Genomic DNA, 72,089 nt, shown 5'->3' with positions numbered 1-72,089 from the left:
ACTATTAATTGGGCGTCCTAAAATCTCTTTTAACTCTCTATTGGACACCTCAACTTGCCACTAATTTGATAGTGGTAGGGAGTAACAACTTTGTAGGTGATGTCATATTCTGTAAAAAGATTATTAAATTGTATATTGAAAAAATAAGTGTCATTATTGCTAATAATTGTTTTAGATGTTCTAAATCGTGTAAAAATATTTTTCTTTAAAAACTTTCTAACCTTTCTAGCATCGTTAGTAGGAAATGCTACATCTTCCACCTACTTAGAAACATAGCAACCAATAATTATTCAAGGTTTCAGGAAATAGTCTCATGAAATCTATACCCTATACATCGAATAATTCACAAATTAAAATATTATTAAGAGGCATGTCATGTCTTTTAGACACATTGCCACTCTTTTGGCATTTATCACAAGATTTCACAAATTTATGAGTGTTTTTAAAAAGTGTTAGTTAGTAAAATTGTCTCTTGCCTTTCTAGAAAGACAATGATAAAGGATAACAATTGTTTCATTCTCAAGAACACATCTGATAAAATGAACTTCACTAACTTTAAACGTATAAAGTTCTTTCCAAATATAATATTTAGCATAAAACATAAACTTCTTATGCTAAGAAGATGAAAGCATAGGGGGGGGAGGAGGGGAGAATATTACCAACTAGGAAATTAACCAAATCAGCATACCATGGTACCTTAGAAACAATCAATAGCCTCTTATCGAAAAATGTCTCCTTGATCTCTACCTCGGTAGTTTTTGTACTAAAAGGTTCAGTCTTGATAGGTGTAACACCTTAATTTAATTTTTCAAATAAATAAATTTTGCAATAAGTGGGAGTAAATAAAATTCTATTTAAGTTGTTCCCAATGCATAATTTCAATAAAGTATTTCAAAATAAAGATGAATTACAAGTTTATATCAAATAATTGCTACAAGACTTAATTAATACATTTCAGTTTCAAAATAAATTTTCTAAGCTCTATAACAGTATCATTCATCCTTTCACTGAGCCCAGTGCTGATTGTCTTGGTCACCTAAAAAATAAATTTAAGGGTAAGTAATCTACACTATCACACACAAGTACAAAGACTCACCTTGTACGTATCACACATTTACCAATATTATCCAAAGCACACAACAAGTAGGCGTCAAATAATACATTTTCAACATTTTATTCTCACTCACACACTCACTGCACCATCAAACAACTCATATGCAACACCCACGTGAGCTCACTACACGTTAGTCATGCTCACTGTGGTACTGTGATTACAGATTTCTAATGCCCTCAACCTCAGAGACTTACTCAGTTCATACCATGGATGGTCGCCGGATAGCTCCCGCTTCACGAATACAACGTGTGAGGTATTGAGCACCCAAGCAAAGGTGTTAGTCAGAGGTCGAGTCAGGAAGAGAGTGTGTGGCCTGTGGTGCACCCATGTTCACTGTTGGTGTCACCACCATCCTCTATTCTCTAAAGTATTTTTATCGCTCTCATTTTTCACACCCCCAGTGTATCGCTGAATCATTCATAGTTTTTCACATTTTCAAACACAATCACAATCACAATTAACATGTCATTTCCACACACTTTCAACCATTTCATATCATTCATCATCAACAAATGTTATATTCACACATATCAACTACATTATACTCAAACACATAATTTCTAACACCATTCCATCACACACAACATTCACTATCAACATACACCTTTCTCAAATAACAATCACGTTATATTGCACACCACATTTTCATCAAAATTTAATCACAACCAAATCATTCTCATCAAAATACGCTTCTTCCTACGTCTCATTCTAACCACATTATAATACACATCTAAATAAACAATTTCTATGTACAATGAGATAGGGTAGAGTCTCCTCTTACCTCGGATTGAAGACCCAAACACAAAACTGACAATAAAAAGGCTCTCCATGCAGATGTCGTCCTAAACACATGAAAAATCTCCATGAGAACTCAAGAAAATGAAGAAAGGGACAAGGAACGAATCCCTAGCCCATAAAACTTACCTCCAAACGCTCCAAACATGATTCCAACCTTCAATCTTCCACCCAAACGACTTTAGAAACAATTTAAACGGTGAAATAGGGTTGAGGGTTGAATGAGTTGAAGAGATTTTAAAGAGAGGAATGAGAAATGAATTGCTTAAATCCTAGATCCCTCAAATACCCTTCTGGTCGCAATCTTCTCGCTACAGCGAGACATCTCTCACTGCAGTGAGGGCTTCGCTACAACAAAAATATCAGAGGAAACTGCACTCTAGTTTCTACAAAATCTTGCTACAGCGAGGTCCTCTTGCTACAGCAAGACTACAACTCAGAAATGTACCCATCTCTGTTGCCTTCTCGCTACATTAAGAACGCAATAGAATCATACTCTTCGCCTAAGACCTTCTCGCTACAGCAAGAATGTCCCTACACTACACACTTAGCCTATTTTATCAATCAATTCAAACTAACCACAGTCAAACATTCTTAATACAAAATCAACATTCACACTCATACTCCTAGTCACATATTCATACACATTTACGTCATCACATATATTCATATTATTATATACATCAACTACACATTCAAATAGAACTTTACAATTTATACTAATATATAAAATATCATTACAAAATTTGGGGCATTACAGGTGACCAACAACCAAGTTTTCAAATGCCTTTCTTGTATTTAATTTCCACATCAAACTCTTACAGTAGAAGAATCCAATGTATAAGTCGTGATTTAGTATCCTATTTAGCCAATAAATATTTAATAGGAGAAGGGTAAGTAAAAATAATAACCTTAGACATAATAAAATAAGAATAAAATTTATCAAAAGAAAAGATCACGACTAACATCTATTTCTTAGTAGTGGTGTAGTTGCTTTGCACACCATTGTCACACTTCAGAAGAAAAGTAAATTTGACTAATAAGTGTACTAGTGTTAATGTAGCAAGTTATAAAAATGATAGAACTGTGTTAGAGTCCCAAGTATTGTTCTCAAGGAATAAAAGTGTTCAATTATCACTTACAAGGCCACAATTAGTTGAGCTTCACAGATGTCAGATTCAGTTTGGAAATAAAAGTGACAGATATTGAAATTAGAAAGAGAAATAGAACAATGAACATGCAAATGTGTGATTAACAGATGTGAAAAACATAGCTAGGGAGTTGTTTCACCAAAACTTCAATGTTGAATCAATAAAGTTATGAACTTTCAAGTAATTAGAAGGAATGACAATCAGTTTCATGTTATATTATTCAAAGGTTAATTCCTTAATTCAATGAACCTAACATTCATTCAATCAAATCACTCTAATTCCTTAGATCTGATTCAATTAAATGTTACATTAGATGTTAGAAACCAGAAGATTGTAAGATCAAGTTTTCTTATCCCTAAGAAAGCTATAATCCTGGTAATTGATTCAGATATGAAGAACAAATTCAACTTTCATTGACAAAACTTCCTCTGTATTTAGTTAATCAAACTTCCATTCAATCACTTTCGCCCAACTCGAACTCTTTTAAACCTTGTTATTTGCATCCAGTTTTGCTACTTTTCTTCTATCTTTCCATTGATCTTCCATCTTCATGAACTTTGCTCAGATTTTCCTACAAAAACAAGATTGAATTATTAATTTCTACACAGAAAATTCATAAATGCTAAAATAACAATGTATCTAAAAGAAAACCTTAACTATTTTATTTTTATGAGTTTTTCTAATTTTTCCAACATATTTTCTTTATCAAATGGATTAAAAACTATAGTAAAATACTATTCAAAATGTGGATTCATCAGCCATCATAGGTTTTGCTAGCATAATAAATGACCTGTAATATCTTATATTTCCTCTGACCTAGAACTTCCCCAACAGCTACATCACTGACATCACATATAAGCTCAAAAGGCAAAGACTAGTAAAGAGCTATAATTACATATGCATTAATCAACTTATTTTTTAAAGTATTAAAAGAAAACAAACATGTATCATCAAAGTTAAATTCCACATCTTTAACAAGTAAATCAGAAAGAGGTTTAGCTATTTTAAAATATTCTTTTATGAACCTCCTACTCATATGTCCCAAAAAACTCTTAATGGATTTAACATATGTAGGAGAGGGAAGTTTAGCAATGACTTTTATCTTAGGAGGGTTTACCTCAATACCCCGATTAGAAACCTTATGCCTCAAAATAATACACTCATCAACCATTAATTGACAATTTTCTAAATTTAAAACTAAGTTGCCTTCCATCATGAAGAAAGATCCAAATGAGGCCTATACATTGATAGATGAAATGACATCATGTAGTTTTCAATGACATACACCTAATCATTACATAAGTAGAAAGAACGAGACTGTTCATCAAGATAAAACCAGCAACTCATTAGTAGACTAAGTGCAAACTCTCACCAAGCAAGTAAAGTCTCTCATGAGGACATAAGATTAATTACTAAAGTCACCTATGACTTCTGAATGTGAGCACTACAATTTCATAAACCATGATAGTAGCAACGACCAAGTGATGCCACATTATGCTAAGAGCACAGAATAAGCTAACTTCTTAGGTAACAATTACAATTCGGGGTGATAAAGTAATCTCACTAATTCTTAAAGAATTGGCTCAAGAGACCACAGTTTAAATGTCTATTGCCCTCCCTATATGCAGAATCAAGAAACAAGAGTAGAAAGGAAGGAGACTTGGCATTTTCAGTCCAATTTCAAGGAGACTATAATGTAGTTGATGCATAATTCTGATAAAAGAATATAAAAAATTGAGTCTCAATTAGAGTAGAAAATACAATTATTAGAATAACAAATGCAAGGTTTAGATAAAAAGCTCATAAAGATGAAATCACACTTGAAGAAACTTACTAATCTTTTGAGTTAAAGGACACTGAAAACATCACCAACTCAACCTAAACCTAATCTTAAGAAGCAAGTCAAAGTCATTACCTTGAGAAGTAGGAAAGAAACTTCTCAAGAAGCATGACTATGTTTTGATAAGCATGCCTATGATATGCCAACAAGCACAGTCGTGCTCCCTCTGAACAAGGTCGTGCTCCTAGTGCAAAACCAAAACTGAAGAATAAGGAAGAGTCTCCCATGTTCCCAAAACCTCATGAGTCTAAAATTTCCTTCACCCAGAGGCTAAAGAATCATCAAAGGGACCCACAATTCAATAAATTCCTAGATATCTTAAAGAAATTGTATATCAACATTCCTTTTGTTAAGACTATCTACTAAATGCCCAAATATGCTAAGTTCATCAATGAGATGTTGAGCAACAAAAGAAAGCTAGAGGAGTACAAAACCATAAGGCTTAATGAAGAATGCTCGACTATCCTTCTAAAAAAGCTACTAACCAAGCTCAAAGATTTAGGAAGTTTGACCATTTCTTATACCATCGATAACTCACATTTTGATAAGGTCCTATGTGACTTAGGTGTTAGTATAAATCTAAAGTCTTTCTCTGACTTTAGATGATTGGGCATGGAAGAATTCAAGCCTACTTCTATCTTCTTACAATTAGCTTATCAGTCTATGATCTACCACAAGGCATAGTAAAAGACATCTCAGTGAAGGTGGAGAAATTTATCTTCCTTTCAAATTTCATAGTACTAGACATAGAAAAGGATGACGAGACTTTCATCATCTTAGGTAGACCTTTCCTAGTCACAAGAAAGACCATCATAGATGTCCAACAATAGAAGCTCACATTAAGACTAAATGATAAGAAAGTTGTTTTTAAAGTCTTTGATTCTCTTAAATATTCCTCTAGTTTGGACTCTTGTAATTTTATTAGCACTATGAATATTGCTTTTTCCTCTCTGGATTTTGTACAGTCAATAGACAGGTTGGTAGATGATGTACTAGAGAAGATTCTCACACTTAGGAGAGATGCACTACTGGAATCCGAACAAGTAATAGATGAGACCACGAGGAGATTGCTTATACCCATATAAAGCTTTCTACAATTTGCACACTTTGTTTCTACCATCAATGGTGTTGAATCCTAGAAGAATATTCACAAATACTTCCTCCTCTAAGTCACTATGCACGAATGCATTTTTTACATCAAACTTATGTAAGCTTCAATCAAAGTATGCTACTAATGAAAGGAAAGTTCATTTTGGCTACTAGTGCTAATGTTTCCTTATAGTTATTTCATACTACTAAATGTATAATTTTGCAACTAATATAGTTTTGTACTTGTGTAAATCGACTTGCAGCCCGTTGTTTCCTTGTCCTTAGGTCGTCATACAATCTTCCAAGTGGTATTACTTTCGAATGCTCTCATTTCTTCATTATGACTTGAACTCAATTCTTATACTTTAAAACTTTTTATATTGACTTAGGAATATTTGAAGAATAAACTGTAGAGATAATATTTTGATGTTGTACTAATACATTTTTCGTGGATATAATCTAAGAAGTAGGATACTTGATACAAAAATATTTCTTTTCATAAAGTAATGGGCAAATCATCTAAGCTTCTCCTTATAACCACGCATGTAATTACTTGCTCCATTATCAAGATACCATAAACATTTATCATCATTCTTTTTATTATTAAGTGCTTAACTCTAGGTGTTTTTCTTTCTCATTAATAAGATTGACTTCCTTTTCAACATTTGTTCTACACATCTAAGAGTAATGACCATATTTTTAATTGTTGAAATATTCATTAAATTTTTTATCTATCATACCACCTTTCATTTGTTATACTAGATTTCCTCTAACTCCTCATCTTTCTCTTCCATGACCTCAAGGGATTGTTGACTTCTCTTTATTGTCGTTAAATTTATCATAATATCCTTTTCCTTTTCTTCCTTAGCCACTACTACCACATCCTTATCGTTTACCTTGTCCTCTTTGATTTCTTTCTTATTCATATTCTTTCAAAAATGCTTGAAGGAAACTTATCAATTGGTCTACAATCACAGTTTAAATCTATTGACTCTTCAATATACTAATCACATAGTCAAATTTTGTGATTAAAAAGTGAATGATCTTTTTATTATGTAAATATTTTTCACCTTTTCTACATATTGTTTCATTTGATTTACAACAACCAGCACTTTACAAAATTACAAATAGGCTCATATTCTTAACATGTAAAGATTCAAACTCCTCTAGTAAAGTTTGTAAATGCATCTTTATTACCTTATAAATTCCTTCAAAGTTAGTCATGAAAATCTCCAAAGTTTCTTTTGAAGTGGTTGCATTAGGCATCACCTTAAATATGGCTTCATCTAAGCCTTAATGGATAAAGGCAAGTGCTTATTAATATTTCTTCTTTTGCTTCCTCAAAGCCTCCTCTTATTTTATGATAGAGTAGTCTCATATTAACATTTAGCACAACATTTCTCCACAATCTCTCAAGCGTCTTGAGAATCAAGTAAAACCTCTATGTGTGAATGTCAATTATCATAATTTCTCTAGTTAGATATGAAAATTGAAACATATTTAATTCATTACTTGTCATCTCTAAACTCTCAAGATTGAACACAAACTCTTGATACCATTTTGTCAGAGGCAACAAAAGAATATAAAAAAAAAAAACTTTATTATTTGATACACAAAATACATGACTATGATGATTCTAAACTTATATCAAATAAATATTTAATTGTGTCAATAAATATTAGGTGTTTTCAAATAAAATTTTATAGCCCTAAAGAGTTATGATCTTGAAATCATTCTAACTCACTACCTTTTATCTTTGTAACTCATGTAATATTTTTTAAAAAATTATTTCTAGACTTAATTATACTTTTACCTCTATAAAAGTAACACCATTTGTGATAACTCCTTATAAAGGTCTTGATAGCCAGTCCCTGATATATTTAAAATGTCAAGATTTAGTCATTGTCGTCAACTTTTTTTGTGAAGTGATAAGCTCGCTCACGGAGATTTAGCTCATATCTCTCATGTCATTTTATTTTTTTAATATTTTATTTAAAATTAGTATTTACAAACAAGTCTATAGACATATTTTAAATATTTTTAAAAAAATCCTTGAATATATTTTACATATTTGTAAAAATTTAAATCCTTATTGCCTTTGTGTGACTTCTTCTCCTTCTTAGTCTCCTTCATTAGCACCCACCCAAACTAAGGTCCATTCACAACCATAACGCGATCATGCTGCACAATGAACACCTTTTCTTTCTTGAGAAGAGTGAATATCCCACAAAGTTGATGGTGTATCCACCATTGTTTATTAGGAAGATGATGCTATTTTGTTTGTATCTCAACATTGTTTAAAAAATGAAAATATTATTGTCACTTTTAAAGTATAGCACCATACTCTAGTTATTAGAAAGCTCACCTGCTTAAAGTAACCCAAAGATATATAGCTCATACATCTTATCAAAGTCTATTAAAATATTGTACAAATTGTTTTGCAACCTAAAGCCAGTCAACATTGGGATATGCAATAACAAGTGCATTGTAATTTCCAATTGTACTAACAAATTTCTCTAATAACTCAACTTAAGATAGTTCCTTTCTTTCTCTGCTTAATCTCACAACAAATATTGCCATTTCCTTTCTCCAAACCATTTAGTGAAGCAGGCTGGTGAATAGTGCAAAAAAAATATAAAGTTCAATAAAAATACGTTTAACAATGAACAACTAGCAACTAATAAGTGAAAGTACAATAATGCTAACAAAATGCAAGAGTTTTTAGAAAGGACCTATGTCTACACCTTCATACAATTGCAAAAGGTCAAGTGTTTGTTACATGATGTGAAATATTTTCAATAGCTCAATATTACAACCCACAATGGTACATTGATTCTTAAATGTCCAACAAATGCACAGATTAACATACCTGTCCATGAGTGCAATAGAGCATTGGAATATGAGCATTATTTTAGTTATGTCACACAAAGCTTCAATTATTCATCCATGACAAGAAACATGACAAAATCCATTGCTTCTTTCAGCATCAAGGTATAGGCAAAGGGATGGAGACGAAGAAGGATGGGGCAAGAAGAGAATTAGGATTAGGATTAGAATTTTTTAAGAATTTTTTGTGAATATTTAAAATGTATTTAAAGACTTATTTATAATTATTAATTTTAAATAAAATATTTTTTAGAAATAATATTGCAGTGATGAGTTAGATCTTTGTAAACTAACTCATTATTTAATAGAAATGAGTAATAGAAACTAAATCCTTGACCTTTTAAATAAATCAAAGAGTAAATCTTAACAAAAAAAATTTAAAGACTCATCACAAAGGGTGAAACTTCATGACCGTTTTTTGCCTTCTTAACTTCATGGTGAAAAATTCTATCCTACTAGATCAAACTTGTTCTTGCAAGCCATAGATAATTGTAACCATCTTGACGTTGGTGCTATTGGCCTGCGTTTTACATGGATTAGGGATAGAATATAGAACTAAACTCATTTTGAAAAGACTAGATAAAGCTATTACGTATGAGTAGTGATGAATTACCTTCCCAGAAGCTTATGTTAAAAACTATTTCATAAGTTACTCTAACCACTGCAAGTCATGGATAACTGTAACAATCATTGATAAAGTTATCTAGAAACTAGAAAGCTCCCCAAAACATCATCAATAAGATGGAATAGGTCAAGAAAAACTCAACGCATTTAATTCTTCCATTTTCAAAAATAATTTAATGGGGAAAAAATAGATACAAGCTTGACTAAGAGCACTACATTTGTGAGTTGATCAATATGGCTCTAGTTCTCTACTTCATTTAGAGGGGAAAAAAAAAAAAAAAAACTCTAACTAGAGTTTGACAAAGTTTTAGCTTAAAAAAAATTGCCCTACTATCAAAGTTTGAGGGAATCTTGGGTTAGATTTAGGTATAAAAACACTCATTCTTTTACACCCAAATTGGTGTTTGACGGAATGGGGAAAAAAAACACCAAAATCTATAGTATATTTATTTAGGAGTTTAAATGGAAAGGGCAGGGAAGAGGTTGGAGGAGCAAAGAGACGAGAAAAAAAAGATAGAAGAAGGTTAAAAAAAAAACTCTTCAATTCAAGAGAACTTACAAAACATGTGTTTGGAGTGTTTATAAAAGGACAAAATTTATGTGTTGATGTAGTACTCCAACAAGAGTTGGAGTTTCGCTTTGCTAAAATGTATTAACATTTAATGTTGGTGTGCTAACCTTTAATGTCAACTTTAATTATACATATCAAAGTGAAAATTTCACACAAGAGTTAGAATAAAATAAATCTTTTCACAGCCTGAGTTTTACTATAAAATTAACTCTTAAACAAAGCATAAGAGGTTGTTATTCTCCTGTTGAACCTACCTAAGGATTGTGCCAAACCAAGTGTGTTACTAAAGATAAAGTCTTTGTTGCTCCAATTAATATGAAATCTTTCAAAGTGCATGTTTTTACAATTTTTAGCCTTACATTTTCTAAAAAAATATTGGCAAATGGTGGAAGGTTGTAAGGCACTCTTTCACTAATGGATCCATGAACCCTTACTTTGCTAAAATATTGATTATATTTATTCTTTTGATAGATGATCTTGATCACCTTACACACTTCCTTTTTTACTTGAATAATGTAGTCTATAATTAAGGCTTGTCTTATCTAATCTAATTGGTCCTATGCAAAGTAGCTTACATCTAATACCATGAATTTGTTCATCATATGCATAAGGTAAAGCAAAAAAAAAGGGAATCTTGACTTTTAAAGTTGATTTGAAAATTACTTATGCTTTCAATTGGGAGTTACTTCAATGCATTCTCATATACTTTAGTTTCTCTTTATACGGAAAACTTTTAAAAATATTTTCACCTTTTTGTTGATTATTTGTTGTTCTATAATGCAAAGAAGTTGCAAGTGCACACTATTTTTATTTTTACATGATTTTTCTTCCACCATAATTTCATCTAAGGTAAAACAAATTCCAAAAGATAGTTGGAAGAAAATTATCATAGCATCATTTAGTGTTGGGCTTGGTATCAAAGAGGCTAGAGATACTATTACGGCACTTCTTGAAAAACAAACTTAGAATTTAATTACAAATTAATATTTCCTATAGATTCATTCACTTAGACAAAGGTAGGTTCTTCTAAGGATGAAAATTTGGTTTACTTGAGTTCACATTCTCCTGGACTAAATGATTCATTTTTGGTCTAATCTCGCTCTTTTCATTGTATTTCCTCTCAAAACAGAGTGTAAATAAATAAAGTAAAACAAATATGCAAACAATCATTTTACAAGAGTATGGTATACCGATATATATATATATATATATATATATATATATATATATATAAACCTTGTTGTGATATTAAAGATGTTATCTTGTGAAATAGAAGCTAAGTTTATGAAATTAATACTGATGAGTCATTGACTCATGTAGTAAATTGAATGTTATGGCACATTTCATTGTATAAGTAATTTAAGTTAGTGCAATTAATTGGAATATTCAATAAAAAAGATGCTATTACATGGAATGCAATGAATTGTTCAATTATTAATAGTTGCAGTTGAATTTTGAAGGCTTCAAAAGGGAAATCAGAATTGGATTTAAAGAGAAGACGTTGAATTACTGGAGAACATATTTGTGGACACATTCCTTTTGCTTTGTAATAGAATAGTTATTTGACAAGTGGTCGCACACGGGTCAAATTACACCTAATTACTATAATACGAGGTAAGCAACTAGAGTCGTTTCTCAAAGAATCACAAGGACGAATTAATTTATTTAGAAAGTATATAAGACGGGGGTTTGTTTGTAAAAGAAAAAAATGCAACTAATTATAATTAGAAAGAAGAGTGAATAGAAATTGAAATTCCAATTCAAGAATTAAGAAGAACAATGACTACTCTATCACCGAATTTTTAAGAGAGTACATCAACAAATAATTCGGTAATTAACAATGAATTCGAATGAAACCTCAATTCGAACTCAGCATTTACATGAAAACCTTCATGCATTCGATTAACACATAATTAATTAAAATTTAGAAAAATCTAGAACCTAATTGAATTGTGCCAATTTAATTTACCAATGCTGTTAATCGTAGTTTTCAAACCTGAAAATCCAATTCACGTTCCTTAAAACTGAATTACATACATCAATCGAATAATACGTAATCAAATAGATGCATAATCATTAATCCAAACGAATAACTTCAATTCAAAAGTATAATTAGCAAAAGGGGAAAATAAGGAAGAGATGAAACCAAATTTATTATTGAATTTATGCCAATGTGAGACCAATTCTCAAGAGTGTCACGTCCCTTTTAATCCTTGAATTGGATGGAAATCTAAGCCTCCATGAATGGAGGGAAACAATTCGTAAAGGTGAGAGGGGCCAAGAAAGAGAGAGAGAGAGAGGAGGGAGAGAGAGAGAAGCAAATTAAATTAAAAAATTCTCCCTAAAAATTCCATTTGTCACTTTTCGCTGTTATTTCAACTATGAAAACGGCCTCGTTTTGATTAGTGGCCTGAAGAACAATTGTAGCCTTGGATGTCAGCTTCAAAATGCCATTGGAATAGGCTTAATCGGATGTCTGTGGACTAAGATATGGCCCAAATACTGCACCTTGCTCAGGATCCGCGACTGCACCGCTTCAGTTCACTTCTAGGTCCAAAATCAGCTTCTTAACACCAGAATTAGTCTTCGACCTCTCATACAACTTGTGGGCCTATCTCTAAGCTTTTCTACAAATCAAAAATCACAGTGAGATGAGCCTTACAACTCAAGATATGACCCAAAAACCAAAATAATGTCAGAATTTGCCTAATGTTGGAAAAATTAAATAAAGCCCAAATGAAATCCGAACAACATAAAATAGTCCAATTAAAACTAATTAGGCACAAAAAGGGATTAATGAGCTAGGAATGAGAGAAAATAAGTATATAAAAATCCAATTGATCATGATTCCTACAACTACATTTTTCTTTAATTTTGTGTTAAGTTGAACATGAAGTTTGTTTCTACAATATATTCCAATTTCTTTTTCTTTATTTCTGCTATGTTTTGCTAATTTCATTAGGGTTGAGAAATGACAAATTTAATATTTTGTCTATAGTGATCAACTGAACATTGAATATAACTCAAATGTAATTTGTAATCTAATGTAATTAATTTCGAGCTTAATATGTCCTTGTGTCTTAGAATTCAGAGTTGATGAAAAAGAACTTATAACTGAAAAGTTGTAATCTTTATTGAATTTTGATTAAATAGCTCATTATGAATTATCTAGTAATAAGAATCTTTAATGGTGTGGTCATGTTGATTTCGAATCTAGAACTAATTTAGAACTAATCAATCAAGGAATTAATATTGGGTATTGTGAAAAATCTGACCATTAGATTAAATTGTATTCTGAATTATATATATTTTTATGCAATGGAAAAAGCTTAAGGAATTCTGAAATCAATCCACTTCTTAATTAAATTACAACTCAGTTTTCATTTTCTTGTTTAGTTACATTCTACAACTTTGTTTCATTTATAGTTAATTTCTTACACCTAACTTTTTACTCTTAATGTTAATTTCATTTTACAGCACTTATATCTAAATTTTACTTTCTACACAATATTTAAATTTTCTTTTTTACATTCTCACTTTATTTTTCAACCTAACTAGCAACATTTTTGTGGTTTGATAATTAACATTAATTCTAGTGGACGATAAAATTTAATTATTACTATAAATGATTTGGTACACTTGCCAATTTGTTTATCAAGTACTCTATAGAGCCCACTTGATGAAAGCGTTGTTGTATTGGATCACCTAAAATATTAGGCCATTTAACTTATCTTACTCATTGGAGATTTTTTTTTTCTACAACCCCACACTTTATATTTGATTTTGTTTTTCTTTTGATACATTATATCTGATCATTTAATTTCATATATAGTATTCCAAACATTAAATTTCAAAAACAATTTGTAAATCACTATTTTAGAACTTAATTTTCAAAATATATCAAATTCATTTTTAGAAATTAAATTCCAAATCACAAATCACTTCCAAAATTTAATTTTTAAAAATAAAAAAAAGTTTAATTATGTTTTTTATTCCTATAAATATTAGACATTTTATAGTAAGTTTTAATAATATTTATTTTGTATTTAGTATGTGAAAAGTTGAGAAGTTAGAAATTAGTCTCTACCGTCAACTTTCTAGTTAAATATTGATATTGCTCATAGAGAGTCAGCTCAACACTTACATGTGGCATACCACGTCATTTAATTTTATAATATTTTATTATTTAAAATTAATATTTACAAATAAGTCTCTAAATACATTTTTATATTTATAAAAAAGTCTTATACCCTTCTCCTTCCCATTCCTCTTTCCCATAACTTCTCTCCCTCCTCCAACCCTCCTCTTCCCCTTCCTATCTTTCATGCTTCACACCCTAACCCTAACCGTTTCCTCTCCTCTTCCCCCACCTCAACCCCTCTTCTTGCCCACACTCAACTCCACCACGTTCTTCATTCTCCCTTTCTCACCCCACCTCACACACATAAACCACCCAAATGCAACGCATCTTGTTGGATTTAAGATTGAAGGTGGCCTTTACTTTGTCTTACAATTTACTTCATATGGAAGCCTTGCTTCTTTGCTTTTTGGTGTGGTGTATGTCACAACCCGTTTTTATAAGGAATCAAAAATATTATTTCTTCACCATTTACTTATTTGAGATAAATAAATAATAAATAATATAAGTATAAAATTTGTTTTTCATTCAAAATAAACAAAGTTTTTTACACCAAATATTTGATAAAATAATATAATATTACATTTAATTCATAATACTCAAATATACAAAATTTTACTACAGCTCCCTTTATATAAGATCTTAAAATATAAGGAAAAGGACTTTAATGTAAAATTACTCAATTCCAACCATCTAACACTTCTTCGCTGGCTCTTCAGCCTGTGAAGTAGATGCAACACCTGCTACATCTGCTCACGTATCACCGTACGATCATCACAGTACACACGCACGCAATAGCATAGGCAGAAATGCAAGGGTGAGCTTACAAAAATAAAATAAAATCATATATAGAGAGCAAAATATTACTCACAACAACAGTCTCATGCATTCTCAATCCATCTAATGCACAACATGAAAATGATTTCAAGTGATTTCACAGTCTAAGTAATCCAGAAAGAACCAAACTGGTTCGAGAGCGACCCATTCCGCTATCTAGATCCAGACAACACAACACAGCTTAGCATGTTCTATCGTTACACGTCTATCTACCTAAATGTGTAACTCGACTCTATAATGATGCAATATATATATATCTCAGCATGATGCAGCATAGACAAAATCATATTCTCAACAATTTGACTAAAACAATTCATAATATTTCAGTCAAATCTCATCTTTTAAATCAATTAACAGCAGTTACAACATAAAAAATAGCTTTTATCCAGAAATCATTCCAAACATCATTTAATAGTTAAAGTAAAATTTTCTTACCTTAGAATAACGATGTACACTAGATCTACCGAATATTACTTATTTTAAAGAAAGAAAATTTTAACTTTACAACAAAGTTTCTCCTAAGATATCATCAACTATCTATAAGAAAGAGAAGAACAAGAGAAATGAACGGTAAATCTAACTTTAAATTTATAGAAACGTACTTCAAATCCTTCAGAATAGATGTAGAATCTGAGATCTAGCGAGAAATCTAAATTTTGGAAGGTTTAATATGAGAGAAAATGATGATATATAGCCTTGGGTCTCTTTAGAATCTTTGAGAAGTGTGAAGAAGTGAAAATTTTATGCAAGGACCCGTATTTATAAACAAAATTTTGAAGAAAAAAAAAATTTGACACTATTCACGCTAGAGTTACTGTTTATACCGCCTTACTGTTCATGCCAAAATTACTGTTCACTTTTTTTAAAAATAATTTTAAACTTTATTTAAATCTATTTCAATATCAAATAATCCTTCAATTAATATTTAATAAGTACAAAATATTATAAATTACTCAATAATAAATTACAGGTCTAACAATATACACCCATCTCTTACTTCTCTATATGCATGTTTTCTCTTATTGCACTTATTATATTTTGCATGCTAACTTATTTAAGTTTTGAATGCTTAGATAGGAAGAAAAGGTTAAGGTAGTTACAAGAGTTCAAGACGTATCATTCATCAAGATATCAAGGCTTTCAACATATTATTAAATAAAAATTATGAAGTTGAACATATTATTAAATGAAAATTATGAAGTTGAAGCACTGTGGTAGCAGCTTATTAAAGTTTATGCAAATTATTAAAAACCAATTAGGATTAGAAAATTTGATATATGTGAAGGTACAACAAGGGGGAGGGGTGAAATTGGGTTAAGTATGGAGAAATGAGGCACCAAAAAAGATTTAGGTTCAGGAAAATATTTTACAAATATTAAAAATATATTCAGACTTATTTATAAATATCAATTTTAAATTATAAAATATTATAAAATTAAATGATATAATATATCACATAAAAATATTAAACCAACTTTCTATCAGCCAGCCTAACATTTGATAAAAAAAATTGACAATAAAAATTAAATCTTAACTTCTTAACTTTTAAAAAAACTTTCATCATATTTAGTGCCCTAAGTATTTCTCTTAACTTTTAAATGCTTACTAAAATACTTATAAACTGAAAAAAAATTATGTTTTTAAATTAATGATTATACTTTATTTAATATTTTAATAATTAAATGCTATCAACATCTTTTTCAACTAAACTACTAATTTTACTATCTATTAACGTAAAATTAACAGCATTGTTTTACATGAAAAAAAAAAAGCATCAAATTCTGTCAATTATAAAAAAATATAATAGATTTTATAAAAAGAAAATTCACAAAATTTAAAAGACTACATACTACCTCTTCCAATAAACTTATATCTATTATAATTTTATATCATTCTTTTAAAAATATTCTACAATGATTGATGTATAATAAAAATATAGATATTAATATTTTATTCATTCAATTAAAGGTATCATAATATATATATATATATATATATATATATATACACACATTTAAAACTGAGTTTTAACAACCAATTATAGTTAAATTTTATAAAAATAAAAATATTTATTACACATTTAATGAAGATACTTAAAGATACTTAAAACTCAATTTCAAGAAACAAAATTAACAAAACCTATAAAATAAAAAATCTTTCTGTTAGTCAAGAAATAAGTTTATATTTTTTTTTTACATTTTAATCCCGTCATTTATGAACTAATCAAAAATCATTTACTGATGTAAAGTTTAATTTAATTTTATTTTTGTAAAGACCAAACTAAAAAATGTGAAATAAGGAGTAAATTTATAATTTAATCTATTATTCACACTGATTAACTAATTAAGTACCTGTCAGGCGTGGAAGTCTCGAATCGTTGTTTACGTTTGGATTGCTCATGGCCTTGCGCATTCATAATTATAGTAGAACTTTATGCATATAATTTGCGCGAGATCACTTAGTATTGTGAGATCCATCGCATACTATCTTTTTTATCAACAAAAATGATCCCTTCTGCATGAGCGCAATGAAATACACGTTACAGAAAACATTGTTTCTCATTAAACTCGATATAAGGATTGACCATTTCCCTTCTCTCGAGTATCTGAATTTTCTCTCATCAAACTCAATGACAACACCGATTCCCTTCCCACCAGCATCTGTAGCAAGAAAAATACAAACTAAAATTCAAGCCTAATCCTTCTGCCTCCATTTTTTCATCAAAGCCCTTCACTAGAGTTCAACAACTTCTGCACACCGGCGTTTGAAACATTTTGCCAATAGAAAGTAGTGTCAACAGCCGCATAGTCCTTCATATAGCTAAAGTACTGTCCATACTTTTTCTAGATGAGAGGAGGGGCGGTGGGGGAGAATAGAAGAAGCAACCATATGAAATGGTGAAAATTTTAGGCTGACGAGATGTATGGAGGCTGGCAAATCTTTTACATAAGAGCTGGTACAATATTATGCAGCTCCCCCTTAGATTAACACTTCTAACTGGACAAAATCAGGAAGCAATCAAGAAAAATGACAAAAAGTCAACCAACTATACCCTGTATACACTCACTAATCCAAAAAACTTATGTACTGATACAGTTCAGTGATGATGATCAATGATCTCAACTTGAAGAACCTCCATATAAAAACGGAAGTAGTAAAAAGCTCAAGGCGCTGTGGTTGGCAGATACAAGGTGTTGAGAGCAATGTTACTCCATTGACAGAAAGAATTACATACCACATAACTAACTTAAAGTCTGCAGACACCACCTGAATTGCTGATTCATTAGTCCTATACATAGTAGCCTTTAGCCATCTTTGCCATGTTTACAAGCCCATAGATATGTAATTATGCCGGACTCATTCCATTCATGACTCATCAATAGTGGTTTCCTAATTATAAATCTTTACTGGCTTCTCAAATGTGTGGCGATTCTGAAAATAAAAGCCATGTAATTTTGAATGATGTAAACAAAACAAAGTTTTTTACGCTCAACTGAATTGTACTTCGACAAATCTTTGATCTAGTCAGAAAATTCACTGACCTGGTTGACAGCATATGATCTTTTAGGAGCATTGTCAGTATGCTCCAATCCAAGATACTGCTCCCAAGCACCATAAACATCTCTTCTCTATCATAAGAAACCAAAACAAGTACAATGCAAAAACAAAATCAAACAAATGAAATAGTGATGAATATCCAAGAAAAAAGATTCAAGTTTCAATAAATGCACCTGAAAACGACCAGATACAATGTCAGAATCCTGAAGGTACTCAGGACGCCCTAGTGATAGAAAAGCAAACTTCCACTGGCCAAACAAGAAATACAATAAACACGGATAGGTTAAGTGAAATCAGACATACTAACCTACTTGTTCTTAAGGAAACCACCAAGCATACAAAGTAACTCAAAGCCAGACATAAAAAATATTAACACAGGTAAATGAGAAAATACCTTGCTAAACTCATCGTCAGGAACTTGAAGTTTCTTTTGTATTCTCGCTTTAATTTCAGATAGAGTTTCACCTTCATGTATAACCAGAAAAAATGGCTCTCCAAAATTTTGAATTTGCTGTGAATTTTACAGGAAAAACAAAAATACAATACTTTTGTCATACAATTAATGTCAGCATGAAATATCAAAGAGATCAAAATGCTTTAAATTTTACAATACAAAATGAATCAATTAAACTATTTACCATTTGGTTTTGAGCTGTGTCTTTATTGAAATGGTACACATGAATTAGACGATCATGAGGACCAAGATTTTTCTCTTCTTCTGGAATCTGAAAGATTTGAATATAACCATGAAAGGGTTTTGAGAGATTGAACTACTAAAAATAGTATCAAATTATATATTTAGAAGAAAAAGGCAGGCAGTGATAGCCTTTGATCAAATCAAAGCAGGAATACTTCAGTACACACTAAATAGTATCTCCCTCATTTCTAGCCCCACGCACAGAAAGAGATTCCTACCTCCTCTGCTCGTAATGTCCAGTATTGATCATTAATATTTTCAATCTTTTCATTGGGAGGGAAGACCTGCACAGGCACAGGGCAGAAAGTGATAAACATATTTCAATGAGAAAATGGTGTTTTGTATGATAGTCAATAGCACAAGCACCAATAATAATTGAAAACTGAATTTAGTGAATTTAATGACAATTCCCAGAATTTTTCCCCCACCAATAATAAAATATAGTAAAACAATAAATGACATCAATGCATGTAACTTCATACCTTGTATATTTTGTGATAGAAGACTTCAAGCAACCGAAGCTCAGCATCAGGATGAGATAACTCCACCTGATCAAGAATAGTAAAAAGTAAGCATGATATATAGAATTATAATAATATACTTTCATGTCAAAAATTAATAATGGAGGAGAAGTTGGCAATTCTATACAGAAAAATTGGTATTATCCCAACATTGCAGTCACAACATCTAAAAACAGGTAAATATGGCTGAGTTAAGTGGCACTGCTTTTGTCCCTTTTGACATCAGATGAACCCCTTATGACAATTGTGTGCAGTTGTGAATTGACCATAGTATTATTGTGTATGTAGGCAATTTAATGAATAAATGCTTAACCTTTGTTTTAAGATCATCAAGGACATCTCCAACAGTGCTCTGCTTTGGAAGTCTGATAGTATGAATAACCACCTGATCAAACAAATTATGAAACAGAGAAAAGGGTTATGAGAAAAAACTAGATAAATATGGAAGAGAATCTGGTCATTATACTCACTTCATCCTTAGTGGCATGATGAAATGCAACTTTCAGAGTTTTCAAACCTTGTAATTCTGGCAGAGGGATGTCAAGGACTTCATAGTATAATATATCTGAGGTCTGACAATGAAGAAAGGAATAAGATCTATCGTGTTTTAAGAAGAAAAAGAAAATATTAAGATGAATTTAACAATAACTACCTGATTGTAATGAATTAACATATCTGACAAATGATCCACCCCTCGATATTTAATAGGCTGAGGTTTTGGTTGTTGTGAGTAGCAGTTGTGTGGGGTGAGGCGTATTTTGGACGGATCATCCAAACCAAGTTGCTGAGCTACTTTCTCCACCACATCATCATATGTATAAAGCTTTGACCTAGAGTTCAATATATGGAAAAGTATAAGACTAAGGACAGAATGCTAAGCATTATTATATATGAATAGTTACATCTGCTCTTTATTAGAAAAGCTAAATAAGTATCCAAGAGGCTTTACATCTCCAAGAAAAAGTCATCTTCCTTAGGCCTATCCAGAGATCGAAAGTGAACCACCTAAGATCACAAACAAAAGATGAGCAATTTTAGCTCTTATTTAATATGAAAATGAAATTTGCATGATAAATTACACATACAGATATGCACAGGCATGGGCACGCAATTTAAGAAAGTAAAAGAATTTAGCTATAAACTGAATGAATGAATAAAAAATTTGGGAAGCTTTCTGTCCACATTACCAAAAACTAAACAAATTTGCAGTAAATAAACCCAAATATGGAAGTACCTGGCGATTATGCACATATTCTAAATACGATGGCACATCTGGGTAGCGGACATTTTCCTCACTATCCATAGAGGAAGCCTTCTGAAAGCATATGATATCTCCATCCTCCAGCTGCAAATATACAGACAGAAGATACAGTAACTCAATAGGGGCATTTAGTTTGCAGATTGTTTTTCAATAGTGGGAAATTTTTTATGCAATGGTGGATGCCATGTTTGGCAAAACATTACACACACACACACACACACAAAAAGCCTCCCAATCAAAACTGATTATCAGGAATATTTCATATACATTATAATGATTTCATTCCCAAGGAGGGAGGTGGGTTTGTTTTACACTCATGGCAGGGGAATATTTCTGCAACACAAGTTGCCCAAAAATACTTAACCAGGTCATCAACCTACCACAATCATACCATTGCCAGAAGTAGCAATTTTGTGCAGTCTCGAGCACAACCAATGTTATCAATGGTGGATGGCGGGTCATAGCGGAAACCCAAAAAACTGCCATAAAATTATGGCGGCTATAATAAATATATAAAAAAATATTATATATAGGTAATAAGAAATTATAAGAAAAAAAAATTAACTCAAAACACAAGTAGCTTCACCCATAACTTAATACAAAATAAACATTTTTAAATTTTTTGTTATGTTATCTCTTTTTTACTTATCTTTTCTTCTGCTATTCTGTTTAGGGTTCCAATCAAAATGTTTACTTTTCTTTTCTGTCCCACAGTTTTTAGGATTTTATAAGAGTAAAAAGATTTTTTCCTTTTAAAAAAATTTATCTTTCCCTTTTTGCCCTATGTTTTAAGTTTTTTTAAGGGTAAAATAGTGTTATCACACTACTTCCCTGACCCTTTTTTCTTTCTCCACTTCTGTTCGAGCTATCTTCTCCAATATCCATCTCCCTCTCTCTTTTAGTGGGCCATGTCTGTCTTTGGTTTGGGGTGGCTCCCTTCCCTCATTTGGAGGACTAATTGCTGGAAATAGAAGTTGAAGTCGCCAGAAAAAGGAGGTTGAAGTCGACGTAGATGGAGAACAAAACAGTGGTATCCAGCAGAACAAATAATAGATCAAAGAAGAAAGAGATCTGAGATGAGTGTAGAACGACATCGGAGAAGACAGAGATCGGAGAAGGTGAGTGCAGAACAACGTCGAAGACGAGCAGAGATGAGAAAGATCAGAGAGAGATATGAGATGAGGGGGAATTGTTTCAGTGTGAAAAGGGACTTACCTTAGGTTTTCCTGTACAGGTCAGCCTCTAGTCTGGGTCGGGTTTGGGCCCAAACCACACAAACCGCCATTTTTCAAGGTTTTCCGCCATGGCCACCGTTACGTGCATGGTAGTAACGGCGGCCATGGCGCCACCATGCAAAAACGCCATAAAACAGAAGCAGTGTAACAGCGGGGTTAGAAACCGCCACTGCAATCCACCATGGCGCCGCCATTTAGCAACAATGAGCACAACTCGGAAACTCTATGCAACTACCATCAATTAACAGTGTCTGGCAATTTCTGTCCCCACCACTAATCACTGAAATCCACCACTGTTCACCACTACTGCATATTTTTAAAAGCCTTCTTGCTACTGCCATAACCCACAACACTATCCACCATAACCTTGATGGCTTTTTCGGGTTCTTCCATTAACTGTGGCATCTACCGTCAACATCACTCACTAAAATTCTACTGCCCTCTGCATTGTCCATTGACAATAGCCAGTTACTGATCACTGGAATCCAGCCTACTCCTGGCCACTAATGGCAGTGAGTCAGTCCCCTGAATGATTGGGTCAATCAAACAGTGTAATAGTGTTATCAAATGGTCAGAAATGGATGTGCCATGGTGTCTAATGGTGGCAGTTTTTTCCCAAAACGCCACAAGCATGGCAGTGTTAATGGGTTTTGGATGGCAGTGCCATGGCGGCCGTTACGCACATGGAGGCCATGGTAGAAATGGTTAAAGGAAATTAAAGGAAAGAAAGCAACAAAAATTGTATTAATGCCTTCATTTTGAAATTATGTAATTTAAATTCTCAAAATCATGATTCTTGTATGGATGTTTCATTTGGCTGATGATAAAAGAATACCAGTCATGAGATACATTCATGAAGCAATGGATAAGGCGAAAGAAGTTATTATTAAGTCTTTAAAAAGTACAACCACAAAGTCTTATCCCACTAGGTGAGGTTAGCTACATGGATCACATGCCATTGAACTCGGTCAAAAACCAAAAATTTTTGAAAGTTTTATTAATCAAGTCTCATTTAATAACTTCATCTAAGGTTCTTTTAAGTCTCTCGACTCTTATTTACTGGACTGAGTCATACAATCAACTATCTTCACTAATGCTTCCAAAAGTCTTCTCTGGACGTGACCAAACCACATTAGATGATTTTGTCATATTTTTCATTATAGGTATTACTCCAATATTTCCTGTGTATAATCATTTTTTATTTCATCCTTTCCTGTATGACCACTCATCTATCTTAACATTCTTATTTTTGCCACTATCACTTTCTCCTTGTGTTGTTCCTTTAAAGTTCAGCACTCAATACTAAATATATAAGATAGCTGGCCATATTGCAGTACGGTAAAACTTTCTTTTAACTTGATAGATATTTTATAATCACAAATGACGCTTAATGTCTCTCTCTACCTTAACCATCTAGATTGTATTTTATGAGTAACATTTTTATTAATTTTTCTATCATTCTATATAATCGATCTCAAGTACCTGAATTTGGAAATGTGTAGTGTAATATCATCTCGAACTTTAACTTCCAACACATGATTTTCATCTTGTTTTTTTGCTAAACTTACAATGCATATACTCTTGTTTTATTTCTACTCAAGCAAAAACCTTAGATCCTAAAATCTCCTTCCATAACTCAAGTTTAGCATTAACGTCTTCTTTTGTTTTTTCAACTAACACTATATCATCCGCAAAGAACATATACTTAGGGATAATTTCTTGTTTGTCATTTATAAGCACATTTAAAACTAGATTAAACAAGAGCACAAAGCAAAACCTTGATGTAAACATATTCCTGTTGGGAACTCCTTAAAGACACCTCCAAAAGTTATCACAAAGGTAGTTACCCCTATCATACATGTCTTGTATAGCTCGAATATATGTTACATAGACCCCTTTATTTTCTAAAATCCTTTGAAAATAATAAAAGAAAACACAAAAATGTGTTTGCGACCATTGATAATAGATAAACTTGCCAACTTAATTGTCCCTTACACACAGCTGGTAACATTTTAAACTCAAACTTCTTTTATGACAACCCGCAAATATAGTTTGATTTGGAAGTTACGAATGGGTTATATGATTGAATCAAAAGGTTGGTACCAAGTTGGGATGTGCAACAAAACATATTATTTGAACTATCAATTTATAAGAGTGGTTGCAGTCTCTTTGGATCCAACTTTGCAAAATCACAGTAAAAAACATTGCTCCTCATAATTTACTACAAACTTGCATTTTAATTTCAAGTTAATTTACAGTAAATACCTTCCAATTTATAATTTATCTTTGGTTTTATAACTCAATGGTGGAAAATGTATGGCCACAACTCCAAATTTGCAACTAGTTATCAAAACTTTAAGCTTGACATGTAGTGCATACAAATGTGAAAGCAATTGTAGTGTTTTTGAGCAAGTAATTTCATAATCTCATTTCTCTGTCATGTTGATAGTTATGCCAAGTACTTTCTCTTTAATTACACTTACAGTGCAAATTCATTCAAAGAAGAAATTTCATAACTTGGTTTATGTGAAATCTAACCAACAACTCAAACATTGTTGCAATCTTCAAAATGTAATTCATCCAATGACATTGATGAGTGTAATGAGTGGTTAGTTAGAGAGATGGATGATGTTGCTTATGATGAGGATGTTAAAAATGATTTAGTTTTTTATGTTGGTTTTTTATGATGACGACATTTTAAATTGGACAACTACTCATCCAGCTTTCGGTGCTGGAGAGCCTAGAACAAATATTAGGCACCATTCTATAAAAAGAAAGAATTCATCAAGTGGTATTATTATTAAAGCTGCAAAATTTTCCAAAATAAAGTCATGTTCAACAACAAAAGAAAAAATGAAAATGGTGATTGAAAATGATGATGATGAAGAACAAGAAGATAAAGAGATATCGGAGGAAACAAAAGATGAATATGAAATTAATCTTTAAGAATCCAAGGGAGAAGAGGGGAGATATGTCTTAGTAGATGAAAAAGAAGATATTTGATTACTTAATCATTATGTTGCCATTGAAGAGGACTAGAGAATTAATCTTTGTTTTTAGCACTTTGTTTTGTTGACTTGACAATTGATGGATGAATTTTTATTTTATAATGAATTATGCTTTGAATTGAGACTTATGCTACAAAAATTGTATTGATTTATTTACTTCATTTCCTATGACCTACAGCATTTTTTTATATATTTTATTATGTCCATAATTCTGCCATAACCTGCCATGGGATCCGCTATAACTTTATGGCAGCTTTTTGGCTGTCCGCCATGACCTACTATCCGCCATTGATAACATTGCGGTGTAATCATCACTACCAGTAATACCATTTCTAAGATTACCAGGAATATTTTCTTTCAAAACCTGCATCAAAAACCCAGTTTGTGCATCAACTATTGATGTCATGTAACTCACCTGACTTGTTCGGAATGTTACTTTCTTGTCAATAGGTTCACACATGACATTTGGTTCAAACTTAATTTCCTGCAAAAGAAAAAAAACATTTGATTACTATCTCGACAACAACTCACAAGAATAAAAATCTCACTTAAGATCAGAAAAAGATGCCATTACAGCTAAAGGTCCTCCCCTTTTTTGGTAGGACTTATGCAGGAACCAATTAATTTTCTATAGAACACAGAGCACTAAATCTGTTATCATGCACTAATGCCATCACCATTCACCAGTAAATTTAGTGGCTAAAGCACTGAAATAGAACACGATTGAAAATACATCACTGAATCTACACCCACAGGTTAAACACACAAGGAGCTAATTAACACCAGTCAAATGCAAACTGGTTGTAAAGTTACACATAAATATAATCTCTTGCAAGATTTACAGCTAAAGTAGTAAATGAAACGTAAAAGTCTCAAGAAGTAATATTTAGCAAAATGGGAAGAAAGAAAGGAAACAAACAGATAGAAACAGTAATATAGGTAGTACAAAATCCCAAATCCAGAATTTCACAGTCAAAGTTCAAGTTGTTTGACTCCTTATGTAACCTAAGTAACAGTAGCACTCATTTGATTACTATCTACACAACAAATTAAGTTCTTTCGCTTATAAAGAATTGACTAGCTTAACTTGTCCAACTCAAACGACCAGCAACACCCCAAAAAAACACCTAGTTATATAAAAGCAATCTTCCCATTTCAAATATACAGCAATGACCTGCTGCTTTAAATTTTCATGAAGTTAGAACTGAATTAATGGACAATAAAACCAACCTCATAAAGGGCAATATCTTCTTCAGGATCATAACCAGCCATTTCATTTAACTTTGTTAAGATTTCCAATGGTTTGCCAGTACACTTCACAAAGAGCCTTCCAACATATCTGCCATTGTAGGGAAATATATCTTAAGTCAACCTAGGTCTCCCCAAAATATGTTAAAATCAAGAAATTACTTAGTACCGCAGCTCCTCTTTTTCAGGATCATATAGCTTGAAGAAAAGTAATATATCATCCTTCGTCTTGTCAGGTGGGGCGATGGGATTTAAATCCTAAATAACAATGCAGATTTTCAACAAAAGTGTGTTTGAAGTGAACATTAAAGTCTCGTGCTATTAAATTAGTATTCAACTTTCATAATACAAATGTTACCATCCCCAGCTCCACTTCCAAAAACAACTTCAATTCTGCGTTGTGACCCTTGTTTGAGACTTCTCTTAAGTGTCCGACCTGCAATACAGTGAAGTAGATTAGGAAAAACTTCAAATCAGATATGTCATTTCATGTAATTAAGCACCAAAACAGACAATAAACATAAGGGTGTGCATGGATGGGTTAAATATAAAACTAATCCAAATCTAATTAGAAACTGATTATGTAAACAGGATTTGAAATCGAAATTAATTTTCCTTTTTAACTAGATTACGTCTAGTTTCAAAACTGGTTTCCTGACAAAAAAAAAAGGGGGGGACCCCACTGTCAACTTACGTTCACGGGCCTTCAACTATCCACCAGTTTTACATCAGGTTATTTCTATAATCCAGTTTCAAAACTGAAAAGGCCAATGGAACTGGTTGATTTATAATCCTGTTTCTTTTATTTGGATCTGGATTTAGCTTTGGACTGTGTTTGTAAGATCTAGGTTATGTTGCACAGTAATCCCAGAACAAGGAATACAAACCACAGGCCCAACAAAACAATTAATACAGATAATACAGGTTGCTATTTTTTTTTTTCATTTTCTTGAGTTTAATAAAAGATGGGGAAAAGTTAAAACAAAGAAGCCAACTGCAAAGAATTAACCAAATTGCAAACACAATGAATGAAATGTAAACATATGTCCTTAAAAATTGCGTAATTAACAGGCTGACAAGAGATGAAACAAAGCTAGTACAAAAATGCATAACCATGTGCTAGAAGATTATAATTATACAGATCATCTCTCTAATGAAATAAGAAAACAAACAGTCATAGTAGGAAAAGGAGAAGAAAGGAAGAGGAACAAAGGAGAAAATAATCAGGAAAATCTTCAAGAAAATGAGAATTTACAGATTGTGCTTCCTCAATGTGTGTCAACGGTCTATTAGGACGATAGGTATGGTTTTGCCGCTTTGCCCACAGCCAAAACCGCTGATATTGAACTGGTATACCAAACTCTTTCGCAACCTCTTCCTGTATATTACAGAATACAGAAGCAGGCATAAAAATTAAATTACAAAATAAAGCATTTAAACAAATGTTCTACAATAAAAAAACATTTTAAATTATTACTACTACAAAAGAGGTCATATTACATTGATTCATGTTATCCACATAATTATATTCCAATTTCCAAATAAAACTTAAAAAGTTCCATATTCTAGTATTTGGTGGAATTTTGCTTGGACCTTTTTGGGCTTCTCTTCTAATTAAAAGGAGAAGCTAGGTCGAACAAATTATAGATAAGTTCTAAAATAATAGGAGCTATTTTTTAATTAAAAGAACTTAAAAACAGAGCTTTTATAGAAGGTCATCAGAAGAGATTCTTCACGAAAAGATCTTTTATGGGAGTACTGTTCTCCCTATCGTTAAAAAGCAACTTTTAAACTAAAAGTTTCATTAAACTACATAAGAACTTCAGCTTTACTTCTGCAGGTATTATTCATAACTTAATCTTTCAAGAAGTTTTTAAGATTAGAAAGTACAAAACCAAGGTCAAATGCTAACATAGTCTACAAATAAAAAGTTCTTTTGATTGATGCAACATTAAAAACAATTTGACACAGGAACAATTTGATTAATTTGGCAATTACTAGACTTGTATATAATATTTGACAATATATTATGAAAAACTTGAAATTCATTGGAAAGAGTTACAGTATTCCCAAAACAAAATTTTACAACATTTTTCTTTCTGTTGAAATCCTACATTAACTACAGATATGACCAAATAAGAGCTTCTAAAGGTTAAAGTAATCCTCAGCTTACGAGCTAGCTTTCGAGGTTGAGTTAGCTTAAACGTAAATTCAACACTTTCTATCTCTCTTCCTCACACCACCCATCTTATCACTCCTTTTTTCCCTCCTGTACTAAACAAAAAAACTGAACAACTTTTTTGTCCAAATAACACTTTTTAATCAAAAATGAACAAAGCAGGACTGTGAGTTGATTCAAAATAGAAATTACAATGATTTTTAGCAAGATTTACAACAAATTTATAGAGCTCACACCACTCTTCCCCATTAAATGTTAAACAACTGGCTGTAAACCTGTACCCTTCTATTTTTGAGTAGTTCTTCTGGTTTGGTGTTGGTTATAAGAACCTTGGGAGAACCACACCACAAAAGCAAGCCATTACTATAGTTGGAGAGCCTAAGGCCTTATAAACCCCAAATTGGAGTCCCATACTTCCGCTATGGGACTCAAGTTCCATACCTTGCAATTAGATCCTAGCATCTCACCATGCTTCACAGCCTTGGCACTCACACAGGCAGCTGTGCACATGCCCTATCCTCTTTATATAGTTTTGGGTTAACACTACAATGGTGGTGTCACAACCCATGCTGCTAGTTTGGCAGCTGGGAGACATGGTAAAATGCTCTGAGATACCAATTGATAATAACCTTGGGAGCACTACGATTTTACAATTTTGGTCAGCCAAACAATGCAGATTGTAGCAAAAATTGGAGCAGAGTATAATCTCATTGAAATTGCAATTTGGATCATAAAATCGGTGAAATCGCAAAGCAAAATGCAGGATGAATCTGGGATCTCGGCCCTAATTCTTTATAACCCAAGCCTAACCCAACTTGTATTTAGGCGCAAACAAAGTCCGGTGTCCTAAATCCTTCTTTTCTTCTTCATCGAACCCTAGACCTCCTCAAAGCGACTTGGTGTGCACTGTGCAGTGTTTAATCATGCCTTCTTCACAATCACTTTTGTTTTCTCTACCCCAACCCTACTTGTTAGCCATATTCTTCTCATCTTACTTTGTTTTCTTTGTGGAACCCCAAACAGACAAGGTGACAACGACTTGTTAGTTGTTTTCTTGCTCTATTTTTTTTCATCTTGTGTGAGAATGGCTTCAAACATGGCTGGTGGTCAAAGCTCAGGTGGTGGGGTTTCTGGATCACTCCCTACTGCAACCAATAGCTCCACTGCTGTGGGCTCTTAAAGCATGCCTCATAGTTTGGTTCCCCGGAATGTTCATGGAAGTACGGGTGATGAGGGATGGAAATATGCATTTTCAGTTCAAGGAACTGTGAAGGATCAGTACAAATTCTGCCAAAAGGTACTAAATGAAAGTATTTATCGCTTAAAGCACCACTTGGCTAAAACAAATCAAAATGTTGAACCTTGCAAATCTGTTCCTGAAGATGTGAATAAGATGATGGAGATTATTACTTTCTTGATGAAAAAAATAGCTAAAAAAATCACTCTTTGGAAATTAGTGAAAAGAGAAAAGCCACTGAAGGTGCTGAAGTTGAGTGTGTTGGAATCAAACAGTTTTGCAAGAAAAGGGGTGTTGGTCCACAAGCCACAATAAATAGCATATTCAAGAAGGGTATAAGGAAGGATGCATGTCAAGCAATTGCAAGATTTTTTTACAACAATGCCATAGCTTTCAATGTGGCAAGAAGTGAAGAATTTCCTGCTACATGTGAATTAATTGCACAACACAGCGCAGGATTAAGACACCCTCTTATCATGAGATTAGAGTTAAGTACTTGAAGAAAGAAGTGAAATTGACAATTGATCTTATTGGAGAACAAGGCTGTTTGGAAGAATGTTGGCTGCACGGTAATGATAGATGGGTAGACTGACAGAAGGAGGAGAACCATTCAGAACTTCTTAGTAAACAGCCCAAAGGAACAGTATTTTTGAAATCAATTGATGCTTCCCAAATCACCAAAATAGCTGATAAAATATTTAAGATGCTTAATGAAGTTGTGAAAGAGGTTGGTAAGGAAAATATAGTGCAAATTGTGACTGATAATACAGCAAACTATAAAGCTGCTAGAGAGATGTAAATGGAGAAAAGGAGAAACTTATACTGGACTACTTGTGCTGCACACTGCATTGATCTAATGTTGGAAGACTTTGACACAAAGATATCCCTCCATGAGGAAACAATTCCAAAGGACAGAAAAATCACAACCTATATTTACTCACTTCTCTCATTTCATTATTGCAACCATGGTAGTCAGAATCAAGATCTTACATAGGATCGAAAAAGGGGTCAGAGATCATCATTACACAGATCGTAAGATCTTACAAAATTGTATATATGCATACAAAATAGTATAAATATGTGAGTGAAACAAACAAAATACATATAAGGGAAGGGAGCCATCCCCAAAACATGAGACAACATGCTCACTGTAAATAAGAGACAGAGACAGCGAACAGAAAGGAGCTTAGAATAAGAGAAAAGGATAAGAAAAATGAGTTAGGTGATGTATTATGAAAATTGGGAAGGAGACTATTTTATCCTTAAAAAACAGTATTTTAAGGGCAAAAAGGGGAAGTCAGATTATTTTAAAAGATAAAGTCTATTTTACCCTTAAAAAAAGTTAAAAACTGCTTTATTTTAGGGGTAGAAAGGAAAAAGAGAACATTTTTACTCTAGCCAGGGCAGAATGGGGAAGTCAGTTTATTTTTAAAAGATAAAAAGTCCTTTTTACGCTTAAAAAACCCTAAAAACTGCTTTGTTTTGGGGTTAGAAAGGGAAAGTTAACATTTTTCCTTTGGTATCAAGAAGAGGTAATTGATTATCTATCAAATTTTGTTAAAATTAAAATTGTAGTTTTTTATTCATTATTTGAAAATTAACCCATATTATTTATTCTTTAGTTATATGTCTCTATGGAATATCATTGATAATAGATGCGACAAACAACTTCGTAAGCCTTTGCATGTTGCTGGCTATTTTCTCAACCCTTAATTACATTATCGTCTTAGATTTTAAGTTGATCTTGAAGTTAAATAAGGACTATACGATTGTATGACAAGGATGGTGCCTGATATTGAAGAACAGGCCAAAATTTATGTTCAAATTGATGATTTCAAGAAACAAAATATGGTTTTTGGTAGCCCCTTAGCTAGAGCAACACTTCAGTTTGGAGTACTAAGGTGAAATGGCATGATCAATATATTATGAAGCAGAAATATAATCTTTTGGATATCATACCTATGTAGGTGGATAGGCCACTAAATGCCTTACATGACATGATGAAAGTATACAAACAGTACCCCCCCCCTTCCCCATTCCCAGTAAAAAGTAAGAAAAGGGTCATGCCATGACATTATCACTTTGTTACTCAATATCATTCCTATCTTCTAGGCATTTTCAGCCTCAGCATCAATAGTTCTCTGACTATTGATTATTTTATATTATTTCTTTCAATATCATTACTGAACATTTTAAGGAACTTTGGTCAGAACAATAATGTGCCCTCCACTCTGATTTCTTCAGTGAATAAAATGTATTATCAAGACCAGACCACCACACAAAGAGTGTAACTTAGGATGATACCTTGAAAAGGTTAAAAGACATCTGCTTTTGGACTCGGAAACTCCTCACTTTGTCATGATCTACAAGATCGAAGTATATATCCTTTCCAATCTGCTCTGCAAGATCTTCATCTCTTGCCACCTAAGAGAATCATGCTATCAGTATTAACAAACTCAATTTGATCGTTTAATTCACAACCTAAGTAAAGCAAAAGGCAAACAACATTCAACTGATTCTTCAAGAAGTCAGGGTCAGGAACTATGAACCTTTATAATAGTATAAAGGTGAGCTTCTGCCTTTTCTTTCTTTTTGTGTTCTTTTTCTTCTTGCTCTTTCTTCAACCTCTCCTGCATTAATCCATTGCCCAAATCATGCCAGATTTCCAGAATAAAGTAACAGCAATAATACAATAATATATAAAGTAGAAGACGGCAGCAAATTAAACTTTACTTAATTTTGGCCCAACTGGTCCATAAACCATGCAGCAGTTCTCGTTAGAGAAAAAAAAAAAAAATCAGGTTCAAGGAGGAAAAGAAAAAGGATAAGTTGTTAAGTGTCATCAAGGTGATTACAACAGCTGAGCTGCAACAAGCTTTTCTATATCTATTCTCAAATAAACCAGCCATCAAAATTTGTGTCTAAAGTTGAAGCAAATGCCAAACTTCACATGTTTGTATTCAACTTGGATTACATCGTCTGGAATCCTAAACAGATTCTCATGCTTACCCTTAAATGTGCAGCAATGTCTTTCTCATCCACATTGCATATAATTTTGTCCTTGTCACTTTCACGTATATACACCAGCATATAAGCATTTGAATATTTGGTGAACTTAAATGGAGTGTTGTTAAATCCAGGATTTGTCTGTGGCAACTGTTAAAACACAAAAGATTCAGTCATTAACTGACAAATATTCAAAATGGAAAAAAAAATGGCACAGTCAATGGCAATAATTACCTCCTCCTCACCACCATATTGCTCCTCTAATGCCCGTTTATTGTCTTCTTTTGTCACTCTCTCGTCATCAAATTTGTACCTGAGTGCCAGGCAGATATTCAAATATAGAGATTGTTCCAGAACCAAAAGAAAAATAAAAACAGCAAAAAGAAGGTAGTTTCTCCCAGTGTGTTGCATATTCATGTACAACCCTAATTACAATTGTAGTCACAATCTACCAAAAGGGTACCAAAGAACCGAAACCTTTCAATTGTCTACCACTCCAACAGCCTGATTTCAAATATTATCTACAACATACCTCATGCAATTTATCCCATTTACATATAAAACACTTGATATAAAAGAAGTAGAACACCAAAAAATGTCAACTGATAAGAACAAAAGAAAACAAGGCTCTTTATATGCAAAATTCCTCCTCCTTAAATTGAAGAAAACTACAAAGAATCAATCTAGTAACTATAAGATATAGAATGTCACCCAAGGTAATCAATAGACATTTTTACAGTTAAACCTATGGCAGCGGCCATTGGCCACCACAGAACTTCAATAATAGTGTGTTTTCATTTGAGGGTGTTGTCACTTGTCATCACTCTGGTGGCCGTGGCCCACAAAATGGCATTTCATCGCACTGCAGCACCATCTCAGAGAGGCTGGCCAAAACCCAACTTTTTCAAAGGTATCAAAACCCTAACCTAGTTTTTTCCCTGATGCTTTTATCCCCTCTGTTCTGCAGTTCTGTCTCTGCTGTTCTGCAACCAGAGTGGCAGAGCTACGCATCTCCAGCAGTATTCCAGTGACACTCAAGTCAAAACCTTTTCACTCTGCAGCCTTGCTTTGTTCTTTTCTCTCTACTCCTCACTTTTGTTCTCTCTTCCAGTGACATTTCCGGTGTTGACTCGTGTTTCTAATCAATCCATGACAACGTTCTGTTCTATGTCCCTGTGGCAGTGCTCTGTTCCATTTTAGACTCTCATGGACGCTCTTTCCTTTGTACTATGTCATCATTTTGACAATCAACAATTTTCTTAATATTTAGCAATTATATTGGGTAAAAATAAATTATTTAATTTGTATCTCTAAAATCTCATACTTCCAATGTGGGACTTGTCTCATACCTTGCAATGAGATCCTAACAATCTCCTTTATTTGCAGATTTATTTGGCTGTCCATGTTTTTCTTGTCAACCCCTAAAGCACATTTTCATTAATACTAGAGTATCTAATCTTTTGGCAATGCTCATAATTCGACATTTTTCTATTTTTTATTTTATAAAATAAAATAGCAAATAAAAAATAATCATACATGATATTCGTCATGATTTTTTTCAACCCCTGCTCTGTTGCTTCTGTTTTTTCTGTTTCCTGTGACTGCCCTCTTTTTATTGCCCTTTCATTTTGTTTTCTATTTTCTGCCCCTATATCGTTGATAAGTAATGATGAAAATGTCTTTAAATTTTGAGTTATATCAACATTTGAGCATTAATATATGTTTAGTATGTTTGCACGTATGCTTGTATGGATATAGATTATTTAACTTCTATTTAACATTTTACAGCAGTGATCATCATTCTACAGCAGCTTTGGAATTGGCCACTCCATGCCGCTATCCAGGATTAATAGCTATGCTTGGGATTAACTTTTTATATTTCTTAATAATTCATAATCTGTTTCATTATTTAGCTAGGATTACAATCTAACATTAACATAAATATGGGCTAGTGCTTTATATTTTGTATCACATTGTAATACATTATATAACATTATTATCAACATCAAAGTATTTATTCTAAGGTTAATTAAGTTTTTGGTCCCCACAAAAATTCGCAATTTTCCCAATTAATCCCACATTTTTAATTTTTTTTTTCCAAACACATCCTTCATAATATATTTTTCTTTACTGAATGGTCCCCTTACAATTTTTGTTTCCCATTTGGGCCATCTAAATGTTAATCTTTTTTCTAAATGTCATATTTTCCTATTTCGTTCTACTAAATATCACAAGTTTCTCATTTAGTCCTCATCTATGTCATGAATTTTCCATTTTGGTCTTCCTAAAACGAAGGGACTAAATGAAAACTCCTGATATTTAGAGGGACCAAATGAAAAAAATTAACAAAAGGACCATCTTGTAATGAAAAAATATTTTAAAGGGTGTTTGGAAAAAATTAAAAATGAGGAATCAAAAATTTATTAAGTCTTTATTCTATATTTTCTCTGCCCTCAAAACCGAAAATCCTACAATTTCAATATGGTATCAGTGATATCATCCTCCATGACAAACTTAGTAACTATGTTATATCAAATTACCCAAACTCTAAAAATTCCAATGTAAGAATGTGATTATCTCCATTATCTAAGAAATGAAGTTCATGCATAAAAGCTTGGTTCCATGAAGTGTAAGATACACCCAGACGCACCAATATCATCTACTGCTCATCTAACTCTTCACTTGCATGTCCAGTTTCCCAATAGTTTCTAACTGTCTCATCCACCATACATTGTCAACAAAAACATTTACCATCAATCTTTCAAGGCAGAACCACCACCAATAGAATCATTATTGCCAATATGTTTGCTACCCAAATCTGAAGTCCAGACTCCAGGACCCCAGGGATGTACTTTTCATGTGATACCACCATCTCCTTGCATTTCTTATGTGCCCGCATTCTCCTGCATGTAACATACCTGCTTCCAGTGACAAATGCTGAACCCTACTCACCAGAGTGCCCAATCTAGACCTACACTCATTGTGTTCTCCATCCTCAAAGATGTGTTTTGCCACTACAGCACTTGTTTGGATGCGTTCAACTCTTCTTCTTTTTCATTTACCCATGGCCTCCAATGTCTTTGGAACCCTTTCCTAAGTAGTTTTAAGCAGAACCACAATCATGTTGCTATCTGTTGCAGTTGTCGCTTTCTATTGTCAGGACTCAGGCTTAGTCTTCATCACCTCTATTTTCCACTTTGACGTGTCTGTTTAGTATTTTTAACTACCAACTGTTTTTTTTTTTTTTTCACTGCTAGCATGGCATTGAGTGGGACCTAGCCACAACTTCTCTCCCAGATGTGGTCTGTCCCCATTGTTTACAATCCCAAACACAGTCTTGCCCCCTTGATCATCAGTCCAACCAAAATAGCTTCATCCCCATCCCAAGTCATCCAGTGTTTTTCATGACAACCTCTTTCTACCAATGATCAATTCAGTGACTTGTTTTCATCAATGAATCATATATTGATGAATCAACCATGATCAATAGTAGCCTCATTAGGATTGGGTAAAGCTAAGACTAAGACAACAATTTGCTGAGTGGAGGAAGACAAGGTCTTTCAACTAACTAGTTGCAAGCTCAAATTCACCAAATTTCTTCAAGATGCAGTAAATGTAAGTCATTTGTAAGTATTCTTTGTATCCAAAGACTTCCCCTGCCTTGAGACTAGAGCACCATCCCCTTACTCTATTTAGTTATGCATAAAAAAGGCCTGGTTTCAAAGGCAATTTAGCAAATAGCATCCTAACAAAATCTTTCCTTCCCAAGTTATACAAAATTCCAACCTGCTCTTTAGGATGATGATCACTCCAAGAATTTGGCTGAGTTACCTTTCCAAGGATGTTATTCTCACCAATGTCTCAACCATCTATAAATTGCCTTCCCAATCATGCTTGGCAACATTGTAAATTGTAAAATTGCATCTTTGTGGGATCATCAATGTCTCAACATGGAACAATTCTACAAGGTGGACCAGGTAGAGGAATCCACAAGAGTAGGAACAAGCTCGATAGATGTCTTAGCCAGAGCACAGAGCAAGGTGGACCAAGTAGTGTCTAGAGTAGGAACAATGGGGCAACCAAAGATCTGATCATCACAAACATTAGAATAAATCTCAAGTAAACAGGAGATAAAAGCTCATTGAAATCAAGGAGACCAGAAACCCAAACCAAATAGATAGCCATAGAATCACTAAAAGATCAAGCACCAATAACAGTTACAAGGTCATGACATATCACATAAAGTCGTTGAGTTTCACTGGTATAAAATGACTTAGCCCAAGTCCATATAGCTAATAGCTTCACATGTCTTGTGCGCACAAAAAACAAGTCAAATAGAGGGTGAACAAAGTTGGGCATCAATCTATGTTTCCAATGAGAGTGATTATCCACGGCAATATTTTCAACCTTCGTAGTTAGATGCTCATCGTAATCTTATCAGACAAGCCAAAGACGAATATTTGAAGTCCAAGTGGAAAACGTTTTACCATCCAATTGCTCAATAGAGAAAGGAGCACTGACGTGATTGGTAAGCATAGCAGGTTTAGTCTTTGGAGGGTTAAAATAGTAGCCATGGGCAGTCAGAGGAGAGCAGAAGAGCGTGAACCATCTCGAATAATACAAAATGGTCCCAAACAGTGTTGTAGAATCCCTGAAACACTCAACCAAGGACAGATTGAGAACAAGCATTAGGATACGAGTTTTGTTGCACAAACAACAGCTGAAAAAAGTGTTCATGCACCGCCATGCACAGCAGAGGTTGCAACAAGGGAGAGAAGGCAGCAAGCACAAAAAATGTGCATGTGAGCATTTGCATGGCCTAATTGGCCTAAAATTTCAAGGCAGATCTTGAGCAGCCGGTGCAAATTCTGCACTCGGTGACCCAAAAAAAAAGCACAAAGGATGGCCAGAGGTAAACAGTGGCAACCAGCTATGAACTGTCACAAGACATGCTAAAAATAGTAGGAAGATGACCAAAAAGACCAGAAACCTTCGAAGAAAAAAGGTTTCCAAAAAACATGCGCCAATGAGCAGTGACCCCACTGGATAATCACGAAAGGTTGTCCCTAGTTAGGCTCTAATACCAAGTTGAGAAAGAAAGTAAACATGGGATGAATTTGTCTGTTGAAATACACAGCAGAGCTAACTATTTATAATATTGCATAACAATTGAATAATATTGCCTAATATTTGCTTAATATTCTGTTATCTATAATCACTCTATCTACATAACTATCTATTTACACATTAATCTCAACAAAGTTAATGTCAAATTTAGAGTATTTAGCCTTATACTTTAACCTTTTCCTCACTATACCTAAAATTTCATAATTTCAACATTAATAGTATCACTTCCCCTATAATATAAAAAGAAGCATGAAATTAATTTCACTGTGCAACATTACTCAATTTGCATTGTATCAAAAAATTGTAGTACAAAGAAAAAGGACAAATATTTCTCTTCAAAAATTGAATGTGGAATGAACAAGGCCTTATCTAAGCCTTATTAATATTATATCTTGATTGCTATCTGTATCAACTAAGTCCAAACTTTCAAGATGACAGTATATGGACTCATGTTTAGTAGCAGCTAAAATAATTATGCATTATAATATCAACATGCTTTACTTCCCACTTGTCCATCCTTACATAACAACTCCATCCCAATAAACAGAAAGATGCTTGTAACATAATCTGAGATCTAACAACAATGCATACAACATCATGTACTTGTTCTTCATGTTTATGTCTCATGCCCCCATCACCTATGCACAAATACATGCTATCTCAAAATGCAACGAAAATGGAGATCTGTTAATACTATTCCACATACCACTGTTCAGAGAGAGTTGGCCTGATAAAAGCATAATAATGTCCGCCATGCACACCTCCACTGTGAACCAAAACACTGGGGGAAATTTTAAAGTATGTTAAAATCAAAATACCAAAGATCAAATATGCATAAAACTAATTGCATAGCAATGTATTCATTAGCATGGAATGGAAAATTTGAAATTTATAATTTTTATGCATACCTTTAGTTAAAGAGGAATGCTATTTAGTAGGTAAAAATGCACAATACATGGATGGTGAAAGTAGTAGTTTTCAAGGAAACTGCAGACACCAATCACATGCATTCAGCCACTCATCATTTCATACAACTTTCCCTAAATGTTAGTTTTTCATGCAAAACAGCATTCTCCATTATTAAATAGAAATCCAACTGATTAACAAGAATACACCAAGGATCAACTCCCTTGTCTATTTACCTTAATTTTGGATGTACTTACTAAGCATATACAGGAACTAGGACCTCAGCATGCTTTAGGCAGATGATGAAGTCCTAGTAAGAGTCGAGAGAGGAAATAAATGGAAAGAAGAGTTGTGGACAGCAGCCGTTAATTCAGTTTCCAGTTTAAATTAAGACAATATATGGAATCGATGTTCGGAAGAACACCACTGACATAGGGGCAAAAATTTGGAACCATAACATACCACAAATCTCACATTTTCTGCATCTTATGATCTATCACACAAAGTGATGGCAACATTCAGGAAGATGTAAATCACAGGATTCAAGCTAGGTGGATAAAAAAGTAGAAATACTAGTCTCATTATTTCTGACTGAAAGTTAAGATCCATGCCTAGGAATTTCTTTATAGCAATAAAACCAGCTATGTTCTATGCATAGTTGTTAATCTCGGATAGCGGGGTGTAGCGGATGACCCTCAAAATGCATCACGGGATAGCGCATAGCAGGATTGCCACTATTTTAAAGATTTTTATATGGATATAAAGTCTATACATATGCAGATAATTATGTATATAATAATGCTAAACCGATATGCATAAATAGCATAACATAACAGAGGTAGGACTGTAGAATCATAGAATAGAGAGAAGAAAGGAAGTGGCTTTTGCCAAAGAAGTCATCCTAAATGAGTAACTCTGCTGGATTGGAGATTGTTGCAGAGCAGAACAGAGACAGAGATGGGAGGAGGGAGTATCGAACAGAGAAGGGGGAGAAGAAAAACAGTGTAGAAAAAGTGGGGTTGCAAAGCAGAAGAGAAATAGAGATGAGAGGAAGGGGTGAAAGAGAGAAAGGAAGAAAAAAAGCCAGGGGAAAAGTGGGGTTAGGTCTGAAAACTGAGAAGATTATTTTGCCCTCAAAAAAACCTAAAGATTGCGTCATCATAAAGGCAAAAAGGGAAAATCAGCTTATTTCCTAAATATTAAAAGCCTTTTTTTACCCTTAAAAAAAGGCTAAAATTTCTTCACTTTGAGGGTAGAAAAGGAAAGTTAATATCTTTCCCTGTGATGGCACTATTGTGCCACGAATGGCTGCGACAGAAAAAATTTGCTGGTATGCCAAATCTGTAGTGGCCGAAGGCCGCTCCGCCACACACCACCGCTATCACGCCGCAATCACGTGCTATTGACAACTATGGTTCTATGGTGCTACATGTTAGAGAAGAAGTGTAGAGATAAGAATGTTGCAATGGATGACTGAACATACAAGTAAGATCAGGAATGAATGTAGCTAAGAGGAAGCTCTAACTACTGAGGAAAAGTTGACAAAATCTTACCTAAGAAGGTTTGATCATCAGATATCACCAATAGGCACCAATAATAGCAGTTGACAAGATGGAGTACAGCAAAATAGAATGCGGGTAGGAAAGACCTTTAAAAAAGTTTATTTTTAACAAAACATAATGCCATCATTTAATCCATTTAGCCTACTAAAAACACTGTGGAAAAAAGTTTTTGTTGTTCGTACTCTTGTTGCAGTGATCAACAACAGCTTTATAATATTATTTATCAAATTTTTATTATTCATTAATGATTAAGAAAATGTCTTATATTTATCTACAACAGCTCTTGTTGCAGTAACTCTTCTCCCCAAGATAAATTGTGTTCAATTTGTTTGCCCCTATGTATCCCTTTTTTCCAAACTAGCATGTGTACAAAGTGTTCTTTTCACTCTGGCTCTCAACCAATGCCCTCACATCATTTTCTCCTCTTTTACCTCCTTTGTCCCGTTTTTATTCTCTACTTCCTCCAAGAAATTTCTCTTCTAATGATGCTCTAGAAAACACACCACACGAAGCTCGTCAAAGCTACTTTCGCGCATTCTTAATAACAACATTCAGGATCACCATATGTAAAATGTCATCATTCTCTAATCCAAGATAACCAAGGAAATACAGATAAGTCACTCACTCCATTCAGATATAAAGAGAATTAAGAGCAGCAATATTTGGGGCATGATCTCTTGGTTTCTTAGAAGTTTTTCCACATGTAAGCTATGGCTACTGCCTACTTGGATATGCAACAGTTATTTCAGAAGTTGAGGGAGTAGTGATAGAGAATAGTTGGTTCAACCAACATTTATGGTCTAGCAGATTGCAATAGATAAAATTATGTAGAAGGAAACTCTGCCAACATGTATAACAATCAGTAATTCTGAAACTTGTGCACCCAGCAAAATATATCAAGATGAATTAAACAAATCAAAGACAAATTAGAAAATCATGTTACCCACCACCAAGAAAAACATCACGAAACAACAAATATAAGAGATGAAATCAATAAAATAATATTGGATAGGAAGCTTATCAAAATCACTTTAACATGTTCTTCATAACAATTATTGAAACCACACATAAAATGAAATCATTCCATTATAAAAGATGACCAATGTCTACAAATAATTCATTTGATTTAGATCTGAAATGCACTAACTGATTGCACTAGATAGAAGTATATCAGGAGAAAACTCTGCAACAAATATAGCAACACGTGCTTATAAATATTGGACCAGTCATCAAATGATATCATGCTTTAAAAAATACAGAAAAAATTTGGAAATTTGAAATTGGAAATTGGAATCTGGTAATGAATCAGCAACCACAAGCATAACGTCATAGAATAACACCAGTTATGAATGCTTAATAAAGTAAATAATCAAATTATAAAGGCCATCATCCGATGGAAGAATGCCATACAATCTTTGTTAACAACTACTGCAGAGAGCAGACACAGCCATTACATTACCTGTGAAGAGTGTAAAGATTGCGGACACTCCTATCAGCATCAGGTGATAAATACTTTCCATCCTCACGATCAAGATCAAGTTGTAAGGGAAACTCGTAACGATCATTAATCTACATAGCGAGAGCATGAAGAAAAAACTTAATTTTTCATATAATGAGAAGAGGGCAATCTCTCTATCAAATGTGAAGGAAAACTGAGAGAAACATAGACACTAATGATAATAGCTAATCCCATGCTCACTCTTGCAAAAAAAATCTTCCTTCTGCATAATAATCTCAAATCATGGAACTCATGGAAGTAAATAGGCATACATACAACCCCCACCCCTGCCAGCAGCATTGAGACAATAATAACAAGTAACAACAGCTATAATAATATAACAATGACAACAACAACAACAACAACAAATGGCTTTCAAATAAGAGAAAGTAAATATTAACAAACAATGCACGTGAAATTCCAATGTGTATTTCAATTCCATAAGGTACTATCCTTTAAATTCCACCAAAATTGCTCAGGCACTAAACTAGAAGTCACTACTTTGTAATACTACCAACTAATATTGTTCAAGTTAGCTTTGAAACACCATATACATCCCAAATACAAATAAAGCTGTAACATTAGCAATAGCATGAATGAGAATTCCTACTAACAACCAACAATCAGTAGCATGGTTCTCAAAATTGCACTCCAACTTTTTGGAATGTATGATTCAACATGTAGCAGGCTACTCAGTACTGACTCGCAGATCTGCTTGGAAAGGACTGGATTGTCGCTCCAGAGCTTTGAATCAATGGAATGGCACACCAAAAATGCGCCAGGTTGAGCTCCACACGCAGGTCGAGTTGCACTACCCATTTCACCTAAAATGCCCATTTTTAATCCTTTGTGAACCCTAACCTACACGACCATCCAGAAATAAAGTTTCAACTCTCTCTGCCTCTATTCTCCCTCACATTCAACACTCTCTAAGGGGTTGTTTGGGAAGAAAGGTTTGGGAGGGGAGGGCAAAATTTATATTTTACATAAATATATTTAAATTAATATTTTTTAAAATAAAAGATATAAATTGATATATTAACATAAACTTAATGTATAAACAATGTATTTGTTATCATAAATGATATAAAATCCTGTTAATTTAAAATTAAAAAATATGTCCTCCCCTCCCTTCCCCTCCACAAACCCCCCTCTCAGACATACCCTTTCTGCTCATTTTCATTGCTGGTTTAGGATTTCTCAGTTGCTGGTTTCTGTCTCTCAGTTGCTGCAGCCCTGCACTTGTGTTTTCTTTCTTCTCTTTTCTCCTCTAGTTCTCTGTTGCTGTGCACATCTGCTGTGGTTTAGGGCGGCAAGTTTCTGGGTGTTTACTACAGTACACTACTGTGGGATCTGTTTTTTTGTTAATAAAATGTCAAGTAGCTTTTATGCTTCAGTTTTATGCATCACTTTTGTTTTAGTAAAAAAATTATGTTTTGAGATTTATGATGACTTTTGAGTTGTATTAGGACTTCATGTGTCTTTAATTTAAGTTTTACTATGATTTATGGGTTATTTTTCTTCTTCATGCCATTTGTTATGCTAAATATAATTTAGTAATTTAGTTGACCATTACAACCTTGATACTTGATTTTGACAACCTTGATTAGTAGCACTATACATTGTCAAGTATAACATTAACTATACTGTATGTAACAATCTCCATGCCCATTGTGTAGTAGAGCGGGAAAACAACAGATGCACCTTATTGTTTACAGCAGTTCAACCAACTGAACTTACTATTTCACAGCACTAAGTAAAATTTCTATATAGATAGGTACTAGTAATTTCCATTTATATAGTCAAACAAACATCAAGATAGAGTCATAAACATAAAGCAATGTATCAATCAGACAACCAACCTTGACCATAGTATCTCGCATAAAGTCATATTCAAATCTTTTCAGCTGAAGCTGAAGGACAGGAGGAAAATCAATAAACAGGACACCCTTCTTAGCATCCTGAAATAATTGTGAACGATTAAAAAGTATATTAGTTTATGCATCGAACTCAAGTAAAATACAACTGTTAAATTTTTGTATTCTGACAGTAAATGCATGCAGGCAAGCTACTTAACAAAATATCAAGAAATTGTTTCAAGCGAACAATCCAAATGTTTAAATTACACAAATATATTATATCTGAGTAATATAAGAATACTGGAAGGCAGGACATCAGTGTAAATAAATTAAATCACACTATTCACATTATATGCAAAAAGGCAAAAAATAATCAGTTAATTAATCTTAATATTTTCAGCCAACAAATGATTCCTTCTAGCGGAAAAAATACCATTAAGTTCTTCCATACTATGAAAATTTTCCATACCACTCAGGTATGAGTTGCGAATGAGAAGTGCCTACCAAACTCAAGACAATTATAACTCAATATCATTAGCGATAAACTATGCAATGCATATGAGACAGTGGAGTGACAATTAGAGCAAAAACAGAAGTGTAGCAAAGATTAGAGAACTCAAGAGATGGATGAGTGGTCATACAAGATTAGGAATTATTGTATTCAAGAGAAAAACTTGGGTTGAAATATGGAAGACAAAGATGACAAGAACATGTTGGAAGGTTTGGTCATATGAAAAGAAGACAAACACTCCAGTGAGAAAAATGGTCCAAATGGAAGATAGCCCAATAAAAGGTAGAGAAGAATTAAAAAACTTATGAAAATATTAGGAAAACCCATTAAAATATACCTCTATTAATGATTTTACCAGAATTTAAATATTTTAGAGTCAGATGACTTCAATTTATCCAAGCAACAAATCCAACTATCAGGAAAGGCTTGATTTTTTTATGTTCCCATAGTTCAAAACGTGTCAAATAGTGGTGCAACAACACCAAGGCAGCGCAGTGTGAAGGTCGTTCATTTCCAAACAGATATGACCTCCTGTTTCAGGACAGCTGAAATAGGAGCCAGCCACAAATGGATGCAATAGCTAACCAATGGATCAAAACCCCAACCATGTTTTGAGTGTGAGAATTTCCCTAATTATCTCTGCATTAAAACTCACCTAGAGATACCAACCTGAATTACCCTTTACTAAAACTCACTCACCTGGCAGCAGCATCAAATTAGGTATTTCGATTTAGATGTTCAAACATAATCAGTTTAGGGCTATCCACTCTTCAACCCAGCACACACTTCTCAAGGTTTATGACAAGTCTTCATCATGCAAGTACAACCAACCAACATTTTTCCACCATTTAGGGTTTTTTCCTCCCTTGTTTCACTAATAACCATCCCACCATGTTAACACTAGCCAAAATATGTTTTGCACTGGCAACCAAGCCATATGAAGCATGAACACTTCTCCTTATGAAGGTGTTATAGTAATAAACCCACTTCTACCACCACTGATACTCCTTCAATATTCATATAATATATTATACCAGACACAGGGCACTAGGTGTTCAATTAAAAAAAATTATCAGCTCTAAAAGTCTAAAACGTGTCAAACATGGCTTAGATACTAAGTTAAGACCCAAATATGGTTTGACAAAGGACACAGCTCATATAATTTTTTTTTTAAAATATATATATTTTTTTAAATAACTTTGAGAAAGTCAACTTAAAATATAAAAACAGTAATGACTAAAAAACATTTAAAAGATGCCAAATGTTAAGAACCTTATCCAATAACTTTCATTCGGTTCTAAAACATAATTTTGGTTCGGTTCTAAAACTTAAACATCTTTCTATTGTCTTCATCACCACTACAAGATACTTCCTTGCTTGTGACTCCTCCTTGTTCATTGCTCCTTCCACTTGCTATCTTTCTGGTTCTTTGCTTCTACTTATTCCAGTTCCTATTGATACAATAGCCTAAGTTCTCCACTGCTTACTGTTCCTTTGGTCCCAGAACCCATAAACCTTCCATATTGACAGCCCCAGTTTACATAACATAGCATCCAGCTCAAAAACCCCTTCTTTCCAGTGGCGTGTTGTTAAAAAACCGTTATGGCCGCACCCCCATGGCAGGTATCGGTGGTGTTATTCAACCAAACTGCCACAACCATAGCAAGAAATAGCAGTTTTCAATGGCGGCCATTATGCACATGGCAGTAATGGCAGCCATGGCAGAAATGGCGTTTTTGACAAGAAAAATTGGGTTGGGTCTGTTTGGAGTGAAAACCTGCGAGCCCAAACCCCCAATCATATAATCACATCTCTTCTTCATTGCTAATGCACAGCCGTGGAGCGGCAGTCAGCCACGTAATACTTGCTGTCATGAAGCATTACTTCCGTCACAGAGTTTAAGCCCTAATCGCAAACAGTAGGTGCGCATTTTTAAAGTGTAATGGAGAAAGGGAGCAAAAGTCTTATCATGCCCTTGCTACAGTGTCATTTAGGGCTTTTTTTAAGGGCAAAATGGACTTCTGCCCACTTCAAATTTTTTCCTTCTCTTTTTGAGCAATTGTACATACGAATGTTCTCTTCCCTGCTCTGATTTTTCTTCCTTCTTATCTAAAGCCAACTTCATCTCCTTCATCACCATTTTTGCCAAAGAAGACATCCTTTCCGGCTGTTTTCCAGCAACTATGAGTGGAGGGCCCTGTTTTTCAGCATCAATTTTCCATTTTGCTTCTCTAGGCTCTGTTTTTCTACTTCATACAGTGCTTTATTTGTCACTCTTTACGTCTATTTTGCTTCTTTTGGTGCTATGTTTTTCAAACAGTATTCTGTTTCTCACTCAGTCAACATCTTCAGTTTCCCTCTTTTTTAGATTTTCCCTCTCCTATTCTTTTTTTTTTTTTCAATAATATTTTTCCCTCTCCCATTCTGTTTTATTCCCCCACTTTTTTCGTCTTCCCTTATTATTCTGTTTTCTTGATTCTATTATTCTGTTCTCACTTCCAAGTTTCCTTCTACATTTTTATTTTTAATTCTCTGTTTTTCTGATATAACTTCAGCTTTTTCTCTATTTTACAACCATTTTATTCTTTTTTTATCAAAACCTTCTTTCTTTTAGATGTAGTTAGTTTTCTAGTTTTATATGACCGCCATGCTTCCTTCCACCATAACCCGCCATGTCATCCGCCATAATTTTATGGCAGTTCTTTTGCTTTCCTCCATGACCCGTTATCCGCCATTGATACCATTGGCAGTGGCCCAAGGTTCTTTCCCAGTCAGTTGCATAAAATTGTATTACTCAACAATGTATTTTTACAAACTTTGGGATCCCATTTGTCATATTCTGAAATTCATGATTTTCTTGAGTATTGAAGAAAGTATCAATGCATAAGTCTCTCCCAGTTTCAAAAAAAAAAAAAAAAAGTTACCGCAGGTACCATCATGGAGAGAAGGGGTCTAAATTTCATGCTAAAAAGGTAACACCTACAAAACATGTACTTTAAAAAATTATATACATTGATTGTATTGATTGCACAGAAGTTTGAAAGTAAAATCTACCTTGTTTTAATAAAACCAACCTCTATACATCCACACCAAAAGTGTGGGTGATGATGGAGACAGTGGAAACTATGAAATAAATACAATCTGTGCGATGTAACTTCTAATGAGTTTTAAACATGAGTAAGGACACACTTGTTAAAGATCAACTGAAAAGACATTCAAGCATGTCAATTGTCAAAAGAGAACAACTCCAAAACTCAGTTTAGAAAGAAATGAAATGAGACTTCATTGAGGGTGGAGATGTCAAATACCAAATCTAGCTCGTTTTCAGTTTCTAATCAACACCAAAATTGCTCACTGACAGTACAAACATTGTTGGTGTTAATCCAGAACAGAGAAAGACATTTGAATCTCTAAAAAGTGCTTTTAATGTGCAAGCTAGAGAGACGTGTTGAAATTATAGGTTTTAGATACAAAAGGAGGAAAAGAGAGAAAAAAAATGATATACTAAGAGAATGAAACATTGAATAGATATTTCTTAAAATCAGGTTTGGGCTTATCTCAACCCTGAAAGCTAGCTCATGAGGATTACCTTAGCTTATATAAGCTCTACTTTAACTATATCTATAGCCAAGGTGGGACCTATATTATAGGATTTTATATATATATATATATATATATATATATATATATATATATATATATTACCCTAGGAAAGTCGTGGGAGCAAGTAGATTGCACTGAAAAATCCACGAAACCAGGTGCAAGGTAGGTTGCACTAAGAAATTCACTAGCCAAGTTAATTGCACTAGAAAAACTTGTGGGACCAAGTCATTTTTTTTGTATGGTGGCCTAATATCAGATTTACATTAGACTCGGATACAATCTTAAATTTTGACTTACCTAACTTATCCTCATTCCTCAAAAGCTAGCTTGTAAGGTGAAGAAATGAGGATTGTATTAGCCTATATAAGGTCTACTTAGGCTATATTTGTAGCTGACAAAGAAGCACAGACATCTCTCTTGTTTGAAGTGTTGCATTGTTAGATACGTTTCCAACACCTACACTTCTCAGATACTTGTTTGACACGTGTTGAACACTCTTCACTAGGCGTCCAATAAAAAAATATTTTTTTGGCCAACATCTCCATTTGACTTGGACACCTGAGCCAACACTTTAGTATAAATGGACACACACAAGTGTTATTAAAAAAATCACTTTTTTAACATTTAAAAAACTTGGCTTAAATTTTATGTAAAATATTAAAAAAAGATGCTTCATTAAATTTTTTTTTGGCTTAAATGAGTCATTATCATAGAAAAAAGATAAACTTAGTATATTCATTTGAGAAGGTGAATATGATATAATTTTATCTTCTTGTAAGATCTTTTTATAAAGAGATCAAGCACTTACATTGTTAAATAATGTCTCTTAATATTTTTTTGAAATTATGTGCGTGTATGTGTATATACATATACATATACATATATATGCAGTGCCCTATATTTTAGACATCAACTATCTCAAAGTGTCCATATCATGAGATCTATGAAGCCCGGATACGTGAAAATACTGAAAGTATCCGTGTCGGACACGTATCCGATACCGATATGTCTAGATACGTATCCCAAAAGTATCCGTAATTTAATTTATATTAAAAATTAATTTCAGATGAGATACGGCTTGGATACGGCTGGGATACAGCTTTAAATCATCCGATACGGCTAGACTAACAGCTTCAATACGTTTATTATTGAAACATAGGGTTTCAATCTTTCTTCTCCCATTTCTCCATTTCTTTCATTCTTTCTTCTCCCATTCCCGATTTCTCTCCTCAGAACCTCATCCAAAATCAAAACCTGGCTAGGGCTTCTTCAATTGCGATTCTCTTCTCCCATTTCCCCATTTCTCTCATTCTTTGCGAGATAGTAATGCTCCAGAACCTCACCCAAAATCAAAACCCAGCTAGAGCTTCTTCGAGCTGCGATTCTCTTGGCGAAACAAGAACTATTGCGGAAGCAAGATGATTTGGAGTTTTTTGAGAGGTCGATCCTGGTCCAGCAAATTCCTAAGGCATCGATTCTTGTTGAGCAAGTTCTTGAGGTGTTGATTCTCCAATTCGTGATAGTGGGTGACGTGATTTTTGTTTTGAACTTTGTTCCTCTTCTCTGGTCTTCGCAACGGTTTTGTTGCTCTTCTCCGTATTTTATAGTAACAGTCTAAAGGTTACTCTATTGCAGTTGCGGTAAAATCTCACAAACTTTCTCTTTTCTAATCTCCTTTTTTCTATTCATTTTACAGCAACAAAGTAAAAATGTTATTCTTGTATTTTTCAACAGCTGTGTTTGTTGACAAAAAATGAGTTCTGATGCTAAGTCTAATTTTAGAATTCCAAGTAACTTCGGTTCATTAGAACTTCAAGATGATCATGCTCCACTTTGGGCATTTGTCACTATAAAGGATAAGCTAGGAGATGGAGGAGGCAACAGGCTATGGAGTTGTAATTTTTGTGAGAAAGTTGTAACATTAATATAAATTAATTATCAATATTTTTTATAAATATTATTTTTTTAAATTCATGTTAAAGTATCTAAGCCGTATCGTATCTTGAAATTTAAATTTTTTCCGTATCCCCATATCCGTATTGCATCGTATCCCTGTCGTATCAAGTATCCAGGCCTCATATCATGAGATGTATCACAGTCATTAAACCTAGCGCTCTAACCCTTATTTATACATTAAGCACAATCCTAACTAAAATGGAAAGAAATCATAAGGAAATTTTGGAACCAACTGTACTGTAAGAGATAATGCAGAAAAAGGGAAACCAAGCATAAAGGGTAATATAAGGTATTCTAAAATATGATTTAGATAATAATGGGTACTTTCATGCACTACAACAATGTGATCATAAATTGCTATTATTTTTCTCTACAAGTGGTAACAGAATTTGCAACAAACTGTAGTCAGTTAAACTAACTCTAACAGTCTAACTAATGTAACAGATAACAGAAGTACATAAGTTTCTTATAGTAGTCATACAAGCACAACACATTATAAAAGTGGTTTATTGCTTCAGCTTTGTATGAACAGCAACTAACCTGCAAACCATACTGTTCAGCATGATATTTGTTATCCCCCTCAAGACGTTCAACTTCAACATACTTATCAAAGGAAGCATAAACATCACGGCAACCTTTGACATCAAGCTGAAGGTCTAACATGGATATGTAAAACTAAGTTAGCGTTATGCAAAAAGCAGAACTAAACATACAACTGAATTAAAAAAATCCACAAGTACCATAAAATGACTCCTTCCTAGTTGATTTGTAGTCTACATTGATGCATTCTATGTAGTTCATATGGTGCCCTTCAAATAGCTTTTGTATAGTTCCCTCAACAACAGTTCCCTGATGACAAATACATAAAAATAACCGTTTGATATGGTCACTTGTCATGAAAATCAAGACAAATATACCAAAGGTCTCTGTCCAACCTTCATTTTGTCTTCAAGTTTTTCACAAAGAACCCGATTTAGTTCTTGAACATCATGCTGCATGAAAGAATCATATGTATCCCATCCAAAAGACTTTGTCAGCTCCTTTGTCGCAACACTAGTGTCACTATATTGAAGCTTGTAGAATAAACTTTGTAGAGCCAAAGGGATGCTTCCTGTGGGCATATCATTCTCAGTTGTTGGCATATGGTACACAGCCTGAAATATAATGACCAGGTACCAACTTCCCATTACTTTCCAACAAATAAGCAAACTTCAGGAAAAACAAAATAAGAATAATTTTTCTAACCTTTCTAAAATAAGGAATATGATACAAGGTTTGGAGAAGAGAATTCATATAACAGGTAGCTCCTTGGTTCTTAAGCCCAACATAGCCAGTCTCCTTCTTTGAATCATAAGTCCAGTAATCAACAATCCTACGAACAAGAACCTCAGCTTCAACTATAAGAGTATCATTCACAAGATACCCTCTACTAGGATCATACAATTCACCAAGAGGCATGAAGGACGTGAAACCCCAATCACTTTCACGAGCATTAAATTGGTGTTGCGTGTCTGCATAATGTGAGTAAAATTAAATTACAAGGTCATAGATAAATCCAAACTTTCTGCACACTTTCACTTTTTTCTATTAAGAAAATTGAGACAGGTAACACTGACAAGTTCATCTAGCATAGACTGCAGAACCCATTATCTTGTTCTCCACCCAATTATTAAACAAGGTGCAAGCAGGTAGAACCAAAGGCTAACTACAATATGAACTCTGACACGTGTCTATGAATAACTGCTAACCTAAAACCCCACCTCCATCCATGCCCAAAAAAATGCTGCTAACCTATGGTTAATTCCGAACAAGGGGCACCAAGATGCAGCAAAATAAATTAAGAAACAAAAATAAGTATACAATGAGCAAGTATTGATGATTGACTAATAGATTAAATTAATACATTATAAAAGAATCTTTATCGTGCAACGAGGTATCATACACTCTTCCATCCAATAATTGCAACAAAAAGCTAGCAAAACTCTTTAACTTATAATTCTAGCGATGCTCTCTCCTATGTACATTTATGGCTAATCTATGTTGTCATCTTGTAAAAGTAAAAGTGTAAAGATCAAACTGCAGGGACTACCTTTTCTCACACAATACTTATTATGGATTTGATTAACAACTGTCAAGCTAAACTGTGCATATCTACTCCAACCGTAGGGCAAACTAGCTGAATCTGCAACATCCAAATACATGGACAAATGGTCCACATTGTTTCCTTTAGGGAAAATCAGCACACGCCTGTCAGGCATGAAACAAAGTTCATCAGAGCAAATCAATGAAAACAAGTATACATAGACGAGCATATTAAAGAAGGAGAAAAAAAAAAAAACCTTGTTACCCAACAAAGTAAATTTCTTAGAAAAATACCATTTATAACCACCAACAATAAATATTTCTGAATAGAACTTCTTTGTATTCAGCCTAGAAAAGTTATCAATTCTCCACGTGAATCTGGATGACGGAGGATCCTCGACAGGCTGGCTCTCCACTGTATTGGCAGTTTCAGGTTGAGCTACAACTAACGATCATCAAAGAAACAAAAAAAATAGCAATCACCTATCACATCAGAAATTAGCTGAAAACTTAAATTAGCAAAAACAAAGTGCTACCATAACTGAATTAGACCCTCCAATCGCTTACCAGGAAAAAAAGGTAAAAAAGAGGTGAGAGAATTAACTATGCATTCAACAAAGGCAATGAAATTCCATAACTTCCAAAGTACAAGGCAACCAATGCATGGATTTAGAAAATCTTGTGCTAAGAACTAGTAGCCAAAAAGCTGTTTTATGCAAAACCAATCCAAATTACAGATCAAACATTCCTTAAAGAATCTTCCTTCATCTAAACAAACGATAAAAAACACAAAACCTAAAATCCTTAAACAATTTTTCAGTCAGTCCCCCACTCTCTCACCACCAACCAGTGCATAAACCAACTTCCCAATCGCCTCAAAACAATTCAATTAAATCACACAGAAACTAACAATAGCAGTATATAGAGACACAGTTCCTTAAAAAAAAAATAATAACCAAAAAAAATTGGCACGGATCAAAGGAAGCAAGAAACAAGAACTACCTTCCATGGGTTGGTGATTGTTCTCAGGCAAATCCGCGTGCGGCACAAGCACCTCCTCGTCCTCTTGTTGCTGCACAAAACAAAATCCAAACCATACACATCACCCTAGTTCGGATCCACCGCGATACACACCAAAGCCCCCATCAATAACATAAAGCCCTAAAATCGAAACCCGGAACCGCACCAAAACTCACGAAATTGCAACGAAACTCTCACTCGCTCAGATCAAAACGACGATACAAGAAAACGAAAACGAAACCGAAAACCCCGTCAGTGCCACCACTCCCCGAAGTGGAGAAAAAATAAAATTGAATGACACAAGTCGTCGTTCAGCGAAAAATCGCGCTAAGAGAAGCACAACACAAAATCTATTATTGTGAATAAAAAAATAGGAGAGTGAAAGGGTGCGTTCAGAGAGAGTTAGGGAACGCGTACGTCAATGGGAGCGGGCATCCTCACGGTCATGATGAATTGTCTTGGGATTCAAACCTGTGAGGGTTATCGTTGGAGATAGAATGAGAAATTTAGAGAGAGAGAGAAAGAAAAAGAGGATTGTAAGAGAGTAGTGTGTGTGAGAAAACGAGATCACCAGAAGCTGGTTCCAGAGAAAAGAGAAGAAAAGAGGTCTTGGTCTTTATTTCGGGGGTTTGGGCAATTAGGAGATTTCGCGTTCCAACTGTTCATAGTAGTTCTTAGAAACTGCAGAGTCACATAGGGTACAAGTGCAATTTAGGGGTCGAATTGGGTCATTCTCTTTCTCATAAAAAGCAGATATGGATTATGTTAAAACTTCGTTAAAATTTGTTTTCCATTTCAATTATGGATAAATATGCATTCATCAATCTGTTAAATGTATGATGCTGTAATAATATAATTATACTAATTTAAGTTTTTAAAGTTAAATATAATGCTTTATTCGACAAAAGGAACTGAAGGTGGTCAATTGAAAGTTATGAATTAGTAGCTGAAATTATATAAAAAAATTATGAAATTAAATTATTTGATAAAGTAGTTGTTTAATTGACTGATTTATTGTAAATAATATAAAAATATATATAATATTGATATAATGTTAAAATTAGATATAATTTTTTTTAGAATTAGATATAATTTATTTTAATATATTTTATTGATAAAAATAATATTATTAATTTAAATAATAATTTAATTGTATTTTTAAAATTATTAATTTTATAATATTGTATCAATAAAAATTATATGGACAGATTTAAATAATTTTTTATAATTTTTTAATTTTAAAAATATTATTTATCTACTTAATTTATTTTTATTTAACAAAATATACTATTAATGAATTATGATAATAAGATGAGAAAGAAAAAAAATTATTATAAAAACCAAAATAATAATAAAATTAAAGTCTTAAAATTTAATTATGTGAAGAATAAATTGTCTTAAAAATAAAAATAAATTAAAAATATATTAGTAACTAACTTAAAAGTTTTTATAAATACTTTTTGAATATATATATATATATATATATATATATATATATATATTAGTGTTGACTTTTACACTACACATATAAAATTTATTACTAATTTTTAAGAAATATATTATTTATAAAAAATGTAAAAAACATTCAAGTGATGTAAATTTTAAATTAATAAATTATTTTGAACGTATTAAATTTTAAAAATTTGATTTAATATGACTAAAATTAAAAAAAATAACATTTAATTAAAGTTAAATATTAGATACTACAAAGAAAGAAAAAGTGTGAGAAAGAGATTAAGATTTTATAGTATTTTTTTATAAATATTTAAAATATATTTAAAATTTTATTTATAAATATTAAAAAAAATTAAATGATGTAACAGTATGTGACAGTGATGTTATAGTGATAAATTAGCTCCCTGTGAACTTAATAAATAAATAATTGATAATAAAGAATAAATCATAATTTTTTAATATTTTAGACTAAATTTTAACTAAACAAAATTATAATATTTTATCACAAAATATGTGACATTTATAAAGATATAAAAATATAATATACCTTCAAATATTTTAAAAATTATCAAAAAAAAAGTTGATAATAAAAACTAAATTTTAATATCTTAATATTTTAGAAATTAAATCTTAATAAAAAAAACTTTGTAAGAACTTATTACATTGAGGTTATCAATGACATTATTTACATGATTTAGTTGAATTTTCAACTCTTATATTCAAATTAAACTACTCTAAATAAAACCACAAAGATACCAAATTCATATTAATATCTATTTCATTATTATTTAATTATTATTAGACATTGTTGTAAAATATATTTATGTATGTTAAATTAAGTTTTTTTATTTGTAATTTAGACTAAGTTATAATTTAAAATTATTTTTAATATGTTTAATATTTTTTTTCATATTTACTAAATATTTAGTTTTTTATTTAATAATTAAGCAATTTATATATCAATATATAAAATATATACTATAACAAAGCAAAGAATTGATGTCATTTTCAATGTTTCCTTGTTAGACTTGCTAAATATACAAAATTGTAATTTCATATGGCAATTTGGATGCATAAGAATAATATTTCGCAAAGGCGAGGAAGCATTGAAAAGAGTATTTATAGTAAAACCTTTTAAGAATAATAAAGATGTAAAAAAAAATAATGATCAACCTTGAATTTAAATTTATACTACTCAACTATAAAATAACTTTATTTTTATAATAATATGCACCGCTAAACAAACAAAAAGTAAAGAACATAAATGGAAAAAAGAAAATATATCAAAGGTGTGTAATCAATCAAAATATAAATATAAAAAAAGCATAATAATGAAAAAGTACATAACAAAGGTCATACTTGAATATTGTTGGTTAACATTTATTAATGTTTGTTTTTGTCAAACAATAAAAAAATGCATTACAAAAGTGTGTAAGCAATCAAAATAATAATAATAAAAATCTTTGTTCTAAAAATATTGAATAAAACAAAAGCAAAGTAATGAATAATGAAAAGAAAGAAGAAAGGTGAACCAAAATGAAGATGATACTTAAGTTTGTTCTTCATCAAAGAATGGAAAAATGCATAACATTATGTTAACAATCAAAATATATAAAAAAATAAAAAAATAAAAATAACAATGCTATGTAAATGGTATAAAAGAAAAAGGAAGTAATGAATAATGAAAGAGGTAAAAGAAGCTAAAACCAAACATGAAAGTGTAAGAAAAGAAAATGAAAATAATACTTGAACTTGTTTGTTAAGTTTTATTTCTATTCAAATGCTACGTTTATGGTCGTAAGATTACATAACAATGAAACTGGAAAGTACACAAAACTGGTAAAAAAAAAAAGTTGAAAGAACTTATTGTTAGGTGATACAATTACCCAATTCTGAAATTCACTAAAATTAGTTCCAATACAATGTATCAATATAATTTTAATGATCTTGTCATATAGTAATTATTATTCTTCTATAATTTGAAATTTAAAATTTAAAATTTTGAATAAAATAAAATTTATGAGAATAGAAAAAGTAAAAAAGAGTGCACGAGAAAATCTATTTATGAAATCCAAATTTTTCATATAAGCCCTACCACAATAAATCATTCCACCACACACATTACCGAACATTCATTGCATCATGCTCAATTAAGAATCTTCTATCAAACACGCCTATTCTTACATTTTATCTCATCCACATTGCAACTCATAGCAAACAAACATACTCAAAACAAAGTGAGATAGGGTAGAGTCCCCCTTACCTCAAATTGAAGACTCACAATACCAATCAACCAAGAATGTGTTTCCCCACATGAATTTCATCTTGAACACATAGAAAACTCCATGAGAAACTGAAAGAACATGAAAGAGAAACGAAAATTGAAACCCTAACTCTTAGAACTTACGTCCAAGCATCCCAAACACGATTCCAACCTTCAATCTTACTCCTAAATGGCTTTGGAGGCAGTTTAATTGGCAAAATAGGATTAAAGGTCGAGAGAATCGAAGATATTTTAAAGAGAGGAATGGAAAATGAATTTTTCAAACCCTAGACCACTCAAATACCCTTTTGGTCGCGATTTTCTCGCTATAGAGAGATATTGAACCTTACTGCAGCGACACTCCTTCTCGCTACAGCGAAAATATCAGAGGGAAATGCATTCTAATTTTTGCAGAATCTCGCTACAGTGAGACCCTCTTGCTACAGCGAGACTGCACGCAAAAAATACCCTCTCTGTCTATCCCTCTCGTTGCAGCCAAAGGGCTCCCACTACAATGAGAATGCCTTTGCGGTTCACACTTAGCTTATTTTCCATCCAGTCTAACCTAACCACAAGGCAAATGTTTTCATCCATATTTACATGTCCCTCCATATACACGGTCATACACATATATAAGCATATATTCACATTATTATCACATAAATCAAAACGCACATTCGAATAGCAATCCACATGTTCATATTAATAATCAAAATATTATTACAAAATTCGAAGCGTTACAAATACTCTACAGATTGTGAGTAAATTTTGTGAGTGCCCATTGGGTACTTTACATATTCAATTGGAGGAGAGGATAAGTGTAACGCCCTAAATTTTGGTAATATTAATTATTATTATTATTATTATTATATATGTATATATATTTATATGTGTGTTGATTTATTTGATAATGATGTTTATGTGTATTAATTACATGGATGTGTGTATTTATGTGTATGCATGACTGGATAGGGCTGAGATGGACTAAGTACCTAAGTGCAGGGGGTGATACTGAGTTGTTCTCGCTATAGCGAGAGGATTCTCGCTGTAGCCAGAGGGCCCTGGGAGGAAGGACCAGAACTGTCGCCTTCTCGCTGTAGCGAGAGACGTCTCGCTGTAGCGACAGTTTTTGGTGCATTTCTGGGTGCAGTCTCGCGGTAGCGAGGGTATCTTAATGTAGCAAAATTCTGTAGAAATCAGGGTGCAGTTTCGTTTGATATTTTCGCTGCAGTGTGAGGGCGTGTCGCTGCAGCGAGGTCCCCTCGCTGGAGCGAAAGTGTCGCGACCAGAAAAGAATTTAAAGGGGGTTTAGGGTTTGAGAAGTTATTTCTCAAAAATCCCTTCGAATCCCTCGACCCAGAACCCTTTTCCACTGATTAAATTGCCTCCAAAGTCGTTCGAGAGCTTAATTGAAGGTTGAATCCGTGTGGAGAACGCTTGGAGGTGAGTTTTAATGGTTAGGGTTCCCTTTCTCATCCCCTTTTCTCTGTTTCTCGATTTCTTGGAGTTCTCATGGAGTTTTTCCATGTATTTTAGGCCGAAATCTGTGTAGAGAACATATCCGTGGTCAAATCTGAGTGTGGGACGTCAATCCAAGGTAAGGGGTAGACTCTACCCTATCTCAATGTATTGTAATTCTTGTGTGTTTGATGAAAATTGATATGTAATGTGATGTGTGATAGAATAATTGGACCCCGTGAGGGTGATTGTGTGTGATGGAATGTCATTGATTGGTGAATTAATGATATTGTGAATAAATATGGGCTATGTGCCGTGTAATGTGAAATGAATGTGGGACTAGTGCCGTGTATTTGAGTGCCACGTGGGCTGTGTGTTGTGTGTAAGCATGACTATTGCATGCGTGAATGAAATATGTGTAAATAGGCGTGTTAGCGCCGTTGTAATGTGCTGTGAATGGTTCAGCGATATACTGGGAATGTGGGAGATGATGACGGTAGAAATACCTTGAGGAAGAGAGAGTGGTGGTGACACCGACTGCGGAACAGGTGCACCACGGGCCACACACTCTCTTCCTGACTAGACCTCTGACTACTATCTTTGCTGAGCGACCTGTGACTGCCCACGTGGTATCCGTGAGGCAGGGGTAACCGGTGACCATTCATGGTGTAAATCTGTGATCACAGTGCCACAGTGAGTGTGGCTGGCGTGCATATGCATGGGTTTATGTATTGTACTTATAGATGTGAAATGCTGCCAATGTCGTGAGTGCATCGGTGTTAAATTGACATAAGCATGTGTGATAATGCTGCTTGTGATTGTGTTTGTTTAATGTATTAAAAATGTTTTGGAGGTGAGAATCTACGTTGATTGTGTGTTTTTGGGTAGTGTAGAGTACTCATTCTTACATTCATTTTTCAGGTAATTAAGACAATCAATATCGGACTCAATGAAGGGACGGATGGACTGCTTTAGGACTTAGATTTTATTTTGAAATTGTTGTAATTGAACTAGTCTTGTAGCAGTTATTTGATATTAATTTGTAACCCTTCACTTATTTCGGAATCTTTTATGAAAATTTGGTTATCCGATTTGCGAAATTATTATTTAATTGAAATTAAATTTAAGGTGTTACAATAAGAGAGAGAAAAATATCCAAGTGGTCATAATGAATGGAGTTGTTTGGCTTGTTTTGATTGGTTCATGAATCTCGTGGTCTCAAATGAGCCACAAGGTTGATTATGAGCTGTTAGATCAAGGTGTGATGGATAGCTTCTCTACCTTTGGATCAGTGCAAATAATATTATTTTATTTTGGTAGTTTAAATTACTGAAACTCTATTAGTTCCACTCCTAACCAAGGATCTTTTATTCTCCTGATTTCTCATTGGTATTTAATTAGGTACTATTTTAAGTTTCTAATTCTAGTTTACCTAATTAACATATATTTGAATTCTAATAAATCTTAAATTAGTCATTAATTAACCTTATTCATGTTAATTAATCAAGAAAATCAATTAATAGTATAAAACAAACAATTAAAATTCTAGACATTACACTAATAAAATTAAAACAATAATAAACCAATTCATAATCATTCAAAAATTAAATGCAAATTAAAGAGGTCTCCAATGAAGGAGAGATGGAGAAAGTTCTTGATCTCAAGACATATTCTTAAGGCTCTAATAGTCAACATTGGCTGGACAAAATCAATATCTAAGATGTCTAAGTCGTTGTCCATGAGGTTCTTTAAATAGGGTTTCAAAACTCTAATATTTCTTCAAAATTGAATCTCTCGAAGGCAAGCATAGTCATGCTCACTAATATGTGCAGTCGTGCTTGTTGCAATAAAATCTATTTTTCATCTAATTTGGACATAAAATGTACCTAAAATCCAATTGTGATATTGTCATATCACATTGCATAATTAATATAAAAATAATTGTAAAAATTTAATAAAATAATAGTCACACATATAGATATAGATTAAAAAAAATGTCAAAATACAGACTTATCAAAATATTTAGTTATTTGATTTATTAAAGCTAGAAACTTGACTTAAAATTTTGGATATATAAAGTTAATTTTACTCAAAAAGAAAAATATCTAAAGAGAAAAATGAAAATATATTGAGATTAATTAGTAAATATAAACATTTAATTAAATGAGTTATAATATAACTAAATTTTAAAATAAAATTGTATTGTATGAAACCTAATGTAATATTGGTACATATAAATTTTGACAACTTATAACACATGAAGGTAGCGTTGCTACATTTAGTGTTACAAATTATTGCTTAAAAGTAATTCTTAATTTAATTCAATAAATTAATTTATAATTTCATAATTAAAGAAAAAATATTTAAATAAACATATTTTAATTAATTAAAAATAATTACCTAATTAATTAAAATTAAAATATAATAAATTTTTATTTATAAAATCTAAAATAACATACGTACATATATGTTTTAACAATTTATAATATATAATAATAAAAAAATTACACATTAACGTTACAATTTATCTTATGAATTTTATTTATTTATTATGATCATAAAATTTTGAAAGAAAATACAATTTATCAAATATAAAATAGAGAGATAAAATATGAATCAAATTATATTTATGTCATATAAAAATAAAACAATAATAAGATAATAATATCAATAAATAAATGAGATAAATTAAGTAATAACAAGAAAATACATGAACATAAAATATCTTAATTTATAATGTTATTTTTATCCATTCTATTATTGCCATTATTATTATTTATAAAGAAAATAAAAAAGTAAAAACTATAATCTAAAGAACTGAATATTGAAGTTAATAATTAAAATATACATGATTCTAGTATCAAAGTAAAACTAAAGTAAGAATGGATGTGTTATTTTAATTTTAATAAATTTACTTTTTTATCTTTTATTTTTTATTATTTATAAAAATAAAAAGTACTTGAATTTATAACTATAAATAAATAAATATTTATATAAAAAATATATAATATTAAAATAAAAATAAATTTTGGATTCAAAATTTTAGTTTAAAAAATCTATTTTATCTTTATTTTATATAGTTATTATCATACTAATTAAAACATGAAATTTATAAGTAAAAGTTCAAAAGAGATATAATTAGAAAGCTAAATATGTTTATTATTATGATTTATTGGATGAAAATAAGTTGAAAAAAGAAAAAGTAAATTCAATTAAGATTTTCTAAAAGAAAAACAAATATTAATGGATTCCAAAAGTTATCAAACAATATTTATATGAACATACAATAATTAAATAATCACAACAATTATAAACATAAAAATGTAATAAAATAAATGTAATAATAAAATACTTTATTATTATTATTATTATTATTATTATTACTTAACAAATTAAATGAAAATATAAAATGGTATAAGGTCTTGTCACAAAGTTACAGACAAGCTTAATTTCTTTAAAAAATGATAAGTATTAATTTTTATTTTTAACACAATAATAATTAAATCAAAGAACGAGAAATGTATACTGTTGAAATTATTTTTCTTTTCTATCTTTTTTTATTTGTTTGCTTTCTTGTTCTTTTTTATACTTCCCTCCTCTAAAAAATTTTTTGTTCTCTTTCTTTATCTTATATTTTTTTATTTTTCTTAGTAGTTTTCTTTTTCTCTTTTCTCTTCCTCTTTCTATCTAATATTTAATTTTCTTATACTTTCTATTCTCTATTTTCTAATCTTTAATGCCTCTTATTTTCTCTCATTTTTTTCAATTTTGTGTGTTTTTGGCTTTCTTATTGTACTCTTTTTCCTATGCGATCTTCTTATGTGATTTACTTTTATAATTTTTATGCTTTTAAGATTAGAAAAGATAAAAAAATTTATCTAATTTTTTTATATTAAAAGTTGGCTCTTGTTGTTTGATAATAGTGTCTCACAAATGTTTATTTCCTAATTTTTTAAAGTCAAATTTGTTTTGCTCCTTTTGCTAATATCATCTTTCTTAAAAATATTCAAACAAAAAAAGTGATATTCGCAATTGTCTTTCTTTAATTAAATAATATGCATAAAGATGTTTATAGTGATAAAAATTGAATAAAAAAATTAATCATTTTTGAAAACTAATTAGGTGTATAAAAACATCAAAGATAAGCATGATAAACATTTGATTATGAAGGAGATAACATGGAAAAAATTTAAACAAAGAAATGTAAAAGGCTATCAGACAGGTGATGGTTTCAGAATAAGAAACTTAAAAGAGATTATTAAGCAAATGTTGAACTTAAAATGAAAATAAAAGTTGACAAGTAGATACTAAGCTTAAACATAAGAGTAAAGTGTGTCATTTAAGTTTTGTTCTTTGATGAAAATGTAAAAGACCCTATCAGATTCTAGACTTTAACAAAAAAAAGTAAAAAGAACTATCAAATTCTGGACTATAACAACAATAACAACAAAAAAGATAGAAAAATAAATGGGATAGTTATCTTCATAACTTTGGCATAAAAAGTAAAAGGAACACTCGAAAATTTAACCTTTGATAAAAGTATAAAGGGGCCAATTAGATTTTTGCATTTTAATATAAAGTAAAGGAGTCAATCATATTATGGACTATAGTAAAAGTGTAAAAGGTTCAATCAGGTTCTGGACTTTGATAAAAAAATGTAAAGGGGTCAATAATGTAACATCTCGTATTTATTTAAATAATTTCCTCTTTTAAATATAGAAATATCAATATGATGTGAGTAAAATAAGTAAAAGATAAATAAATATAGAAAATATTTTCTTGTATGTAAAATATGAATCACTGTAAATGAGTAAAGTTTAAAACTTCATACATATAAATCTCTTTCGTAATAGAATTAAGAATATAATTTCGAGATTATCAATTCACAATTAAAGAAAAGTTAAAATTCTATATTAACAATTAATTACTAAGTATTACAAATGTGTTTTAAACCATCATTTACAGTAGATTTATTAAAATACTTCAAGTTCTAATTAGAGCTTTAATCAATATAGTTACATTCTTCAAAATACCGGTCCTAACAAAACAGTCTCTTTCCTACCATCGCCTCTGAGTATAATCCTAGAACGAATCAACCTTCTTTACCTGAAAATGATTGTAAGGGTGAGCATTCCTTATCCACTAAAATTGTTAATTTATATGCAGAAACATTTCTAATACAACGTGTAACAAAATAGCAATATTCCATGCTTCAAAAATTCAACCAGACAAAATCATTTATATACATATTTCATCATTTACTTGTATACATTCCATTTCTTATTTAATTATCTCAATCAAATTCAATGCCTGAACTTATACCACTTTACTTATTTATAAAATTTTAACCAAATAAAAGTTATCCATTCATATTACTCCACACTCAACCAACATGATTATCTAATTCATAATATTGTGCTACCTTATCCATTTTCAATCTTAACATCTCATCAATGCACAATACTCTACTTATTCTCGGGCTCCTAAATTACTGCTAACACACTCTCCCTAGTTATGAAGGATTTATGCAGCATGAATAGTCGATGTTTAGTTAAACCACACACAGATACAACATGTGCGTTCACAACTTTCCAAGTAAAGGTATAGTTAGAAGTTCGGTCAAAAAATGAGTGTGAGACTTGTAAATGCATCATACTTTTACATCGTGTGCACATCAGTGAACTGCATTTACCATTCTTATTTCTCCCAAATTTGCACAATCAACTCCAGACCCTATACTCCTAGTGTATCCCTGAACTATCTATACCATATTTCAACCATGGCACATCAAATCATATTGTTCTAATACATATGTTACAATTACATTAATCAATATACTACAATGTATATGTTATAATCTCACCCGTCAATGTATTATAACACATATATCATAATCGCACTAATTAGTGTTTTGGTGACATATATATTAGTCACTCACTTTTTACTTATATTTTCTCAACACTTATACATAATTCCACCAATTTCCTTCACTAGCAACTTCCATATATTTGCATCCATCTCATACATTTCTTTTCACCATCATATTTTCCATCCTCTTTCTCATCATTTGATTAATTAAAACATATTGAATAATTCACACATCCAAACTAATTCTCATTCATATATTTATAATAAAATATATTTCTTCTTCCAAATATTGACTAATTTTCATCAAATTCATACAATCATCATGTTCTGTTATTTCAGCATATATTCACAAAATAGTAACATATTTTCATACAATTCAACATATATGCCAAAGGTTGAACGCCTTTAGACTTAGCCTAATCATATAACGTAGGAATATATCACTAGAGATCATACTCTGTCAGTCTTGATTAAGTCTTCTAGCCTAAAGTTCAAACATTTATACTTTTTCATAGTTAAACACTTGAATTTTTGACATAGATAATAACTTTAAACCTTAACTAGACATATAGAATTTGAGTAACTTGCCTCTAGGACTTCTTAAATTTATTCTTGTTCACAACATTTATCATGAATTCAATTTTAAGTGATTTCACACAAATCAAAACCCTTTCTTATACCCAAAAATTTATTTTCACCTATATTTTCAAGAAAACTTTATAGGTTGCTATTTAAAGGAAATCATCTCGATTTTCTCCAAATCAATTTGTATAGAATGAAATCTAGGGCTTGAGAATAACTCTCCTTACTTGGAAATGAGTCTTAAGAACTAGGTTCTTCGTGGGCTCTAGGGAGAAACTCCATGTCTCAACTAGAAACACTTCCTAAGAACTAGAGTTCTTCTCAGATTTGAGTGAAATAGATGTTTGAGCTCCGATCCAAGAGATATACAAAGGTATTGGAGGCTCTCTATGGAAAGAAAGAGAGGTCAGAGGAGAAGGAGTTTTGGTGAGAAGTAAAATTTCTCGACATGAAAACCCTTAAATACCCTTCAAAACCGCGCGTTTTCGCTTGAGTTAGCGGGCTCTCACTTAAGTGAGCATATCCTTGCTTGGCGAGAAAACCAGATGATGTTTTTTCTGATATTCTCGCCTTGGTGAAAGGTATCCTCGCTTGAGCGAGAATGGGTCCCGAAAGCACCCTATTTTTCCTACGACTCCTCGCCTGAGTGAGCTGCTTCTTGCTTGAACAAGACCCCTTCTTGCCTGGGTCAGAGAACTGTTGGGACAACTTTACCCTATCTCACTTGAGCGAGACTTGCCTCGCTGGAGTAAGAAAACTTCAGAACGCCTAGTTCAGAAAATACCTATCTCGCTTGAGCGAGACACATCTCGCTTGAACGAGAAGTTCTACACCAAAATTTCTATTTTTCTAAAAAACAAGGAAGTGAAAAATGAAGGTGTTACAAATAAGTTTCTCGACTTTAATATAAAAGTAAAAGTGTTAGCAAAATTCTGAAATTTATTAGAAAAATAAAAGAGTCAATGAACTTTTGAACTTTGATAGAAAAGTAAAGTGGTTAGTCAAATCCTAGACTTAGATTGAAAATAAAAGTTGTAAGACAGATATTGTGCTTAAACTAAGATTCAAATGATAACAATAAATAAAGATAAATGCATGTTAATTTAATTATGTGATTGTGTAAGCTGAATAAATATTAACACTTTGAATGAATTTAATGCATGATGACATTAATGATGTTAAATGCTATGATGAGACTTATTAAAATAAAACAAATTATTTTCTTGTTTTTTTATTATTATAAAGGTTCAAAGTTCCTAATCCTTATCAGAACAAACATCTCAAGATTCATGAATAGGTAAGATTTTGTTTACATCAGTTCCTTTATTAGGATTGTATTAAGTTACAATTCTAATCAAAATAGGGTGGTGCTTATTTCTAAGTTGTCATAATGAGTCAACTTGTTCTATCATGCTAAATTTAACGAGAAAATCATTGAATTATATTTTAGAACCCACTACTATAATGAAATTTTTGTATTATTTTTTCAATGGTTACTAAAATGATGAAGGAATTATCAGTTAAGAATGTGAAAGAGTAAGACTAAGCTAATTATTAAGATGGTGTATACAATGGATAAAAGGTGACAAGAATCAAAAGGTTGATATTGAAAAATAAACAAGCTATGATAAAGAAAGTAACATTAATTTACAAGAAAATTTATAGTATGAGTAACGAAAAACAAGAAACAAATGCATCAAATAAAGGATAAGGAATACAAAAAAATAAAAAATAAAATCACAAATGACTATGAAATAATGAGGTATCATGTTACTTAGTGATGTGATCCTAGGAGTCATTTGATCACACATGTATACACTTTTGTAGTTGCTTTTTTCATGTTTAGAATAGTTTGTTTTTGGCCTTATATTTTGACCATGGGCCCGGGAAGTCCAATAGGCTTCAAGGTGGAGTCTTTTGTATTTTTATTTGGGCTTGTATTAGGTCATGTATTTGGTCCAAATCTCCATCCCCGTTCTTTCCCTTCTTTTAAGGCCTATTAGAGACCATTTTGGGCTTTGAGTTAGCTTATTTATATATAGGCTAAGCTCCTTTATAATTTTTAGATTTAGAATTCATTTGATGTATTATGCATTTTTCTCCTCCCATGTGAGTTGAGTTTTTCTCTGAATTTTCTCCTTAGAAAATTCATAACATTACTCTTATCATAGATTCTTCCCTGTAGTGAGTGCAAACCTTGGCTTATCTTCAATCCTTTGAAGTGGTGCTACATCGATACTTTCTTCTTCTATGTTTTCCATTTGCGTTTTTCTTCCTTTTTGCTGGAATCCTTGAACTTGAAGCATGAATCTAGCCAAAATCATGACTGGTCTACCTCTTAGAGATCCAATTCTTTGGTTTTTCTTGAAGAACTCTTTAGGGAACACATCATTAGTAGCACTTTCCAAATGAACAATGCTAGTTTCTCATGTTGATAAATTGACTCCCCATTAATAAAACTTCCAAATGAATAAATTTACCCTAGTTTGAGATTTTGGACTTATGAATTGCTCAATTCAACTCCAACATCCCAAAATTGTCTCAATTTTTTGTTTTACCATAACACCTTGCCTCAGTTTAAAATTTTATACATGCCAATTGCCTTAGTTTAGTGTGTTGCCACGTCACGTCCCAATTTGAAATACTAACGACATCATATTACCAATTCAAGGTTAATTGTCCAACCTTCATCTAGACCACCTTTTCAGGTTTTCAGTCTAATGGAGAGTTTTACTTAACTCTAATTTTTGCATAAGCCATTTTTTTCGAGTTTTCAACTCATCAGATCCTCCAACTTTTATTTAAGTTGCCCTTTAGGGTTTTCAATCTAGCAAGTTATTTTTGTTCTTTTCTCTTTTCCATTTTATTCTTTTTGTTCTTTCTTTCTTGTTTTTTTTATTGTATTTTAGAAAGGCACTTTCAAGAAAAGTACTTTTTGACAACATTAGAATTCACAAGGTTTCGGAGGTCTTCCCTGTCTATATTTGTCAAGATCAAAGCTCCTCTGAAAAAGCTTTCTTTACTACATAGAGTCCTTTGTAATTTGGAGACCACGTGCCATGATGATCTTTCTCTATTAGTAAAATTTTTTGAGCAACATGCCCCCTTTCAATATATGGATAACCAAGGCTGAATCACCGTATGTAACATCCTCTTTTCATTTTTCGATAAATTATGTTTTGATTAATGTTAAGTAGTATTATGATGCATTTAGAAGAGAAATAAAGAATTTCAGAGGAACTTTGGTGCAGGAAATCTCGCTTAGGCGAGGTAAATCTCACCCAGGTGAGATTGAGCGTGCAGAAATACAAAGTTGCAAGGCTATCAAGTAAAGCGAGATGATTCTCGCTCAAGCAAGATAAGATAAATTCGGCCTAACTGTCACCTCTGCCAGACGAGAGTGATCTCACTCAAGCAAGCTGGGGATCTTGCTCAGGCGAGGATCCACAGAAAAAATATCATGTTCTCTTAACACTATCTCACTCAGGTGAGATTGTGCTCGTTCAAACGAGCATACAAAAAAATAGTGGATGAGACCATTGTCTGCATATCTCGCTCAGACGACAGAGCTGTCACTTAAGTGATATGTTGTCACTCAAGCGAGAATGCGGGGGGTTGAAGGGTATTTAAGAGATTCCCAACATAGGAATTTCATTTGTTTCTAAACTCACGTCCTCCTCTTAAGTTTCTCTGAACTCTCTCTTCGTTTTACCTAGATAAAAGTCTTAGAAACTCTGATATCTCTTTGAATCCAAGCTTGAACGTTGAAGTTAAGCGAATCTAAGTAAGTTTCTTCAGATTAAACTTAATTTTCTGTGATCGTTTTTCTTGTTCTTGTTCCTTATGGATATCTCTTGGTATTTAGGAGAACTTTCATATTTGACACTTGATTCTTTTCAACATCTAATTGTGAACTCATTTTTGAGGTAAGGAGAGCTCTATTTTATCGTTATAGCACAATATTTATTTTGTGCTTATAGAGCACTGTTATGTGAATATTGTATGGGGATATATGGTTGAAATATCTTTTGTGTGAATAATGGATGAAAAGATTCTTGTTTAATGATTTGGACTGTTTGATTGTTGGAATAAATGGTTGGTAGATATTCATATATATTATATGATAATTGTTCAATATGAAATATTATGAAAATTTGTTGAATGATTATTATGAGACTTTGTGAAATATGTTTGGGTGAATGATATTATTCAGAAAGGAGTTGACAGTTCTGACTATATCAATGAGTGTATGAGTGGAATAGATTGAAATAGAATTACACTATAAGTGCTTTACTAAGCACAATCTTATGAACGAGAAAGGGAATAACTTTGAAAATGACCTAAAAGTCGGATATAGATCGAATCTAGTGTAAATAGTTACAGAGATACACTGGGGGTATAGAGTGCAGAGATGATGAGAATTTGGGGGAAAACGTAGGATGATGAGTGACATTTGCGTATGTGTATATACTATTTCTGAGACTAGACTCTTGACTATGCCTTTACTAAGGGGCTCGATTATTGTATATGTTATATTCATACTATTTACTTAGTTGAGTAAGATCTCAAGAAATACTGGAAGCATCGATATCTGTGATCACAGTGCACTAAGAGTGCATATTGGAATAAGAGAATGGATAATAAATTGTTGAATGGTGTGTAATGTGAATATGTTTGTAATATGAATTTGTGAGATTAATTGTATTGTATTTACGTTATAAATCATGATTCTATGATAAATGTTTGAAAATGGGTAGAATAGACACTTATTCTTACTAATATTTTCAGGAAACTAGGATGACAGAGCCTCAAGGAAAAGTTAGATTAATAGATAGATTAGTACATAATAGGTTAAATTATGTATTTAATGAATATCAAATACTATGTTATTTTAAATTTGTTGTCCTTGTGAGGATGAACCCAGGACTTTTGTTATGTTAGAGATGAATTTCTTTTGCAGTATCCCGTTTGATTTTCCTAAGAGTAGAATACATCAGACCCTATGTATATATATGTATAGAGGTACGGTTAGGACTCTGACAGCTCTCACTTATCTATTCACCTATCACGATCACAACTATCTCAAAAGACTGTCCAAATGGACCTTCGAGCGAATTACGGGCATAGAGGTTACGCCTAATTTAGGCGATCGTTACTTGGGATCAGATGATGATCTGGATTCTGAGGATTTAGCAGAGATAGAGAGTTGGCACAAGGTCGATGATTAGGACTATTCTTCAATGTTGGATTATGTTTGAGATTGCTCTGAGACTTATATTTGTTTATGTGATGTAAATATTGTTTTAAGTCCCATATATTTTGATAGATAGTGAAAATTTTTATGTTAATATATGTAATGTATATTCAGGTTTCCCACGAAGAATATTAAATTTTAGTTATGATATTTATTTACTTTTTATAGTATTTATTATTATTATTATTATATTAGCTCTGCAAAATTTGAAATTTTCATCTATATACGAAAACTTAAAGGAAAATTTTACTCATTGTTGTAATAAGTTAATTATATTCAGAAATTGATGTTTTAATTTAAATGATTAAGAATAAAATATACATTATACAAATTTTGATCTTAGGAGGTTACATTGTACACCTCAAGAATTTTGATTTTTGACTTTATAGCGGCTTGAATTCCAATAGTGCATGTCTTATATTTAACTATTTGTACAATTAAACAATAATTTAGCTATAGTTGTGATATATTACTTCTTCAAAGAAATCAATATAGCTCTAATCCTATGTCTAAGCACATTAGAAGTACTATCATACATCATAACCCATTCATTTTTTGAAGATTCTTTCTCTTCAAACAATGCCAATATATTTTAACTATTCATTGGCTGATGAGCTGAGAAATCTACCAGAGCACTATCTATGATTGTTTTCTGGGTTAACATACACAATATCATACTTTAATAAAAGAACTTGGCATTCAGCAATCCTTCTTGCAAGGGCTAGTTTTTCAAAAATATACTTGATTGGCTCCATTTTCTACACCAACCAAGTAGTGTAACTCAACATATACTGCCTCAATCTATGAACTGCCGGAGCCAAGGCATAACAAATTCATTCTAACAATGATTATCTTGCTTCATAATTACTGAATATCTTGCTCAAGTAACAAACAATGTGTTCTTTTCAACCAAATTCGTCATACTGACCTAAAGCACATCCCATAGATCCTACAAATAATGGCGACACTAGTATTGGGGGATTTTGCAAATACTGCTTAATTTTCTCATACTTCTTAGAAATTATCATTCCATTTCATCAACTAATTGTTTCGTAATAGTTTAAAGATTGAATCACAAGTGGCTATTAATTGGCTTATGAATTGGGCAATGTAATTTAATCTCCCCAAGAATCTATAAACGTCTTTTTCAATCTCAATTTTAATTTCCTTAACCACTTAAACAACTTGTGTAAATTGACAACATGACTTTCTTTGATCCTTGATTTGAGAATTATATCATCCACATAGACTTTGACTTCCTTGTGCATCGTATCGTGAAATAAAGTCACTATTTTCCTTTGATATGTTGCTCCAATATTTTTCAAATCAAATGGCATAACCTTCTAGCAAAATGTACCCTATGGTATAATGAGTGTGGTCTTCACCATATCCTCTTTATTCATTTTGATCTGATTGTAACTGGAGTAACCATTCATGAAAGAGAAGAATGAACGTTAAGTTATATTATCTACTAGTATGTCAATGTGAGGCATTTATAAATTATTCTTAGGACTTGATCTATTTAAATCTCTATAGTTAATACACATTCAGACCTTCCTATCTTTCTTCAGAATTGGCACGATGTTGGCAACCCATTAGGGTTATTTTGCTACAACAAGGAAACCCACATCAAATGACTTCATAACCTCCTCACTAATCTTCAATGACATCTCAAAATTAATTTTCTTTTAATTTTTCTTAACTAGAGAATATTCTAGCTTTGACAGTAATTTATGCTCAACTATGCTAACGTCAAGACCCAACATATCTTGGTATGGCCATGCATAGACATTACTATAATCATGCAAGAATTTAATCAATTTTTTGTGCTTTTGTTCTTTCATAAGAGTGCCAATATTAACTTCTTATTATTTTTAATCCCCAAATTAATCATCTCAATTGGTTCTGGATAGAGCTAGATCGCTTTATCTTCTTACTTAACTAATTTTAATAATTCTAGGGATAATTCACAATCACCTCCATCATCTTTGTCAACGTAATTAATGAAAGAATCAAAATTACTTAATGAAGTACTAACACTATTTCAGTCAAGCATGTCACTTTTAAATCTATACGCTGTAAGAGTTAAG

The 72,089-nt window shown here is 32.3% G+C and overlaps 1 protein-coding gene across 6 annotated transcripts; it reads right to left on the bottom strand.

Moving 5' to 3' along the window:
- Positions 1-17,322: 17,322 nt before the first annotated feature.
- LOC113857218 (ubiquitin carboxyl-terminal hydrolase 12-like) lies at positions 17,323-53,755 on the bottom strand. 6 transcript variants are annotated; one of them, XM_027489018.1, is made up of 33 exons: positions 53,691-53,755; positions 53,537-53,590; positions 53,102-53,171; positions 52,394-52,544; positions 52,107-52,264; positions 51,263-51,528; positions 50,953-51,171; positions 50,758-50,866; positions 50,558-50,673; positions 43,951-44,049; positions 42,050-42,159; positions 38,829-38,903; positions 33,230-33,308; positions 32,999-33,145; positions 32,539-32,619; positions 32,294-32,413; positions 27,829-27,951; positions 26,932-27,009; positions 26,743-26,831; positions 26,556-26,664; positions 25,741-25,809; positions 21,056-21,166; positions 20,771-20,826; positions 20,474-20,651; positions 20,292-20,393; positions 20,135-20,206; positions 19,783-19,848; positions 19,519-19,584; positions 19,242-19,328; positions 18,998-19,114; positions 18,777-18,851; positions 18,588-18,674; positions 17,547-18,477 (listed from the first exon to the last, which is right to left on the bottom strand). In XM_027489018.1, exons 2-33 carry the CDS (start codon positions 53,564-53,566, stop codon positions 18,436-18,438), a joined length of 3,357 nt encoding a protein of 1,118 aa, XP_027344819.1. In that variant the 5' UTR covers positions 53,567-53,590; positions 53,691-53,755; the 3' UTR covers positions 17,547-18,435. The 6 variants fall into 6 exon arrangements, 5 of the variants coding, with proteins under 5 accessions (XP_027344850.1, XP_027344819.1, XP_027344833.1 ...); XR_003503187.1 differs by having other exon boundaries at positions 17,507-18,477; positions 20,339-20,393; positions 53,537-53,734; XM_027489032.1 differs by having other exon boundaries at positions 52,394-52,538; positions 53,099-53,171; positions 53,537-53,734.
- Between the last annotated feature and the right edge of the window lie 18,334 nt (positions 53,756-72,089).

This window comes from Abrus precatorius, unplaced genomic scaffold (assembly GCF_003935025.1).
Source record: "Abrus precatorius isolate BTA unplaced genomic scaffold, Abrus_2018 Scaffold1, whole genome shotgun sequence".
NCBI classification, from domain to species: Eukaryota; Viridiplantae; Streptophyta; class Magnoliopsida; order Fabales; family Fabaceae; genus Abrus; species Abrus precatorius.
Note: the sequence above shows the minus strand (reverse complement) of the source record. Positions and strands in the feature narration are given on the sequence as shown.

Coding starts and splice junctions, on each gene's coding strand:
- LOC113857218 (XM_027489025.1), bottom strand. CDS start 53,566: ATGACCGTGAGGATGCCCGCTCCCATTGACGTACGC. Junction 44,050..50,557: donor CTGAACAGTATGGTTTGCAG/GTTAGTTGCTGT, acceptor CAATTATTTCAG/GATGCTAAGAAGGGTGTCCT. Junction 32,620..32,998: donor ACATTGCTGCACATTTAAGG/GTAAGCATGAGA, acceptor GGATTAATGCAG/GAGAGGTTGAAGAAAGAGCA.